This window comes from Henckelia pumila, chromosome 4, assembly GCF_033568475.1.
Source record: "Henckelia pumila isolate YLH828 chromosome 4, ASM3356847v2, whole genome shotgun sequence".
Lineage (NCBI taxonomy): Eukaryota > Viridiplantae > Streptophyta > Magnoliopsida > Lamiales > Gesneriaceae > Henckelia > Henckelia pumila.
The window spans coordinates 42,497,775-42,569,863 of record NC_133123.1 but is presented as its reverse complement, the minus strand read 5'-3'; the positions used below and the strand labels follow the sequence as shown (position 1 = coordinate 42,569,863).

General features: G+C 33.7%; 3 protein-coding genes and 1 long non-coding RNA gene across 4 annotated transcripts; all 4 read right to left on the bottom strand.

The window, feature by feature from the left end:
* Positions 1-8,765: 8,765 nt before the first annotated feature.
* LOC140861249 (transketolase, chloroplastic-like) lies at positions 8,766-12,263 on the bottom strand. Its single transcript, XM_073264242.1, has 7 exons — positions 11,677-12,263; positions 11,464-11,554; positions 10,884-10,989; positions 10,529-10,811; positions 10,303-10,451; positions 10,008-10,161; positions 8,766-9,916 (listed from the first exon to the last, which is right to left on the bottom strand). Exons 1-7 carry the CDS (start codon positions 12,202-12,204, stop codon positions 8,945-8,947), a joined length of 2,283 nt encoding a protein of 760 aa, XP_073120343.1. The 5' UTR covers positions 12,205-12,263; the 3' UTR covers positions 8,766-8,944.
* Positions 12,264-23,615: 11,352 nt separating this feature from the next.
* Positions 23,616-47,415, bottom strand: LOC140863394 (phenylalanine ammonia-lyase-like). The gene is made up of 2 exons (XM_073266789.1): positions 46,970-47,415; positions 23,616-25,590 (listed from the first exon to the last, which is right to left on the bottom strand). Exons 1-2 carry the CDS (start codon positions 47,338-47,340, stop codon positions 23,862-23,864), a joined length of 2,100 nt encoding a protein of 699 aa, XP_073122890.1. The 5' UTR covers positions 47,341-47,415; the 3' UTR covers positions 23,616-23,861.
* A 4,164-nt stretch (positions 47,416-51,579) lies between these two features.
* Positions 51,580-55,448, bottom strand: LOC140894671 (uncharacterized). The gene is made up of 3 exons (XR_012153896.1): positions 55,330-55,448; positions 55,103-55,214; positions 51,580-51,754 (listed from the first exon to the last, which is right to left on the bottom strand). It is a non-coding gene; the product is annotated as an uncharacterized lncRNA (long non-coding RNA).
* Positions 55,449-59,049: 3,601 nt separating this feature from the next.
* On the bottom strand, positions 59,050-64,186 carry LOC140863742 (phenylalanine ammonia-lyase-like). Its single transcript, XM_073267360.1, has 2 exons — positions 63,660-64,186; positions 59,050-60,996 (listed from the first exon to the last, which is right to left on the bottom strand). The coding sequence occupies exons 1-2, from the start codon at positions 64,034-64,036 to the stop codon at positions 59,250-59,252; spliced, it is 2,124 nt and encodes a 707-aa protein (XP_073123461.1). The 5' UTR covers positions 64,037-64,186; the 3' UTR covers positions 59,050-59,249.
* Positions 64,187-72,089: the final 7,903 nt, after the last annotated feature.

Below are 72,089 nucleotides of genomic sequence, written 5' to 3'. Positions count from 1 at the left end.
AAAAATAATGATTTGAATAGTCCAATTTTGCTAGGAAGACCGTTTTTGAAAACATCAAAGTCTGTTATAGATGTGAATAATGATACTCTCACTATGGAGTTTGATAGGGAGATTGTTAAGTTTCATATTTTTGATACCCTGCAAATTTCTGATTGTGAAAGTGTTGTTAATAATCTTGATGTCATTAATAACTTGTCGCAAGCACACAAGAAGGTTGTGAATGGGAATAAAGTTAAGAAGGTTATTGCAAGACCTATGGAGAATTTTACTACTGAAAGTGTTCGTTCTGAACTGCAGGAACCCAAGAAATCCAAGAAGAAGAAGCAAAGACCAAAAATCTCTACAAAACTGCGCAAATGGGTGAAGGTGTACAAGGGAACTAGATATGAACCACCATGAGTAAAAGAAAAATGCAGTCGAGCTACAGACTGACTGTAAATTTAGCGCTGGCTGGGAGGCAACCCAGTGTTTTTATTTCTTGTCTTTAGTTTTTATCTTTCATTTTGTTTTTGGATTTTTATTTTTGTTGTTTTTAGTTTCCCGAATGCCGCCACCTCCGCAGACAAAGTTCCAATATGATTCTTTCGTGATGCTGTCAGACGTTGAAGAGGACAGTGCCAACACTTAAACCAGGGGAGTTTCGTTTTACATTTTTTGCATTGCATTGTGTTGAGTTGTTTGTTTGTGTTTTGTGTTTTGATGCATTGAGGGCAATGCTTTATTTAAGTGTGGGGGGATGTATTCATATTGTTGCATTTGTTTTGTTTTGTTATTGAATTGAGTTTGTGATTTGTTGTGTCGTTATTTGTTTGTGTCGTATGCATAAGTAGGATGATGATTTTTAGCCTATGATGATGGAAGTGAAAAAAAAATGAAATTTTTGAAAAATTTTAACTCTTGATTGGATATGAGAAACCGTAGGTTGTTTGTTGAATATTCCAAGCACGCATGTTGAACCAGTAAAGTGTAGCAATGTATTAGATATTGTGGAGGTCTGTTGGACCATTGCACAACAATAGGTGTTTGTGGAACATGATAGTTCTTGAATTTTGATGATTTCTTTGATGTGGTATATACTTTCTTGGGCGCACCTAAAATTTTTGGTTTTTAAGAAGAAAATTAATTTTTGGAAACCAATTAATTCCATCCGGGTTGCGAGCGAGATGTTTGAAATTCTATTCATCTTGTTTGTGGCTAAGTATGCGGATTACATGGGGTTAATCTTTTGAGAAAAAAAATATAATATTTTGATTTCATCCGGGCTTGGAATGTGAATGAAATTCTATTCATTATTTCATAGCTAAGTTTGCGGACCTAATGGGATTGTAGTTCCATCCGGGCTATAGACGAGGGGATTGAAATTCGAATCATATCTAGTTATAGCTAAGTATGCGGGTAATTATTGGGACTTTTAAAATGTTGGGTGCAAAATCCAACGGTGCGTAATTATTCTTAAGGAAGTTGTGTTGTGTTGGAGGATTGTTGAGAGGAGAGTTCTGGATTGTGAGGCTTACACTGAATGTTATAGGTCGGCAAACAGTCTTGAAGTTTTGTCTTTTGAAGTTGCATGTAACTGCGGAAACATGACACACACACACATTTGCATTCGACTGAAGGAGTATCATTGATGATTAAGAGTTGCTTTGAACTTGTTTTTAGTGAAGTGGTTTTCTCTGAGGCTACTTTAAGCATGATCGTCCTTGCTTATGTGTTTGTTGTTGTTTCATTCTGTTTTTGCATGACTTACTCGAGGGCGAGTAAGGGTTTAGTGTGGCGGTATTTCATAGTCGTGTTTTGTTTGCATATTTTGATGTTATTTTGTCAGTAGTTTGCATGCATTTATTTGTGTTTGTTCATGTTTTATCTTAGTTTTGTCTTTTGCATGCATTTATTTTCATAACATACTCCCGGGTTTAATGTGTAGGAGATTTTAAGTTGAAAAACAAGAGGACAGTTTTGGCCATATTTTTCCATGCGCTCGAGCGGACGAACTGATAGGATCGAGCGCGCTCAAGGAATTTTGGACAGTGGATCGCATGTTTTTAGCGCGCTCGATCGTGCGTACTTATGCGATCGAGCGTGCTCGTCTTTCGGGAAAAAAATATTAATTTTGGTAATTTTGTTATTTTGGACTCTAGGCTTTATTAGACTCTTAATTCCGTTTTTGAAGGGGAATCATCAGATTTCGAGACTCTCTTTTGGAGGCTAGGTTTTGTTCTTCAGTTTCTTTTCTAGTTTTCTTCTTTTCTTTGAATTTTTATTGATTTGGTCATGAATCGTTGTGGCTAAGTTTTTAATACTTGGTTGAGGGAGACGAAACCTTGATGTATTTTATTCATGAGATTTGATTCGTAGTGTTTAATCTTTATTAAATATCAATTTTTTATCTATATTATTTCATGTTTGTATGCGAGATTTTAGGATTGGCCATCTTAGGATTTTGTTTTGCAAGCGATAGCTAAATTAGAATTCAAATCCGTAATTGTTTGAATAATCTGATTTGCGAAGCAACTACGTTTGATATTTTCTGTTTTTGAATTTATTAAATTGTAGGATTAATTATTGACTAGGCTAAATACAACCGCTGGTGTTTGTGTTGTCTAGGTTCGTCAGTTTTACTAGTTTGAATGCTACCGTGGATTTAAATCTAGATTGTTGTTATCTGGATTAATCTATGGGGTAAGGGTTAATCTAGAATGCTGTTTTCTAATTAACTAAAATTAAGGTGAAATAGGAATTTGATTTTCAATGGCGAATATTTAATAGGATTAATTATTCTTAGGGAATCGATGATTGAATAAATGAATATTAAGGGTGTAGTCGACCGATACCAAGTCTCGTCTCTTATTGATTTCTCAAGTTTCATTTTCATCCTTGCATGATAGTGATAATTTGAATATTTAATTGCTTAAATTTTTAGTAGTTAACCTCAACTTCAAAACCCCCATTTTATTTATTTAGAACGCATTGAATTTGTCTTTCCTCGTGGGAACGATCCCTACTCACACTACTGCATTATTTGTTTATCTGATTGAGTCGGGTAATTTGGGCGTGACACGATTAAGCGCTACCAGAAGCGAAGTTCGCACCCTGCGCGCCTGCTGCCTGCGTGCGCAGGCAGCACCACCGGTGCAGGGGCGCAGTTTTTGAGCGCCCCTGCACTAGGGGGCAGCGTTGGTGGCGCAGGGGCGCAGGTTTTCTGCGCCCTTGCACCATAGGTGCTGTCCAAATTTTTTTAAGGTTGTGTTTTGAAATCCTAATTTCATATTTGTGGTCTTTAAAGCTATTTTAAGTATTTTTAAAATGTTTATGCAAAAGTTTCAATTTTTCAATGTCCGGGACGGATGGAACGATTCACGTGGATCGATTATACTATGTAATGCATGTTTATGTTTTCAACCTTCATGAAAATTATTTCTTCCATGAAAATCATGAAATGTAGGAAATATTTAATGCATGAATGGTTCTCGCATTGGTTTATGCATGCACGACATTAATTTATGATAGTTCATGATGATGGAAGAATAATGATGACGTGCATGAAGAATGATATGATACGAAGAATGTTATGATGTATGAAAACTATTTTGATGACTTATGTGTCTTGTGGTGATTATATGGGGTATGCACTTCGGGATGAGCTCCGGAGCGGCTATCCAAACATAGCTCACGGGATGGTTATATGGGGTATGCACTTCGGGATGAGCTCCGAAGCGGCTATCTAAAGAATGAAAGTTTACGGGCGTAATGCCATATGCTTGTTGATCAACAGGAAACCATGAATGGCTCGTTATGACGGTTACCACACTACTCATACTTTATCACCTCAAATATTTTTATGATATGACTATACCAACGTTATGTTTATTGCATGAAATTTTAAGTTAATGTTTTCTCTTTTAAAGTTAGAAAATCCTTTTTCTGCATGTTCTTGCTGAGTCTTTCGACTCACTATACTTGAATCGTGCAGGTAACGATGATGTGGATGCTTTTATTGATGATTATGTGGGCAGACATGAAGAAGAGGCAGAGGTCGGTCCAACGGGCGATGCATGAGTGTGAATGCTTTAGCATGAAAGATATTTTAAACATTTTTAGTTCTTGTGAGGCAAACAAGTTTTAATTTTACGTTGATGGCCATGTTTGGCAAAGAATTTTAGATGCTATATTATTTTGTGCATTTTTATACGCTCTTTTTAATAAAGAACATGATGCTTCCGCAAAATTTTTATTTTTACCAATGTTTAAGTATGTATGTTTGAGTAACGTTTCGATTGAGAAATTGGGACGTTACAGGCAATCCACGGCGAAGACCACAAAGGTTCTCCTCACGCCTATACCACGCCCACTGCCCCTACAACCCAGAAAGAGGATCTCGAACCGGCAAATCTTTACCACCCAAACCAAGCTCGCTTCTCTACACAAAGTAGAAAACCCCCTCAATACGCTGCCCCAACACAAGAACGATAAAGAGAGCAGCAGCCCAGACAATAGCACAAAGCTAGGAGAAGAGAAGACACTCAGTCTACGCCCTCACCCTCACGCTCACTGGCTCTCTCTCAATCTCTTCTCCTCTCGCTCACACACAGCAGCAGCAACGGCACCTCGTACAGAAGGAGGCGCCCACTCAATAGCACAAAGCTAGGAGAAGAGAAGACACTCAGTCTACGCCCTCACCCTCACGCTCACTGGCTCTCTCTCATTCTCTTCTTCTCTCGCTCACACATATCAGCAGCAATGGCGCCTCGCACAGAAGTAGGCGCCCACTCAATAAGGGTTGAGGCAAGAGTATAAGTAAAAAAGGCTTTGGGTAGTGGGCTTGGAAAATAATAGGGAATCGTTGGGCCAAAGCCCAACACAAGCCCCACTGGAGATCACAGGAAAGCACTGTAACATGAAATGGTTTCATGCAGAAATTGAAGTAAAATTCTTGGTTCGGATGCAATGTAACGTTTCCCAAAATTTCGTGCATGGACGCGCAAAGTACGTTTAGTTTCTCATAATTCGGAGGAAGATGACTGCCCACATGAACTGTAACCCTTTGCGACAAAGGACATGTCTGCTCTTCCAGTGTCCTCGTTTGGACAAGATTTGCGTAAATGATGAACGATAGTAAAACGAGTTTGATCATGGTATGTGTATACTATGATATGACTGTTTGTTAGAATCGAAAACTTGATGTTATTATATATATATACACACACACACACACATGAATTAACAAGTAATAAATCATAAAAAATATTTGCATTGTCATAATTTGAAAAATCTTATTCCAAATTCATTTCTCAGAGCTCAGGTTCATTGTTATGTATTGGACTGCCCATAATTGAGTCATCCGTTAATATCTCTTCGCTCCAAATGGTCATTCTTGGGCATGTGAGGATGTTGAAAATCTCAGATCGGTTGAACATTGTTCGTATGAGTTTCTTTTATAGTCAATAACAATTCTCCATTTGATATTAAATTACCAAGTCAATGAAAATCATGGGGTGGAAATACAAGTTTGACCAGCTTAAATCATAATTAACTATCCCAAGATTTTGCGGAATTTGGAATATGTAATTTCGAGTACAATTTTCAAAACCATGATTTCAAAATTACCTATGTTTTTGTAATGTGAAATTCAAGAAAATCCAAATGTATCCAAACTCGGTAAATTTGAAAATAAACTCGAGAGTCCACACCTAATTTTCTTATCAATCAAGCACAAATATGTTCACGTTATATTTTTTATGTCATTAATATTATTTAAATTGTAAATATGAATAGTGTTAATACGTCTCAAAATCCATAAGAGTGTACGTAGGTGTTCTAGGAGATTGACCACATGAAATATTATTTATTTATTTATAAAACACCAGAACTAGATTTATTACATTAAAAAACAAGTATATATATTCACTATTTTGAATATAAATCAAATATATTTTTTGTATACCACTCATTTAGGTTACATTTTGTTTTCATCTGTACCAATTATATAATCGAATTTTCATATTTAATGTTACATCTCCTACTCACTCACCAATTTAATTTTATTAAAATTAAATCATTAACTAGCCACCTACCGTTATTTATTTATTTATTTATTTAGATGATTATATATATGTTTATTTTTCATGAAGCAATAGTAATGGTAAAATAAGTGGTAATTTGGCACTATGTATTATATTGTTTTTTTCTCTTACATTTATTTTAATATTAATTATATTATATTATATGAGTTCTCTATTATATTTTTAAATGTCTAATTGATATAAAATTATAAGATTGATCATAATATGTTTTTCAACAATTGTAAATTCATTTACATTTGTAACACAAAATTTTTGAACAAATATCATTTGCACGCATTTTATAATCTAAAAGTATATTACGGTGAATTTACTATTCATTAAAGTAACATGAAAATCATTTATTTGTCTATTCTCAACTTATTGTACTTTTTAACAACTCTTATTCATATTATACAAATTATATTACGATGAATTTACTATTTATTAAAGACTTGTGAGAGAGTATCCTAACAGCTGGTTAATTATGATAAATCCGTACTGATCACGTTCAGCCCAAGTTCAACAGCACGTACAAACAATTACTTATTACTGATATCAAGATCGAGTTGGGGATTGAAGAGGTAAAAGGTCATGAATTATACTTATTAGATTGCCGACTTTCTCTTTGCCGCAATAAAAGATTACAATTTGTGTACATAAGAGAGCTAATAACAAGAAAGATACAAGGCTGGAATTCTAAGTTCTTTTCAATGGGGGGGACGTGATAACCTTATGCAGGCAATATCATCTTATGCGATCAAGTCATATTTTAAATTACCAAAAGTGTTATGTCAAGGGATTGAACAAGTTGAGTGCGCAAATTTATGGTTGATGAAAGAATCTAGCTAGTGGAAGCCGAGGCATACACTGGTGCAAATGGAGACAACTGTGTCGACCAAAGTGTTATGCTGAAATGAGTTTTCGAAATCTGGAGGCTTTTAAGAAAGCTTTGTGGCAAAACAATTCAAAATCCAAATTAGTTGATGGTGCGGGCCGGTTTTGAAAGGTAGGTATATATTTTAGACACTCGGACATTACAGTGGCGATCGACAATATATAGGGGCCGGGCTAATCCTTCATATATTTGGCGATCTTTATTTGTGGAGTGGTGAATTGTTAAACAAAGGACTATGCTAGAGAATCGGAGATGCTACTAATATTTTGGCAAAAACAGATGCGTGGATTCCAGGCCTATCAATGAATAAGAGCAGATTCAATAACATTTTCCGGACAACCTCATGTGATGAACGTGGCTCAAATCGTAGAGGTTGTAAGGATGCTCGGTTTTGGTCGGGAAATCCAAATGGTGTGTATACTGTTAAATCTGAATATTTATCAGATCTAAAAATGCTTGGATTCTCCATGTTCTCAATCCAGTCATTCAAACTTATTATATGGAGTTTAACTATACATACCACCAAAGGTAAAAATATTCTTGTGGAAAGCCTCAAAAGACTATATTCTATTCCTACTGCTGGAGAATTTTGTTGAGGAAACATGTCTCAATCAACGGTATTCGTCCACTCTGTAAATTTCATTTTGCAACTACCAGTCATTGTATTTTGTTTTGTCCCGGGGCAGTGAATGATTTTTGGATTCATCTTCGCGGGATGAGGTTGATAAAAAGGAATTTGAGATTTTTGCAAATGTGAAAGAGAACTCACGAGACGAATAGGCAGGGGACAACTTTTAACATGGACTGAAATAAGAATATTGAAATAAGAATATTCTCGAAACGACACAACTCAATTGAAACAAATATGTTAAAAGTATCATTTTTATGTCAATGTTACTTAATATTGTAAGGCAAAAACTCTTATGAGACGGTCTCAAGGATCATTTTTATGAAACGGATCTCTTATATGGGTTATCCATTAAAAGTATTACAATTTATGCTAAAAGTATTACTTATTATTATAAATATGGGTAGGGTTGACCCGTCTCACGGATGAGACCGTCTCACAGGAGTGTTACTCATATTGTAAATACATGAACAACGCTGATCCATCTTAAAATCTGTTAGACCGTCTCACAAAAAAACTTACTCTAAATGAATGAGGTGTTTTAGGAGATTCATGACCACATGGTATATTATTTATAAAACACTATATTTATCATACTAAAAAACAAGTATATTCACTATTTCTATTATAAATAAAATATGTTCCCTCTCTACCACTCTTTTAGATTTTTTTTTCACTCGTCCCAATTATATGATCTAAATTTCATATTCGATGTCATATTTTATATTCATTGACCAATTCACCCTTTTTAAAATTAAATCAACTACTTAATTGTATAACTATTTTCTTCATTAAAGTCTTCGTTAAATAAAACAAACGAAGAAATTATTTCATAAAATTTATGATACTTTCTTAATCGGTATAAAAACTCACGCATTTTTCATACAAACTTAAATGAGAGTGACGTAGAGCACGTTATTTTATGCTTCCAAAAACGAAGTGGTTATAAATTGATGCATCCAAAGCCCGTAAATATATCTTAATTTATCCTCTCAAGTAAAACGTCGAAACACGAGTTGCGAATCGATATCAACCTTAGACCACATTACCCCCATATAAATTGGAGCCTTTATATCCTCTGTTTCCCCAATAATGGTGTCTATAATGCATTAAATAAAGATGACTATTCTCCTACACATAACATATGAAATCGAAATATCAAATTTAAGTTATATGCCGGCAATTATTCCAATAGATTATCACCATATATTTCCGGTTGACTAAGAATAACACAACTTTTGTAGTTCTTTGGGCAAATAGCAAACACAATCCATGCAATTGCTTATTCTTTAATACACTTAAGCACAATCCGAGGCAAATGATATGATCATTTGATCACTAGAAAACCAATAATGCAGTAAATTATTTGGACAGAAGATCCCGAGCAATCCTGGTAATATTCTCTTCTGTAAAGCCAAACTTCTTAAAAGTGTCCAAATAAGCTCCACTGGCACCAAAGTCCTCCACACCAAGAATCGAGCCTTCATGTCCAACATACTCCCTCCATCCCAGGGGATAGCTCGCCTCCACGCTAAGGCGCTTCGTTACCCTCCGCGGCAAGACGTGCTCTTTGTACTTGACCGGCTGCCTGTCAAAGAGCCTCCAACACACAAGCGAAACAACTCTCACCTTCCGCCCTTCTTTCCTCAAAACATCCGCGCTACTTTCACAAAGGCATAACTCGGATCCTGTACCGATCAATATGATTTCCGGCAAATCTTGCCCCGAGTTGTCGCTCACTATATAACCACCACTTGCAACTGCATCAGCATCCGTTCCTTCCACATGTGCCGCCACTTTTTGCCTTGACAAGGCAATGAGACTAGGCACGTCTCGATTCGCAACAGCAACTTTGTATGCCCCGGAGGTTTCATTTCCATCCGCTGGGCGGAAAACTAGAAGACGTGGAATAGCTCGTAGGCCGGCGAGCTGCTCGACCGGCTGGTGTGTTGGCCCATCTTCTCCCAACCCGATCGAGTCATGAGTCATTACATAGATGACTCCGGCATGACTTAGGGCAGATAGCCTGATTGAGTTCTTCATGTAGTCAGAGAATACAAGGAAGGTTCCCGCAAATGGAATCAAACCGCTACCATGCAATGCGATACCATTTGAAATTCCGGCCATGGCATGTTCCCTCACGCCATATCTGATGTTTCGACCCCATGGAGAGCCAGGTAGCTGAAAATCACCGTGGTCGTGTAGATAGACTTTGTTAGAGAAAGCAAGATCTGCACTTCCACCGATTAAGCCTGGAAGAACTTTTGCAAGATGGTTCAAGCACTTCTCGGAGTAGCCTCGCGTAGCATCAAGTGGGTCGGATGTAGACCATGTCTGAACAAATTCAAAACTCCATTAAGGGACTGTTTCACTCATATGAAAGAAACAAAACACAAATTCAAATCTTGGATCCGAGCATTCATACCGGCAACGAATTTTCCCAACCCGGCGCCAATCCTCCATTTAGAAGAACCTGGAACTCTGCTGCTTCTTCTGGGTACTTGCTTTTGTAACAACTCAATTTAGAATGCCACTCCTTTTCCAATGCTTCTCCATGATCACCTTGGGCCTGCATTTCCCTTCAAAGGCATACACAACCGATATTATTTCATTAATTTGCTTATTGCGTGCCCTGCTTCTTTGGGTTGGGCGAGATCAAATGGGTTCATATTATCTCAGTTTATACATCATAAGTAAACACCAGGTGCAGTAATTTACACCTATAGATCATAGGAATCACGTGGAACCGGTCTCGATCCTCCCACTTAACGTTCTGCCTCATCTGTTTCTCATCTTCTTCATCAAAGACACCGTGGTGCGCTTTTGAAGTTCCTTCCTTTTTCGACAACTTTCCGATAAGTGTTTTCACCTAAATTCATTCCATTGGTATTGTAAAATCAAACCAAAACAAAGAATGAAAAGAATGATAAAAACTCTTGTACATACCCGTATAAAAGTTGGCCTCTGTTTTTCCTTGTGAGCTTCCAACAGAGCATTTTTAAAGGATTTCATGTTTCCATGAGTATCATCTACGTATATCGTATTCCAACCCAGAGCCTTAAATCGTAATGATATATCCTCAGAAAACGCGAGGCTGGTCGAACCATCAATAGTGTTACCATTATCATCATAAATTAATGTGAGCTTATAAAGCCCCCAATGTGCGGCAAGCGATGCAGCTTCATGTGAAATTCCTTCCATAGCACAGCCATCACCCATGATGCAATATCTGTGATAGCAGATGCATCATTACTCAAAATTACTTGGTTTTTTTGTACGTCTTAGTTTTTTTTAAGCTTACGTTCGATGGTCTACGATTGCAATATCCGGTTTGTTGAACCTGGCTGCTAAGTGGGCTTCTGCGAGCGCTAGACCAACAGCGTTTGCTACTCCTTGTCCTAGAGGCCCTGTTGTTTAACCAAAAAAACAGTACCTTTAAAAAAACTTGAAAGCAAGCTAAAACAAATGGTGCTTATCACCAATGGATCACTAATTCCAACTACCATTCCCACTCAACTCAAGGATCTATCACACAAATAATGCATTGTCTCTATAGTCCAGTGAACTAATTAATTCCTTGGTCAAAAGTCGAGTTCTTGACCACTACCATTTCGTAGAAAAAAACACAAACATTTACATGATTCTAGGATTGAGGTTAGAGCAACAACTCAAGAACCTTGTGTTATATATGCCAACAGTGCCATTTTTTCAGTAATACTCCAATTCTTGTACTAGTGCGCGACAAAACCTGCGACAAATAGGCCTTGAAATTAAGGCAGTGTTCGCGACAAAAAATTAAAAAGTTCTTCCTAGAAATATTGTGGAGGAAAAGGTCAGAAGTTATTACTTTCAAACACAGTCTAAGTATCTTAGATCGTTACCTGTGGTGACTTCAATTCCATCAGTCAACACATTCTCCGGATGGCCAGGCGTATTACTTCCAAATTTACACAGTTGTTTGAGGTCTTCAATCTGAACAATTACTTGAAGAATGAATAAAATGAAATATTGAATCTTGGGTGGATTCGATCGCAACTATATTCACAAAGAGTAGCATGCATGATCAAAATGTCAAATCAAGAAACACAGAGAACCTGAACAGACTGAAACCCAGCAAGATGAAGGCAAACATACTGAAGCAGACAGCCATGGCCGGCACTGAGAACGAATCTATCCCTATCAAACCAGGCGGGATCCTTGGGATTGTACCTGAGCACATGCCTGTACAGAAAGTAGCCAACCTCCGCCATCCCCAAGGCCATTCCGGGGTGCCCCGCTTGCGCCTTCTGCACGGAGTCAACCACCAGCATTCTGAAGTTGTCCACGCACCTGCTGTCCACGAGCTCCTGAAACCTCTCTTCGTCGTCTTCTGATTCGATCTCTTTCTCCAGAGACGGGTACGCTCTCCGGAGCTCCTGCTTCCATTGGAGCTTGTAGCTTTGGTCTGCGGAGAGATGGGTAGCTTTCTTGTTGTGATCGAGGAGATTGCTTTTGCACGACAATGGCGGGGCTCTGGTGTCTTGCTTGGTGGATTTCGGGGGGAACAGGAGGGGATTGGGGTTGGAAGCCATTGCCATGTTGGTTTCCAGTATTAAACTCTGTGTTTCTTGAACAAGATTCATGATATCAAAAAGATGATTATATTCTATTATAGTAGAAGAAGAGTGTGCAGATGATTGAAGAAAAAAGATGATTATATTCTATTATAGTCCATTCTACTTATAGTAGAAGAAGAGCGCAGAAAATTGAAGAAAATAGATGATTATATTATACTATAATCCGTCCGTTCCAATTATATTGTCCACGTTTTTTTTTTTGTTTGTTTCGAATATATAGTCATATACCATATTTAATAATATTTTTTACGCTTCTTTACTAATGTATCCCTATTAACTACACCTTGAAAATTATGCAATTATTTTTTAATACATTAAATAAAAATAAAATAAAAAGTTTATATAAAATTTATTTTTTCAATAATTTTTTCTTGATTTATGTAAAAAAAATAATAATATATATGAAACAAAGAGATTATTATATTATATTAAAAAAAGTTTATGCTAACAAATAAATACCTATCTCCCCAAATCAACGGTCCAATTTGTTCTGCACATCAAATCAAATGCAGATCAAATTGGACGGTCCGATCCCCATTCAGCACTACACAGATGGGGTAACATAGACTCTCCATTATATTATATTATATTATATTTAGTAGAAGAAGATTGCAGAAGAAGAGGTACGTGGCGATAGAAGAGACGAGAAAGAGACAGGGTTTTGTGTTTGCTTGACTAAATTTGTCGGAATACTATGTGGTAGGTGGAACATCGCTGGTTCATTCGACCCTGTTAACGAGATTCCCATTATTTGGGCACTATTCAAATCATTGGTTAATATTTATATATACAAGTATAATAGCACGCACGCGTTGCATGTGTATAAAATCATATAATATATTTAATATTGTATGTTATGTATAAATATTATTTTTTTGATAATATTTAAATTTATTTATTTTATTTATAAAATAATATAAAAATAAATTTAAAATTTATTTATCAATTTATCTTATCTATAATGTTTATTTGAAAAAAATATCAAAATTTTAAATATCAAAATTTCAACAATAAAAAAAAATAAAAATAAAAGTGTAATATTTATATTATATAAGGGCAATTTCGGCAAATGAAAAGATGGTGTCTAAGGGGGAGATTCTTTATTTATATATATATATATAGTGAATATTATAATACATTGATCAATCGTAAATTATTAAATTTTCTATTATTAAGATAATAATCTTGGTTGAACTAATCGCGTATGATAATGACATAAGCGATTTATATTCGACACGTGTCCCACTTTCTTTTTTTTTTAATAATGGTTTTCAATTTTGACAACAATTTATAATTTTTATCAATTTTCGAACAATAATTGAAGTTAAAACGTCAGTATCAATTTTCGAATTTGATATTAATATTAATTGTTAATTTTTTGAACCGTGAATTTATTTGTCATTGTAGGGAATTAGGGTCCATGAGATTTTATTCAGAATATAACATAAAAAAATACATACATATTGTTGGAAATTAGAAATAAATTTTTTTTTTTTTTTACAATTTAGGTGATAAAATTATACTTCGTTATATTAAGTGGAATGATATTTACACTCCAAAAGTTTATAATTGCACTCCACTTTTGATTATTAATGTATTTTCTTACAATATTACCCCTACTTAATTATTCCATATTTTTATTAGACTAATATACCATTTCATCAATCATTCAATCTTACTACTTATTCACTAATTTTCCTATTACATTTTATTTATTTAATTTAGATCATTTCAAAATTTTAATTTCTTTGTCCGTCTTTCACTTTCCTTAGAATGATGATATTATTTAAAATTAATAGTTTGTTGAAGATATTAAGAAAATAATAAAAGTAGCATCTCCAACAAATATTAAATTAAAAAAAATTCTTAGAGCACGTACAATGGGTGAGGAAGCCCACGAGAGGAGGTGGGCTTCCTCGCCCATCTTCATTTCTCGCCCCTTCAAGGGGCGATCCGCGTGCGAGGATGTAGTGGGCCTCACGCGGAGACCCTTCGAGCGAGGAAGCCCTTCTTTCTTTTTTTTTTTTTAATTTTTTTTCATGCGGAACCCACCGCATTCTTTTTTTTAAAAAAAAAAAAAACTAAAGATCTGGCCGTTTTAAATTATTAAAAATAATTTTAAAATAAAATTAATAATATTATTTTAAATTAAATATAAAATTAATAATAATATAATTTTAATTATGTGCAAGTTTTAAATTTTAATGAAATAAAATTTTATTTGTGTATTTCTTAATTTTTTGTAGTTTTTAAAATTTAATTATGTGTAGTTTTATTTTTTCAATTTGTGCAATTTTATTTTGTGTTTTAATAAAAATATATTTAATAGAATAAAAAATTAATATTTCAACATCATCTCTACAACATCATCTCACCCTCGTTGAACCAAACAATGAAGTCTTCATCACTGACATTATCATGCAATGAAGTTATCAACTTCAACTCACTAACATCATCTCACCATTAAACATGCTCTTACGTAGATTGTTGTCACTCTCTCAAAAATAATAATTATTTAATATTTCAAGTAAATTTTTTAATTTTGGACTAATTTATCGCCATCGAAATTGAACTCAAATTTGAGATTTTTTTTTTTGTAATTTTAAATCAAAAGATAATGATGATAAAATCGAAATATGTAAATATTCTTGTAGATATTTTAAGTTTTTAGATTTGTCAAATATATATATATATATATATATATATATATATATATATATATTAAAAAGTGATTAAATCTTCAATGTTAAATGAGCTACGTTTTTTGTTTGTTCATATAATAAGTTCACAAAAATATAAATTTACATGCTATTAAGATTATTGTTATTCAAATTAATTCTGTTGTATTCAATTTTTATGCATAATTTTAATTAAAGTTTGAAATATTTTTTTCCAAATGACATCATTTTAAATTATTAGAAAAAGACAAAGAAATCGCTTACCCTTATATGCATAATAATAAAAGTAGCATCTCCAACGTATTAGGGATTCTTCTTCCTCCAGTTTTTTTTCCGTCATTCCGCTTACCCTTATACGTTGAAGACAAAGAAATCGCAAAAGAAAAGAAAAAAAAAAACGTTATTCTCAAGTAAAAGAAAAAGAAATGTTATTCTTAATTCAAACGGTTGTGAAAAGCCCAAAAAAAACCCAACAATGCCCATAAAAAATTAAGAAAAAAAATGAAAAAAAAAATTAAAGGAGACAGTGTCGTTTTGGGATCACAGCATTGAATGCTGTGATCCCAAAACAACAGAGGATCCTGACCCGTTTCTTTAATTTATCAAATTTTCTAATTTTTTTGCCCTTAAACATTCCTTTTCGATCTTAACATCATGAAATACTGAGGTAATATGAGATAATGACATGTCAGCGCTATGGTGAAAAATAACTAAAATTGAAAAATTGCAAGTTCATAAACTAAAATTGTAAATTGATGGAGAACAAAAAAAAAATAGAAAATATACAAATTACGAGTCAAAACATATAATTTTCTTGTTTACCTTTTATTTACTATTTCTTAGACATATGTGTAGATGAGCACACGCACAACATTTATATCTAAAGCGCCCAACGTCAATTTAAAATTTTATTACATTAAAATGTGTCCAAAATTAAAGAAAATGACTCGATAAGACAACGACAAAAACAATAATTGTTTCAAGATTTATAAATCATATCGGGATGTCAGCATCAGTATAGAAGCTCAAGAATTTAAGGAAAACCTAATCCAGTTGAACATGATGGAATTCGATATAATTCTTGGAATGAATTGGTTAGGCAAGAATCATGTCATAATGGACTGTCATGGTAACTCTTTGTAGTGACCCAACTCGGATCACCTACTACTAATTTTGATAAGCATGCAATCAACTTAAGCAAAGCGATAAATAGAAATAACAACGAAAACTAAACCAAGTTACACAACAGATCGACGAATATAACTGATAACTAAAAACCCAATGCAAATGAACTGTTATACAACCACATTGAAATTACCATATCAAAATCCCTTGAATTGAAAAAAACTTATGGCAAAGACAACTGCTCCAACTCTCAACCCTGACTCAAGCTGCCGATGTCGTCCAACATGAGACATGCCCCATCGAATAGGTTGTCCAAGAAATAAAACACTGGACGTGAGTGACTTCGCTCAATACGATAAGCACGAGTATATACAAACCAAAATAATGCATGCAAATGACTAGGTACTGGGTATATCTCGAGTATATTCTCAGTCTAGGCACCAATGAGTATGCAGTACCATCTGGAGTCAACTCCGCTGAGTACATCCACACACCCGCCCTGATCATCGTAGCGTCAATCTCCATCGTCACGACGTCTCTCGGTGACAGACAATCATAACAATAAACATAGGGTTGAACGACCCTACTACAAAGGCTAACTAAAAGGAACTAAGTTCGCACACGCAACATAATATATCAAAGCAATAAAACATGTATCATGGATGTCTATCTCATTTAGTACTTATGTATCTATCTGAGACAGTCATAGAAGCACCAATCTAAGGTTCAAGCCTACAAGCCAATATTTATCATATCACTATTAGTGGTCTAAAAGTCTAGACAAAGCTAATAACTACTCCCTAATTCTATTAGGAATCTAGGGTTATACATGTGTCCGTCGTCAGCCATTTGCTGTCGAAAGTCTTAACTCTTGGGCACGGCTTTGCTGCGACTCCGGAAATGCCTTGCCATAGCCCGAGCCCCGTCTAGGTGGCTGAAAACGCCCAAAATACACCAAGACAAGAGGGAGAGGATTTGGAAATGAGAAATAAATCTGATCCTCGGATGCCCTATTTATAGGCAACGATCGGAAGTTTCAAACTTCCGATCGGACGTTCCGATCTATGTATGCATCCACGTTCCAAACTGCCTTGATCAAAAGTTTCGATCTCTTCTTCGGAAGCTCCAATCTCAAGCATGCATATGTGTGTCTAAACGCTGGCGGCACGTCACTAATACGCATGGAATAACTCTTCGGAAGGTCCGAAATCACCCTAAGCTTTTGATCTCAGCTGCTATGGTTCGATGCTTTCGAACCCACTCCGGACGATCCAATCTCTTAGGTGGTTCTGAAGTCTAAATCCATATTTTTGGCCCAATTAATCACTTGGTTGATTTAAATTGGAATCTAAAATCATGTTTAACTATTAAGCTCGTGGAATAGGATATGGGTTACTGCACTCTCCAAGCAAGGAAGCCCATGAGAAATTGAGAATCACCTTTGGATAACTCTTCAAACTCTATGAGGGAGAATGAATTTTTCGTCAAGTTCAAAAAGTGTCAATATTTTTAATAGATAGTGTGGCTTTCTTGGGTCATATAATATCTGTTGAAGGAGTATCAGTCGACCCTGTGAAAGTCAAATCCATCATGGAATGGACAAGACCGAAGATAGTGACAGAAGTTCGGAGTTTTCTGGGGCTAGAAGGATATTATGGAAAGTTTGTGGAAGGATTTTCATCTATATCAGTATCACTCACTAAACTCACGCAAAAGAATGCTAAATTCAATTGGAATGAGGATTTTGAAGTGTTACCAAACTTATGCCGCTTGAATCTTCTTTCAAAGATCCTTGGGCTGTCCTTCGTGTTTGGATGTGCCAGATTGGTTCGCCCGATTGGATACAAATTGGGTTGAATCTAATATTTTGGGCTGGATTGAGATTGGGCTTACATACTTAGTCTGATTAAAATATTGGATTGGACAATTGGGCTTAGGTTATCATGTACTTTACAAATTTTAAAAACCGACCCATAATTGTTAGACGCCATAATAAAACTAGCGATGAATGATGATATCCGATTAAAACTAAATTTTGTTTGGTATTTGCCGAGCACCTTTTATTCGCTGTTCTTCCTATTCGATCTAAACCTGCACAAATCCAAGACAAAGAAACAAAGAAAACAGAAAACAGAAAACAGAGAAAGGCAAAGAAAAGAAACGACAGCAACTTTGATAGAAACAGAACAAGAGCAATAACACTAACAAGATGGATATTACCGGGGCTCAGACGCTACACTCTCCAGTCCACCGGCAAACATCGACGAAGAACACAAAAGGATTTCCCAGCCCAAGTTCACGCCCACCATTCTTCACACATAAGAAAAGACCCAAGCAAGATCGATCAAGAAAGTCACCAGCACTAAGCAAAGGGAAAGATAAAGACAGGAAGAATGAAGCACACAAGCTTCTGTCACTCTATCTCCCACAATCTCACGATCTCTCTTTGCTTCTCAGAAAGGGGGAGTGCGGCTCTCACTTAGAAAGGGACGCACTACTGATGTTAGGGCAAGAGAAGGGAATATATTAGATGGGTAGTGGGCTGGGAAAAGAATTAGTTGGGCCAAATCCCAACAAATCTCCACCTTTTGGCCCAACTTCGGTTCACTAGTTCGGAGAGTCACTTATAGCATCATCATCGCCCCACAACAAAACACAAAGTTAGTCATTAAACCAAAACATGTAGCAAACACAAAGTAAGCTACAAGCTATGACACAAAGTTCACAAATTTTCAGAAAAAATCTGAAATTATCATAAGAACACACAATTCTCATGCAAGAATGGAATTTTCCAAGATAAATCATACATTTTGCAACCACGTCAAGAAGGTACTGAAATCTAACATCAAAATATTTCATCTCCCAATCAAACTGAAGCAAAAACGCATGCTTAATACTCATAATAGTAAACATTATGATAGGAGAAAATATTTCAGCCTGTTGTGGTTGCCTAACATTCCTTCTATCTCTATCCCTCACTAATTGACAATCATTCAAATCACAAAGATCATTTTTTGGCACATTTTAAGCAATGTCATCATGCACATCAGTATTAACTTGATCATCAATAGAATTATTAGACAGATTAGCAGGCAATTCATCAACAACAGGCACATTCTGCACATTTTCAGAATTAAAACTTAAACCAGATAAGTGCTCCACCTTGTTTAGGGTGGTGGCGGGTTCGAAAAGAGGGAAATTAAGAAACTTAACTCTAGATTGCCTACTATGAACACGAGAAACAAATTCAGCATGACAAACATATAAGTTTCTCCTTTTGGAGGCTTTGAAAATCACTAAACAACCTTTCAAAATTTTCATCACTCCATTACCCCATTTACCCTACAAACCCTCTTCTTCTAAAGAAGTACAAGACATCAAATTATGACATAAATCTGGCACATGTCTCACATTTTTCAAGGTCAATACATAACCAGAATCAAATTTCAATGTTACATCACCAGTACCAACAATTTGACACAATTTCTGGTTAGCCATAGAAACAGACTCATGCACTACTTCTTTATAACTAGAAAACATGTTTTTAAATGGGGACATATGAAAAGTGCTAGCAGAATCTACAAGTCATTCATTTTCACACAAAGCACTTGAATGCACAGAATTCACAGTAGGCACATCACATACTTCAGTCACCATAAAAACATCACCAATGTTTTCACTAGAAGAAGCCATGTTAGCATGGTCATCATGCTGATTTTTCAAATCATGGTTATGGGTTTGCTAAGGCCAAGTACAATCTCGAATGAAATGACCTATTTCACCACAGTCATAACATTTTCTATTATTAGACCTCGAGTGGTATCTTGTCTTACTTTTACCTCGATTTTCAACAGAAAAGTTGTTTGAAGATCTTTGAAAACGATTTCTGGACCTTTCTCTCATATGCATAACCTCACCAGAATTATTATCACCCTTATTAGTGTTTAAATCTATCTCTTTACTTTTCAAACCATTTACAACAGTTTCTAATGAAATCTTATCTCTACCATACTTAATGACAGATTTCACATCACTGTAAGAATCGGGAATAACATTTAAAAGCACAATAGGGGTGTACTAATCAATATGTTCATCTCCAGTTAGCTTAATATCTTGAACAAGTTTGGTAAACACATCCAGATTTTCATCTATATCTTTATTCAAATCAAGTTTGAATTGGAAAAATTTTTCAAGCAAAAATAGTTTACTAGGCAGTGAAGTCTCAGTATAAAGTTTTTCTAATTTTTCCCAAAGTTCCTTAGCCGATTTTAGTTTACCAACTTTTCTTAACACAGAGTCTGACAAGTTCAAGATAATAGAAGAATAAGCAAACTCATCTATTTCAGCTTTTTTCTAAGGAGTATCACTGGCAGAATATGAAAGATTTATCGCTTTGAAAACTTTTTGTTGAATCAAAATCCCTTTCATTTTCTGCTGCCATATTGAAAAATCTATTTTACCATTAAAAGGTACGAGGTTATATCCAGCCAAAGACATTTTTTCACACAGAAAAGATAACAAAGGGCAAAACCACCAAATTTTCACACAGAAAACAGTAAAACACAAAAAATATTTTCACACAGAAATCTTATAAAGACCAGCAGGAAGAAAGCACACAAATTACAGCAAACACAGCGAAAGCAACAAGCAAGCATGTAAGTCCTATGATTCTACCAGCACATAATCCCAGTACCTAAACCGCGGCCAGTAATGCGATAAAAAAAAGTTCAAGGTCAAGCCAATATACCAGCGCGAAACTCCCTTACTTAGAGTTTCGATTCCATGAACCAACACGACAGCGAAGAAAGAGGCGGCTATCCAGGTGGTGCGGCTACTGTCCGGCGTAGATGGAAGTCCAGGCGGCTCGACTAATGACCAGCCACGGTGGCTGCCGTTCGTTTCTGAACCTGCAGAAAACAAAAACAAATAAACACAAAGAAAGGCAGCAAGATGACAGCTAGTGCGAGTCCGAACAGAACCAGCGTGTCCGGTGGCTAAACTCAGCGGCGACGGTTGCTGTCCTGGAGATGGCGGCGGCTCAACGAACCAGTGGCTCTGATACCACTGTTAGGTATTTGCCGAGCACCTTTTGTTCGCCGTTCTTCCTCTTCGATCTAAACCTGCACAAATCCAAGACAAAGAAACAAAGAAAACAGAAAACAGAGAAAGGCAAAGAAAAGAAACGACAGCAACTTTGATAGAAACAGAACAAGAGCAATAACACTAACAAAATGGATATTACCGGGGCTCAGACGCTACAATCTCCAATCCACCGGCAAACATCGACGAAGACCACAAAAGGATTTCCCAGCCCAAGCTCACGCCCACCGTTCTTCACACAGAAGAAAAGACCCAAGCAAGATCGATCGAGAAAGTCACCAGCACTAAGCAAAGGGAAAGATAAAGACAGGAAGAATGAAGCACACAAGCTTCTGTCACTCTATCTCCCACAATCTCACGATCTCTCTTTGCTTCTCAGAAAGGGGGGAGTGTGGCTCTCACTTAGAAAGGGACGCACTACTGATGTTAGGGCAAGAGAAGGGAATATATTAGATGGGTAGTGGGCTGGAAAAAGAATTAGTTGGGCCAAAGCTCAACAAATTTTTTAAACACATAGTATTTAATAATTTTTATAGTTTAATTAATTATTAACTTACGACATGAAGATTAAAAGTTTATTATTTTGAAAATAATATGTTTAATTCTCATACAAACAAGTAACAACCAAGTTTAAAAGATATGGTCGATCCCAAATTGTGAAATATGGGTGTTATATGGTAGCAGTTGCAACATAAAGAAATAGTGAATATCATTATTAATAATATCAAATTTACAAATTAATCTATCATTTTTGTCACATCGTTCTAGTTCAATAAATATATACTTTTTTAGTTCGTATTAACATGGCTTTTGTCAAAATAAAAAAATAATAATTGATGCTAAATCAATAAATTTATGGATTGAATATGCTCCTATTGGATTATTTTTCTTTTATAATGCGGTCAAATATTAGGCTTTGGATCAACACCACATATTCAACTTCCAAAAAAATGTGAGAACTCACATGATTTAATGATATTGAAATAGGGGAAGAAATACTCTTGATATAGCATAGATCAAATAGTAACAGTTAAATATATAATGCTGATATTTTAATTGATTAACTTATATTGTTAGTAAATTCTTCAATTTAATGGAAATTTATAAGCTTAAAACAAATATAAACGAAACAATCATTTAGCCAATGACTTGTAGCTTATATTTTACTTATGTTTGATATGATCGATGTTTTGTGAATGGTGGGATTTGACCTAATTATGACTCAAATCTAGACTTTGGATACACTTTGTTTCCAAAATAATTACAATAATTACGCCGACATGATCATACTTACTAAGTGCACAAAATTGACGGGATTAATTGAAAAATACATGCATTGCATTGATCATCATTGAAGAAAAAGAAAGAAAGAAGAAGATTTGACAAAAAGAACGAGTGAAACAGACTTCTAACCAAAATCACACTTTGTTCTATACTAGCTAGAGATTGCATGTGTAAATAATAGGGATTTCTGCTTCATCTCCACTATATATTTGGTCCTAAGTTTCCTTATCAAAAGTGAAAATAATATAATTCAAGGGTCAAAGACAAATCTATATTATATATAAAAGTAGAGTTTTTGCCATTTTTAGTAAAATCCTGCCAAAAATTTTAAGCTAAAAAAGTAAAAAAAACTTTACTTATTTCTATTTATATGTTAAATTCCACAAAACACACTTTAACTCATAATCTAACTCTTTCCAAGTACCGTAAATTTTTTTCTTCATATTGCAACACTATCTATAATAAAACAATTAATTTTGGAAATATTAAAATAAGAAACAATATATAATATCGCTAATTTATGAATGATATCTACCAATGAAAGATGGTTATAATGGTGGAAAATATCACAAGTATATGATTAAATCTCATAATATTTTTTTTCTAAATATATAACCTTTAAACTAAATATTAAAAAAAAAATCAATCAAACAAAATTCTTAATTTAATTTAGAATTCAACATTTATATACAATTTATAATATATTTGCTTTCTTAATATACAATATCAATCAAAGATTTAAAATCACTCAATATAATTCCTTAATTTAATTTATAATCCAACATTTACGCACAATTATGTTCAATCAAATACGATCAAATTTGACATTCCATATTAGATTTAATTTAAGATTAAACTTTATATACGCTAAATAAAATTACAACTTTTACACACTTATTGATTCTTTATATTTATATTTACACAACCTATACAATTACGTAGTTAGGGTTACATATAAGGAAAATTAAATTGTTTGGTATTCATACCATAATAATTTATTATATACGAATATATAGCCTATCATTCCTTATCATTAACTCAATCATCATAATACTCAACTTTTCTCTCATATTTTGTCAAACAATATCGTAATTTACCATATTCTTATCTCATTTTCTTCCAAAACTATTGAAGTCCAATCTCAATTCTAATTTCACATATTTAGGAACGACCTCAAATATGAGGCAACAATGAGAAATCAAATATTCTAACACATCAAACACTGCTGAATTTTATAGGCTCCAAACAACAATGAAGGGACTGACAATTGAACGACGAGCACCGTTCCATTCCTTCGAACAATGTAAAATATGCATCATTAACAAGCTTGATAACTACGTTTTCAGACATACATTTTTCACAACTTCAAACCAAGAGGAACTACAAGGATTTAACTTGAACATAGACAAATAAAAAGGAAGAAATATATATTAATAATTGCCATACAGAGTGGTTAACCATATGATCATCACAAGATCAAATTGGAAGTGGAGCACCATTCCATCCCTTCAAACAATCCAGCAAAGGATCAATCAGTTTCCCTTCACAAATGGCTGAAAATACCTTATCAAACTCTTCGCCCGGCGACCGAGTCTTTTCGCCCGTCAAGAAAGAGGTCCCCAAGCCTTCCCTCACAAACTTGTACAATGGATAGGACCTGCACTCCTTGATCCTATGATCAATGTTTGGTTTTCCGCTTTCCACGTTGAGTCGAGCCCTTTCGACTTCATCGGGCAAAACAGCCTTCAGTTCTTCCTCGAATGCACTGATTTTATGGAAAACAGATGTGCTCAACTTCTTCTCGTTTTCGCCGTTGACCAGAGCGTGATCGACGAGTACTTGCCTTAGTTTTTGCATCAATGGATAATTGTAACTGCATGGATCATCGATATAGGTAAAGGCATGCTCTCTGTCAACAACTTTGAGCAAATCTTTCTCACAAAACCTTGATGGATGGAGTTCACCATTTTGGCTTGCTATTAGGACTTTTCTAGCCACTTGGCTGACAGCATTTTTCACTCCAGCTTTCAGATTCTCCTCCAAATGCCTCAAATCAATGGCCTGGCACAATGCAACCAGGAAAGTTGAACACATGAGCTTCAAGATGTCGACTGCTTCCGCTGTTTTTCTAGAAGAAATCAGCCCCAAAGAGTTAACATCTTTGTTATGTTGCTCAGCACTTTGGACATGGTTAGTCACTGGATTAGCAAGGAACTGCAGCTCGGAACAATAAGCAGCCATGGCGATCTCAGCACCTTTGAATCCATAATCCAGGCTTGGGTCACGTCCACCGGATAGATTCGATGGCAACCCATTGTTGTAAAAGTCATTCACAAGCTCGGAGAATTGTGCAAACATGAGCTTCCCGATCGAGGCAACGGCTAAACGAGTGTTATCCATCGACACCCCTATAGGTGTACCCTGGAAATTCCCTCCATGAATGGCCTTGTTTCTTGATACATCAATCAAAGGATTGTCATTCACAGAATTGATCTCTCTTTCGATGGACTTTGTTGCTGCCCGGATCACTTCAATCTGGGGTCCTAGCCATTGCGGGGACGTACGAAGGGCATACCTGTCCTTTTTTGGCTTATGCATCTTTTGTGCTTGTTTGACAAATGAACTCCCATCAAGAATATGTTCCATTATAGCAGCGGCCTCCATCTGACCTGGATGATGCTTAAGTTTATGCGTCAAATGATCTGTAAATTCCGGGTTCCCTTGCATGGCTTCAGCAAAAACAGCCGACAGAACCTCAGATAAAACAACAAGAATATTGGCTTCGAAAAGGACTGTGGAAGCCAAGCCCGAACCCACTGCAGTTCCATTCACCAATGCAAGGCCTTCTTTGGGTTGCAACTCGAAGAAGCCAGTGTCAACACCCGCAAGGGCGAACGCTTGGGAGGGGTCAAGGACTTGCCCGTTCGGCCCAACAGCCTTGGCATTGGGACGCCCCATCAGAAGTCCCGCGATGTACGACAACGGCACTAGGTCGCCGGAGGCCGTGATAGTGCCTCGAAGGGGCAGACATGGGGTAATGTTGCTGTTGAGCAATTTGGCAATGGCTTCTAAAATCTCAAATCTTATGCCTGAGTAGCCTTGAAGCAGAGTGTTGATTCTTACAAGCATTGAGGCTCTTGTTGCCGAGTGAGGCAGAGTGTGGCATGATTCAGTGTCATTGCCGAAGATTCCAGCATTTAGGAATCTGAAGCACAAACAAACAATTTAATTTTTATAATAAACATCAAAATATTTTGGTTCAAACACATTTAGTTAAACAAATGAATAAAACTGAACGAATGAAAGTAATAACCATGATTGAAAGCTATTAAAGGAATGTACCAAAACGTACAGTTTGTATGAGATGCCCACCTTTTATAAAATAGAAGATATACATACGGAATTGGATCCTCTACTGTGGCCCTTGCCACAGTAGAGGATGCTGTGGTGTGAAACGGCCACAGCATATTTTTCTTTTTTTTTTTTTTTTTTTTTTTAATTTTTTTGTTTTTTTTATATATTTTAAATTCATTTTTTTTTATCTCCTTTACCTTTTTTTTTTTTTACCCTTTTTTTTATACACTCTAAATTTTTTTTTATTGTCAATTTTTTTTATATCAATTTTTTTTTTGTTATAATTTGTCCTTTTATAATATATAACTAGTAATCGAAGCACACATTTTGCGTGCGTACTGAAAAATTAATTATTTAAAATATAAATGATCAAAAAAATCACATTTTTTAAATACAAATCTATAATCTCCTGTTATAATTATTTTTAAATGAATAGAAGACAAAAATGAAAAATAAAATAATCAAACATATGAAAAATGAGTAAAAATAAAAATTAAATTTTGAAAGGAAAAAGATAGATGGAAACTAAAGCCCAAAAAACTGAACAAAATTAAAATAAAAAAAATATCTATAAAAAATTACCAAAAAAAATTTTTACATAAAAATTGTGCAATTATGCTAAAATTTGTCGTTATAAATTATACAATAAATTACACAAGAAAATTTGAAAAGATAAAAAAAAAAACTAATATATATTTCTAAAAAAATAAAAAATTATGATATAGAAAAAAGGTAAAACAAAAAAGAAAACAAAAGGTTACAAAAAATGAATTTAAAATATATAAAAATAAATAAAAAATTATGCTGTGGTATGAAACGAAACACAACACCCTCTATTGTGGCAAGGCCACAGTAGAGGATCGGGGTCCTATACATACATACATAAGACGCCCAACAATTCATGCTACTATTCTATATATAGGGTTTCGATCGTGAGTCCCTATGTCAAAATGTGAGCACTTTTTTTGTGACATTCACCTATTGGACTTACAGGATTTCACGTCAGCAGTGTTCATATGACATTTTGTACATTCAATAAGTGAATGTCGTCACGTCAGTCATGTAGTTGTTCATAGTGGTTGTCCATGCGAACAAAACTCATATGTATACATATTTGTAAACGACCCTACCATGAAAATTTCAAGGCAATCAGAGTTATTTTGGGCACGGGTGCACGTGAATCCTGCGCACCCTAGGGTGTGTGAGATCAAAACTGTATATATATATTAGAAATTTTTACGTGTGTTGCACGTGGGAAACTTCCGTTGGAGCAATTAGAATTCGAAACAAAATTAACATCAAAACTCTTGTTAGATGGTTTCACGTGCCAATTTTGTTAGGCAGATTTCCTATTTGGGTCAATGATGAAAAATTATTAATTTTTATGTCAAAAGTATTACTTTTAGGGAAAATAAGTTTTTTGGTCCAGTAACTTTATGCCCTTTGGGTTTTTGGTTCATTAACTTTTTCGATATGGGTTTTGGTACATTAACTTTGTATTTTCAGTATTTTTTGGTCCAACTGCATACGTGTCAATTTTTTATTGGTCCACGTCATCATTTTGGACCAATCAGAAGTTGACAAGTATGCAGTTGGACCAAAAAAAACACTGAAAATGCAAAATTAGTGTACCAAAACCCACATTAAAAAAGTTAATGGACCAAAACCAAAACATGGACAAGTTAATGGATCAAAAAACTTATTTTTCCTTACTTTTATTTGTAAAGATGAGCGTGATTGACCCGTCTTACAAGAAACATACTCCAAAATTAATTTTTTCTCATATTTGTTTTTATGGTATTTTCTTTAGTCATATTCTTATCTTAACAAATGCAAATAGTTTCTTATTTTCTTCAATTATTACATTTTTCAGCAATCAATAAATTAACACATTTTTCTTTAATTTGATCTAACAGTTATCATGCGACATAAAATCAATACACTAATATATGTATAATTCTCACCTTCTTTTCATCATATTATTTATCTATATATTAACTATTTATTTTACATCAATCAAATCATTAATTATTTATCTCACATCAATCAAATCATTGAATTCAAATTACTATATTATCCCTTATAAATAATATAATTTTTATTTTATTTATTGTTAAAAGGACAAAATAGTCATTTAACATTTTTATATAAAATTTAATCAATCAAATCAAATAAACCATAATCTATCAATTAAATCTAATACTATTTTAACTATCATTTTTTATTTATTTTTATTACATTATACTACTTATCTATATATTACTTATATCATACCTCAAACCAAACAGTACTTAAAATGAAAATTGGATACACTTTTAAATTTCAATGCATACCATATATTAAATTAAAAATTAGAAAATATTTTATCCAATTGTGAAGCATTTACTAACATTTTACGAAAGAGTAATTATTCATTTTACAACGTATTCCCACTCGTCATTAAATTACACTATCTAATTTTAAAAGATCTAACATCTTTATCTAACTAAAAATATTGAGGGAATTATTTAAAATATTCAATGAAAAATTCGAAGCACGCCAGTTTCTGATTCAGAACAATGATCACATTGATAAATAAATTATTGTTTTTTTTAATTTTATTATCATAGTCTAAACTTTTATCCCGGTAATTAGTAAACACGTTTTCGAATGTAGCATGTTAAAATATAATCATTATTTGGTTACATTGATTATATATAAGATTAGGTGCGTAGAAAAAAGTTTAAGATATATTAAAAATCTATAAATGATGGAATTAAATTTGAAAGCAAGAACAAAATAAGAAAATGAAGAATACTATAGTATATAAACTTTCGCTTTATGTAGCGATGAAACATAAGGTGGGTCCACCACTTATATCAAGTGAGATGAGTTTCATTCAACTTATAAGATCATTAAAATATTTTATTTGTACTCCAATAACTTTGAAATGAGCCAGTCAGCCAGTGTAGCTCATTTAAATATTTTGATCTTTTAAACTAAATAGTGACCTCTATTGTCGCCAACTCCAATCTTTAGAAGTCGACATTAGTAATTTATGTTAATAAACAATTATTTAATTTTTATTTTGTGGCCTTTGTATAATCTTGTAATTTTTGTATATCCTACCTAATTCATGTTTAAAAATTTTTTATTGAATTTTTATAATCACGATGTTAGAGGTGTTGCTCACATAAAATATGCATCTAAAAATTAATACATTTTAAAATATTAATATTGAAGTGTCTAATAAATATATTTAATAATTATTTAAGTACGTTTAGAAAGTAAAATATACATCATAATTCAGATTTAAATATTAACATACTAATATAGAATTGTGATGAATATCTTAAGAAGCAAATGGAATTAGTCCAAAAGAATTAAATATGGTCATTGTAAAATAATTTTTCTTAATTAATTAGAAATTTTCAACACATGTGCTTAATTAATTATAAATTTTCAATGTATTATGTTAATAATTATTTTTCCATTTGAGTTAGTGATTGAATCCTCATGAGCATTTATGGAAAAAAAAAAATCTTGCCTTTAGTCATAATAATAGTATCTTATAACTACCTTAAAAAAATAGTATCTTATAACTAAAAATATCAAATGAAACAAATTATCAAGATAAAAACTAATCAGGACATTCAAAAATATGTGGTTACCCAATTCGTTAACCGACATATTCTTTAGCTTGTTGATTTAATATATGTCGAATCCATAATCGCCGAGTTTGACAAAAATTTGCGCAGAATAAAACACAATTTTAAATAAAAATACTTGATTGTATTCGTACTGAAATTTTTTTATATTTTATATATGTTTTGAATTATTTCACTTATAAGGTTGAAATTTTATATATTATGATATAAGATTTATTATGCATCTTAATATCGAAAAATTTACTAAAATTAAAATGTATTGATTTATAATGTAGCTCTCCTGTTAGACAATTTATTTTTGATGATTTGATGTCTTTAAGAAAACCAATAGACAGTAGTAAATACAATTAACGTAATACTTTTTTCCAGCAGAATATGTCAAATTATCTTTAAAAGAGAAGTAGTGGTCATTAAAAAATATTCATTGGTTACAAAAGATAAAGAATAAATTCAGTATACTGCTTGCATATCTCATGTGTACTATTTGTTAGATAATGTTCTTAGTTATGAGTCAATTAATTTTTTCAGTACAATTCATTTATTGGATCGTAGTACAGAAGCATTTATTGGCGTCACCATTTTTGAAATAAATCATCTTCAAAAGACTCAAGCATTTATAGTTTATCTCAAGTCTTAGGATCCAACATGCAAAGAATGTTTGATCAAATTTAGAAGATTGCTTGTGGTATTGTTTCTCAGAAATAATTATTGTATCTTTTGTAAAGTGAAATTGTTATCTGAGGAAATTAGGGATGGAAACGGGGCGGGTTTGGGAAAACCCGAGACCCGTTGTGCCAACCCGTGGACCCGCCCTGCCCCGTGGATTCGACGGGTCCAATCCGGTTTAGACCCGTTGGACCCGCCAAATTAAATATACTTTAAATTTTATTAAATAAAAAATTAACAAATCATCATTAAATTTATTTTTTAAATTTATATTAATAATATTTAGAACAAAAAAATATTCCTACAAATTAAAATATATCATTTTTTAATTTAATTAATAATTAATAACAAAAGAAAAATCATAATAATATATTTACATATTAAAAAAATCATAATATATTTAAATTATTTAAATTCAAAAATATTATAAACTCAAATTAGGCATAAAATATTGATTATATAATATAAATAATATTATTAATATATATACATGTATATTTCATATATATATATTAAAGTATATTTAATATATATATTTTTGGCGGTGCGGGTTCGGGGCGGGTCCGGCCAAACCCGGGACCCATTCCGGACCAGCATGTGGACCCGCTTGGCCATGTCTAAACCCGTCCCGTGGGGTCGGGTTCAATGCGGGGCCGGGTTTAGACCCGACCCATTGCCATCTCTAGAGGAAATAGTGTTTTCCATAATTTTCATTGATTATCATTGTGTGTTGCTTGCTAGGAGTTTCAGTAGACAAATATAAGAATGTTGAAGTAGACTTGTATACCGTATGTGCCTATCAAATAAGATATCGGAAACCAAACAACATGAAATGGAAGATATTTTTATTTAAATATATAATTTCTGGTTAATGACTACAAGTAGAATGAAAAAAATTATAAAATTAAAAAAACTGAAAAAAGACATATAATTTTATTTAAACATATAATTTGTGGCTAATTGCCATGAGTAGAACAAAGAGATTACAAAATTATAAAATCTAAAAAAAAAAAAAAAGCATACTGCAATGATCTTTTATCATTTTTATTCAAGTAAATTATAAATGTAACAAAAAAATGTTGGTTGCAGAAAATATTTTTTTAAACATATAAGTTGTAGTTAACGCTACAAATAAAGGGATAACAAATTTAAAAAATTTAAAAACTCTAAAAAAGACATAAAATAATATTTTACCATGTTTTATTAAAGTAATTTATAAACACAAACAAATGGATTATAAATTAAAAAAAATTAGAAACTCTAAAAAATTAAACAACATATAAAAATGATATTTTACAATGTTTTATTGAATTACGTAATTTATAAATGTTGGAGATTTTAAGTTTCGGTGTTTTCGCAAATAATTAAGTCAAAACACATCACTAAACTGAATCAGGTAAAGTAAAATGCTCGGGCACCTATCTTCAGCAGTTTACTCAACCAGACTGATTAGTCAAGAGGGTGGCCGCACTCAACTGCTCTCGTCAGTCAACTGCTCGAGTTGTCAAACTGCTCATATTTCGGAACTACTCTCAGACTTGAAGTCGGTCTACCTATTTGCTACTAAACTACTCTCGTCGGTTAACTGAATTTCGTTTATACAAAGCTTACCAACATTCCAGGAATATTCAGTCGAGAAGTCAGTTTAACTCGACGGACAAAGCCGGAACGTACACTGACACTCTGTAACAACCTCCGCGCACTTAGATTGTACTATTGCGACAGAGAGTGATGATGCGTGAAATACAAACAGTGCAATGGGAAGAATTTTAAGATATCATATAATATTTAAAATTATGACCGTTAGTACCCAAGCCTATAAATAGGCAGCTCGATCAATTTTTTAAAGCTCTAGCAAGCATTACACACGAACTCGTAATTGCAAGTAGTTGACTAAAAAGCTTTCAAAGTTCATCAAGCTAAAGTGATCAAGAACTCAAACACACTTTCGCAGATATCATCTGATCATTGTAGGATCAATTTGTGTACTTGTAATCGAGTTGTAATCTCTTTTTACTAAATTCAGTCCAGGATTGTATTTGTTGTTTTTACTAAGAGTTCTGAAATAATGATGACATCCCAAAAATTACTTCGTCATCTTTATGAATCCTTGGACATCTTTGCCTGAAAATCATGAATAAACCGGTTAGGGGGCGTCAGGATTTCTCCCGGCGTGACCCCTCCAATGCCTAAGTCAGACAGAAAAACATGGGAGAAAAGATAGAGGAAAACATGGGAAACATCATGGGGAAGAAGGTGCAGAAACTCCCTTCCCACGTTGTTTGTAATGAAGAAGAAAACAGTATATATAATAAAAACTTCTATGTCCTTCAAATAGTTGAGAACGTGTGTTCATGTCAGCCCACTGATGTCCATCCATAATTAAGAGGGCAAGACCCGTGATTTGATGGGATGTAGCCCATGATCCAATAATATTGACAAGTCCAAGCCCGAGTGTAGATAGTGAATATTTGCGAGACACATATCCAATAATAATTACAAGACATCACTTATCACCAATAACCTGCTTGTTATCACAAATCCCGGTCTAAGTTCATGTGAAAAAATAAATATATCCCGAGATATCAAACGATATCTCGGGATATATCCCATGACATCACTACACCCCCCTTAAGAAGTTGGGCTAGAGTCACCACTCGCTGTCCCGATTTGTTCACTTCATCCATGAACTTAGACAGGAATGCGCCAATCACCCTCATGAAGTCGAATCGATCAGTCAGGTGAGAAGATTCCATGCATGCAAGGCCGAGAGAATGACCATGAACTTGTGTTTGAGGAGGGGTCGAATTAATATAATAAATGTTGAAGAAATAAAATCCTCGAGGTTGGATCGATATAGTCATTGGTAAGTAAATGATCAAATAATCTCCCATGCCAAGTAAGTAGACTTATAGTGCCGAATGCATCGGGCTTTGGTAGGTGCCGGGGCATGGAACCTCCCGGGCTTTGTATGTGCCAAGGGCTTAGGATTCCTTGAGCTTTAATATGTGCCGGGGCATTAACCTCTCGGGCTTATAGAGTGCCAAGGACTTATAAATGCCTTGGAAATATAGGGTGACGGGGCGTGGAACCTCCCGAGCTTATAGAGTGCCAAGAGCTTATAAATGCCTTGGGTTTATAGGGTGCCGGGGCGTGGAACCTCCCGGGCTTATAGAGTGTCAAGAGCTTATAAGCCTTGGGTTTATAGGGTGCCGGGGCGTGGAACCTCCCGGGTTTATAGAGTGCCAAGGGCTTATAAATGTCTTGGGCTTATAGGGTGCCGGGGCGTGGAACCTCCCGGGCTTATAGAGTGCCAAGGGCTTATAAATGCCTTGGACTTATAGGGTGCCGGGGCGTGGAACCTCCCGGGCTTATAGAGTGCCAAGGGCTTATAAATGCCTTGAGCTTATAAGGTTCTGGGGCGTGAAACCTCCCGGGCTTATAGAGTGCCAAGGGCTTATAAATGCCTTGGGCTTATAGGGTGCCGGGGCGTGGAACCTCCTGGGCTTATAGAGTGCCAAGGGCTTATAAATGCCTTGGGTTTATAGGGTGCCGGGGCGTGGAACCTCCCAGGCTTATAGAGTGTCAAGGGCTTATAAATGCCTTAGGCTTATAGGGTGTCGGGGCGTGGAATCTCCCGGGCTTATAGAGTGCCAAGGGCTTATAAATGCCTTGGACTTATAGGGTGTCGGGGCGTGGAACCTCCCGGGCTTATAGAGTGCCAAGGGCTTATAAATGCCTTGGGCTTATCAGGTGCCGGGGCGTGGAACCTCCCGAGCTTATAGAGTGCCAATGGCTTATAAATGTATGAGCTTATAGGGTGTCGGGGCGTGAAACCTCCCGGGCTTTGTAGGTGCCAAGGGCTTAGGATGCCTTGGGCTTTAGTAGGTGCTGGGGCATGGAACCTTCCGGGCTTTGTATGTCATGGTTTAGACAGTGCCATGGGCTTTTCTGGACTGTCATGGCAAAGATATTGCCATGGGCTTTTAAATGAGTGTCTGGGCCTTGAAACTCCACGACTGTTAGGGTCTTACTGCTAGATTGCACGTCTGAGCCCAGTGTGACTACAAGAAATCATGAAACCAAGGCAGAAATAATCCAAGGCAATAATATCTCATAATTCGAATGCAATTGTATGATGCAAAATTTTAAACATCTCCATAACAATATAATCTCGAATCCATAAAACCTTGGCACGTGCATGCAAGATAGAAGCATATAACAAGTAAAACATGCATATCTTATAAAGCTCATCACACCTCCATAAAATATTACCCCGCCACCTGCGACTCCATGGCCACATATAAATTCATTTCATATATCGAAACTACCGTATTAAAATAATTCTCCAAATATTCTCGCATTTTACCTCCACTAAGGCTTCATGGATTTAACATCCACTAATTTTTCATTGGTTTATGGAATTGAACATGAGAAGCTTATCCACGTTAATGGGTTCTTTGCTATCCATGTAAGCAAAATTCTATTAAACAAAATAGTATTTGACCCATTAACATTAATATGCAGCCTTATTTCCCAAATCCAACCAAGATGACCCCGCAACTTAATCACGAATATCATGGGCTCCAATAGAAATAACCAGTGCACCCCTCAAACATAGGTACCCAACATCACAGAAAACATAATCAAACTAGCAAGCCGAGATTCTAGTTACTTCACGCTGAGAGAAAAATAAGCAATGAACTTATCTCTTCAATCCGTGAGGCTGCTGGGTGATGCTCCAGAGGATGTCATATTATAGAAAATAATGCATGTCGCCATAGCACAAGTCAAACACTAATATCATGCAGCTCGAACACGAGCACTGTTAGAGGCTCAAATACTTGATATTCAGCAGCAGGGGAGTTCAAGCAGCAGTAATATGGCTCAAATGTAGTAGGGGCGATCGAGTGTTCTGTTATAGGTAATTAATCGAACACAATTTGTGCGGCAACGTAGAAACTTGACATAGTAGCAATGTAACTTCAAAACCAGCAACAAAGTGACAGAATCAAGAACACTAATAGAGGCAAATATACAACCACTCGGCGGGCAGAAATGTAAGCCACGTTTAGAATCAATGAGTTAGCCAAATCAACACCTAAATGCATTCCAAACAATTCAAAATCAGTGCGATGACTCCACCTCAAACCACCTAAAGCCGACCCAAATCAGCTTCAACACATAAACCATACCTGCGCAAGCCACACCTCCCGCAGCAAAGAAGATGCTGCAGTAGACAACGCAGCAACTTTCCGGCCTCCACACCATGTAAGAACAACTCCAAAGAACCCTCATAACCCATCAAGACCAACGTTCAAGCAAAAGAACCCAACTCAGAGGCCTGCGCAGATCGCGAACAGGTCCCCTACACGAATTTAAATCTGCCCAAACACAAATGCAAGCCCTAGCAGCCGTATCACCCCCAATCAGTCATCAAATCGTCACAAAAACACAGGCTAAACTGATATAGAAGAAGGCCCAACACTCTACACCATACCACAACAGCCACACGACCCCCGTAGAACCTTAGCAACTCGAGAAGTCACTCCCCACGAGAAGCAGCAGATTCTAGTGCGTAGCAGCAGCGAAATCCAAGATAAAATCAGAAGGAATCGCTCCAAGATTCTTTAGCAAGCGGAAAAAATCAAGAAAAGAAGTTCCAGAATGTCTTAGTCAAGTTACTTTTCTTCTTTTTCTACGGGTGAAAGAGAGGAATTCTTTCTGCACAGATGATTTTTTTTTTAAGAGAAAGAGAGAAATTGAATCATCGCCTCACACTCAATTCCCACATACCACTCCAATGATAACATCCCAAAAATTCCTTCGTCATCTTTATGAATCCTTTGACTGTCCTTGCCTAAAAATCATGAATAAACCGGTTAGGCTCAATTTTCCACAGACGACTCCAATGATAACATCCCAAAAATTCCTTCGTCATCTTTATGAATCCTTCGACTGTCCTTGCCTAAAAATCATGAATAAACCGGTTAGGGGGCGCCAGGATTTCTCCCGACATGACCCCTCTGATGCCTAAGCCATGCAGAGAAATATGAGAGAAAAGATAGAGGAAAACATGGGAAACATCATGGGGAAGAAGGTGCAGAAACTCCCTTCCCACGTTGTTTGTAATGAAGAAGAAAACAATATATATAATAAAAAATTTCTTGTACTTCAGATAGTTGAGAACGTGTGTTCATGTCAGCCCACTGATGTTCATCCATAATTAAGAGGGCAAGGCCCATGATCTGATGGGATGTAGCCCATGATCCAATAATATTGACAAGTTCAAGCCCGAATGTAGATAGTGAATATTTGCGAGACTCATATCCAATAATAATTACAAGACATCACTTACCATCAATAACCTGCTTGTTATCACAAATCCCGGTCTAAGTTCATGTGAAAAAATAAATATATCCCGAGATATCAGACGATATCTCGGGATATATCCCATGATATCAAGGCTGTGTGGTAAGTCCTGGTCTTGGAGTGGGATTTTGCAAGGTGTTGTAAAATTTAAAATCTTTTAGTGTTATCCTTCCGAGAAGGAAGAAGGGGTGACTTAGGAGTATTTAAATCTTCGAACATCCAGAAACATTCGATTGTGTCTTTCATTTCAGTTTACTTCAAACACTCATTTTTTCATTCAATTTTCATACCCAATGTTCAGGATCTGTTTGTTGGCATTTGCCGCACATTATATTTGTTTGTCAAGTTACATCGACAATCAAGAAGGAAAGAAGTGAGTCGCTAACCCGATTGAGTTCTAACATCTAAGTGTTGAGAAATTTTTGCGGTGTATTCACCCTCCCTCTACACCCAACCGATCATATCAAGTGGAATCAGAGAGCAGGATTTTTGTTGTCTCTATACATTATATCAAAATGTCGTCATTCAGCAAAATTTCAATGTTCTCAAAAGAAGATTTCAATGACTGAAAAATAAGAATGCAGGCACATCTTTCAGCCTTAGATGATGACATGTGGTATGGCATCATTGATGGTCCTATTACTATCACAAAGGCCAATACTGCAGTTGCTGTGACAGAAGGAGCTCCCCAAATCATGGAAAAGCCAAGGAATGAATGGACTACAGAGGATAAGAAGAAATCCAATCTAGACAACGTGGCTAAATATATCTTGTACAAGACTCTTGACAAGGACACATTCAGCAAAATCAAAATGTGTTAAAACAGGAAAGGAAATTTGGGAAAAACTTATCCAGCTGTGTGAAGGGAATGAGCAAACAAAATAAAACAAATTGTCTGTGGTGACACAGAAGTTTGACAATATCAGGATGAAGCCTGGTGAATCAATGTCAGAATTTGATGAAAGAGTTAACAACATTGTCATCGAGTTCAATGCACTCGGTAAAACTTATCCAAATCGAGAAGTTATCTTGAAGGTGATTAAAGCACTTCCCAATGAGTGGGATGTCAAGACAATGACAATGAGAGAATCAATAGACTTAAACAAACTTGAACTTCATGATTTGTTTGCTTTTCTAAAGGCATATGAGTTCGAGTTGAAGGACAGGGAGGAAGATCAGTCGACTCCTCAGTTGACCAACAACAGTCAAGCTAGAACCATCAGTTTCTGTTGAGAAGACAACGGATCAGTTGAGCAGTGATGCTATGTCACTGTTCGTGAAAAAGTTCATGAAGTTTTTAAAAAATAATCAAGGAGGGTCACATGGGAGAAATTATCAGAAAAAGGACTCAGTTTATGAACCCAGAACGTTCTTTAACTGTGGAAAGACTGGACAATTCATAGCAGACTGTCCAAAGCCCAAGAGAGACGAAAAAAGATCAACTGAGAAACGATAGAATCCCAGCGAGAAGAAGAGAAGTTCCAAAGATGATACATGATCATCTAAGAAGAAACATGAAGCCCTTGTTGCTAAGAAGAGCAAAGCTAAATGGGCAGAAACTGATAGTGACTCACACGAGTCAGACTGCTTTTCTAGATCAAGTGATGATGAAGAAATCACTTGTTTGATGGCGAATGATCAAGAACTGGAGTCTACCAGTGAACAGGTATTTGATTTTAGTTTTGAAGAGTTCACACATAATGATTTAATACTTGCAATTCATGAGATGACATATGAGTATCAGAAACTGTCAATATCATTCTAGGAAGTTAAAGCGAAGCAAAATGATCTGCGTGACATCTCAATTGAACCCAACTGCGAACAATCAATTGAGAAGATTAGTCTTGAAGCAGAGATTGTCAAGCTAAGAATTGAGAACAAGTGAAGACAAACTGCCTGAAGCTTACCACTGAGAATAAAAAATTAAATGATTTGATAAGATCTTGGAGAAAGTATTCAAGTTTGCTAACGAAAATGCAAGATTTGCAAAAATCCGCAAGAGACAAGAATGGTCTCGAATTTGGCAAAAATGGTTGCTTTGTTGAGTCTAGTACTCTCCCAAAACTGAACATGTGCAAAGATAAGTATATACACTTTGTGAAGCTCAGTATGGAACATGAACATGGAGAAATCCATGAAAAACCAATCCTTCAAGTTGGAAATCCAATTAAGCAAATAAACAAGAAGAAGTTTGGAATTGGTTTTGTTCCTGAGAATACTAGAGTCGAGCCAAACTGTATCACTAATCGGGTCGATAAGGTTCAAAGAAATACTATGAAAGGAAATCAAAACCAAAACTATAACAGATGACTTGTTCAAAAACGATAGATGCAATTAAACGATGTAGGAAAGAGTCAACAACACTTTTTATCGACTGTTGGTCATACACCACGATCACGAACACCTACATATGCACAAACCTTTAGATATACAGAGACTGGTAATTTGGTATTGATCCAAATCTGGGTGCCTAAAGGATTAATTCCTCTTGGACCCAAAGAGATATGGGTACCAAAATCATTCAACTCTGTGAATGCAGGTGACAGGAGTTGAAGATTTGAGAAAGACTGTCTGGAATCTAGATAGAGGATGCTCAAGACACATGACATGAGATGCTCAACTGATATCCAAGCTAGTTCAATGAAATGGACCCAAGATCACCTTTGGTGATAACTCACAGGGAAGAACCGTGGGTAAGGGTAAGATTATCCACGGTAATATCATTGTGAAAGATGTATTGTTAGTTGAGAATCTAAAATATAATTTGATCAGTATCAGTCAATTGTGTGATTATGAGCATTCAGTCAAGTTCAAGAAACACTCATGTCTTGTCAAAGATCTTCCTGAAAATATTATTTTGACAGGAAACATGTGTGGAAACACTTACAAAGTGTGCTAAAATGCTCAGACAATCAAACCAATTTGCCTCGTAGCTTCCATTCTAAACCAAAACTAGTTATGGCACAAGCGACTGAATCACCTTAATTTCAAAGTTATTTCCAGTCTTAGTAAGCTTGAGTTGGTCACTGGTCTGCCTAAAATTGATTTTTATAAAATTAAAGTGTTTTCAGTTTGTCAGTTTGTGAAGCAAGTTAGGTCATCATTTAAAAACAAGGGGTGTAATTCATCAACCCGATGCTTAGACTATTGCATATGGACTTGTTTGGTCCTATCTCAGTAATAAGTTTAGGAGTAATGAAGTATACTCTTGTGATTGTTAACGACTATTTCGATTCACCTGGATCATTTTTCAAAAATCAAAAGACCAAACTGCTTCCCAACTGATAAAAATTTTCAAAAAACCTTTTAACGAAAAATCAAATAGGATTGACAAAATCAGGAGTGACAGAGGAACTGAATTTGTCAATCAAAATTTGTCTTCCTTTTTAGAGCACCATGGAATCAGAAACGAGTTCTCAGTAGATAGAACACCACAACAAAATGGTGTTGCAGAAATGAGAAACTGAACTCTTAAAGAAGCTGCTAGAACGATGTTACCTGATTTTGGGGTGTCTCAGAGATTTTGGGCAGAGGCAGTGAACACATCTTGCTATACTCAGAACAAATTGATGATATGTAAGAAACATATGAAAACTCCATATGAAATCTGGAATTGCAAGCAGCCTACAATTTCTTACTTTAAGGTGTTTGGATGGAAATGCTATATCCACAACAATGGAAAAAAATTATCTAACTGCATTTGAAGCAAATTCAGATGAGGGTATCTTTCTTGGATATTCTTCGATTAGCAAAGCTTACAGAGTTTTAATAAAATAACGCTAAATGTTGAAGAAACTATGCATGTTGTCTTTGATGAAGCAGTTTTCTCTGAGAATCCAACTGATGTCACTCAATTGAACAACCGCTTTCAAGAAATTAGTCTGGTAAATGATAGTGAGGATGACACTTCGATTATCAAAATAACACTTCAATCTCCAGAACCGGATTTGGTAGATCCACCAGTTGAGGGTGATGATCCAGTTGACCATGAAGTCGAGGATCATCCAGCTGAGCCAATTGGAATTGAAGAACCTCATCAACCAAAGAAACCAGAAGAACATCTGCATAATAATTATATTGCACCTAATTTAGGAGATCAATTTGGACCAAATTTTCATTTTAAAAAAATACATATATCATCAAAAAAATACATATACCATCAAAAATACATATACCATCAAAATACATATACCCAAAAATTCCTTCGTCATCTTTATGAATCCTTCGACTGTCCTTGCCTGAAAATCATGAATAAACCGGTTAGGGGGCGCCATGATTTCTCCCGACATGACCCCTCTGATGCCTAAGCCAGGCAGAGAAATATGGGAGAAAAGATAGAGGAAAACATGGGAAAAATCATGGGGAAGAAGGTGCAGAAACTCCCTTTCCACGTTGTTTGTAATGAAGAAGAAAATAGTATATATAATAAAAAATTTCTTGTACTTCAGATAGTTGAGAACGTGTGTTCATGTCAGCCCACTGATGTTCATCCATAATTAAGAGGGCAAGGCCCATGATCTGATGGGATGTAGCCCATGATCCAATAATATTGACAAGTTCAAGCCCGAATGTAGATAGTGAATATTTGCGAGACTCATATCCAATAATAATTACAAGACATCACTTACCATCAATAACCTGCTTGTTATCACAAATCCCGGTCTAAGTTCATGTGAAAAAATAAATATATCCCGAGATATCAGACGATATCTCGGGATATATCCCATGACATCAAGGCTGTGTGGTAAGTCCTGGTCTTGGAGTGGGATTTTGCAAGGTGTTGTAAAATTTAAAATCTTTTAGTGTTATCCTTCCGAGAAGGAAGAAGGGGTGACTTAGGAGTATTTAAATCTTCGAACATCCAGAAACATTCGATTGTGTCTTTCATTTCAGTTTACTTCAAACACTCATTTTTTCATTCAATTTTCATACCCAATGTTCAGGATCTGTTTGTTGGCATTTGCCGCACATTATATTTGTTTGTCAAGTTACATCGACAATCAAGAAGGAAAGAAGTGAGTCGCTAACCCGATTGAGTTCTAACATCTAAGTGTTGAGAAATTTTTGCGGTGTATTCACCCTCCCTCTACACCCAACCGATCATATCAAGTGGTATCAGAGAGCAGGATTTTTGTTGTCTCTATACATTATATCAAAATGTCGTCATTCAGCAAAATTTCAATGTTCTCAAAAGAAGATTTCAATGACTGAAAAATAAGAATGCAGGCACATCTTTCAGCCTTAGATGATGACATGTGGTATGGCATCATTGATGGTCCTATTACTATCACAAAGGCCAATACTGCAGTTGCTGTGACAGAAGGAGCTCCCCAAATCGTGGAAAAGCCATGGAATGAATGGACTACAGAGGATAAGAATAAATCCAATCTAGACAACGTGGCTAAAGATATCTTGTACAAGACTCTTGACAAGGACACATTCAGCAAAATCAAAATGTGTTAAAACAGGAAAGGAAATTTGGGAAAAACTTATCCAGCTGTGTGAAGGGAATGAGCAAACAAAATAAAACAAATTGTCTGTGGTGACACAGAAGTTTGACAATATCAGGATGAAGCCTGGTGAATCAATGTCAGAATTTGATGAAAGAGTTAACAGCATTGTCATCGAGTTCAATGCACTCGGTAAAACTTATCCAAATCGAGAAGTTATCTTGAAGGTGATTAAAGCACTTCCCAATGAGTGGGATGTCAAGACAATGACAATGAGAGAATCAATAGACTTAAACAAACTTGAACTTCATGATTTGTTTGTTTTTCTAAAGGCATATGAGTTCGAGTTGAAGGCCAGGGAGGAAGATCAGTCGACTCCTCAGTTGACCAACAACAGTCAAGCTAGAACCATCAGTTTCTGTTGAGAAGACAACGGATCAGTTGAGCAGTGATGCTATGTCACTGTTCGTGAAAAAGTTCATGAAGTTTTTAAGAAAGAATCAAGGAGGGTCACATAGGAGAAATTATCAGAAAAAGGACTTAGTTGATGAACCCAGAACGTTCTTTAACTGTGGAAAGACTGGACACTTCATAGCAGGCTGTCCAAAGCCCAAGAGAGACGAAAAGAGATCAACTGAGAAACTATAGAATCCCAGCGAGAAGAAGAGAAGTTCCAAAGATGATACATGATCATCTAAGAAGAAACATGAAGCCCTGGTTGCTAAGAAGAGCAAAGCTAAATGGGCAGAAACTGATAGTGACTCACACGAGTCAGACTGCTTTTCTAGATCAAGTGATGATGAAGAAATCACTTGTTTGATGGAGAATGATCAAGAACTGGAGTCTACCAGTGAACAGGTATTCGATTTTAGTTTTGAAGAGTTCACACATAATGATTTAATACTTGCAATTCATGAGATGACATATGAGTATCAGAAACTGTCAATATCATTCTAGGAAGTTAAAGCGAAGCAAAATGATCTGCGTGACATCTCAATTGAACCCAACTGCGAACAATCAATTGAGAAGATTAGTCTTGAAGCAGAGATTGTCAAGCTAAGAATTGAGAACGAGCAAGTGAAGACAAACTGCCTGAAGCTTACCACTGAAAATAAAAAATTAAATGATTTGGTAAGATCTTGGAGCAAGTATTCAAGTTTTCTAACGAAAATGCAAGATTTGCAAAAATCCGCAAGAGACAAGAATGGTCTCGGATTTGGCAAAAATGGTTGCTTTGTTGAGTCTAGTACTGTCCCAAAACTGAACATGTGCAAAGATAAGTATATACACTTTGTGAAGTTCAGTATGGGACATGAACATGGAGAAATCCATGAAAAACCAATCCTTCAAGTTGGAAATCCAATTAAGCAAATGAACAAGAAGAAGTTTGGAATTGGTTTTGTTCCTGAGAATACTAGAGTTGAGCCAAACTGTATCACTAATCGGGTCGGTAAGGTTCAAAGAAATACTATGAAAGGAAATCAAAACCAAAACTATAACAGATGACTTGTTCAGAAACGATACAGGCAATTAAACGATGTAGGAAAGAGTAAACAACACTTTTTATCGACTGTTGGTCACACACCACGATCACGAACACCTACATATGCACAAACCTTTAGATATACAGAGACTGGTAATTTGGTATTGATCCAAATCTGGGTGACTAAAGGATTAATTCCTCTTGGACCCAAAGAGATATGGGTACCAAAATCATTCAACTCTGTGAATGCAGGTGACAGGAGTTGAAGATTTGAGAAAGACAGTCTGGAATCTAGATAGATGATGCTCAAGACACATGACATGAGATGCTCAACTGATATCCAAGCTAGTTCAATGAAATGGACCCAAGATCACCTTTGGTGATAACTCACAGGGAAGAACCGTGGGTAAGGGTAAGATTATCCACGGTAATATCATTGTAAAAGATGTATTGTTAGTTGAGAATCTGAAATATAATTTGATCAGTATCAGTCAATTGTGTGATTATGAGCATTCAGTCAAGTTCAAGAAACACTCATGCCTTGTCAAAGATCTTCCTGAAAATATTATTTTGACAGGAAACATGTGTGGAAACACTTACAAAGTGTGCTAAAATGCTCAGTCAATCAAACCAATTTGCCTCGTAGCTTCCATTCTCAACCGAAACTAGTTATGGCACAAGCGACTGAATCACCTTAATTTCAAAGTTATTTCCAGTCTTAGTAAGCTTGAGTTGGTCACTGGTCTGCTTAAAATTGATTTTTATAAAATTAAAGTGTTTTCAGCTTGTCAGTTTGTGAAGCAAGTTAGGTCATCATTTAAAAACAAGGGGTGTAATTCATCAACCCGATGCTTAGACTATTGCATATGAACTTGTTTGGTCCTATCTCAGTAATAAGTTTAGGAGTAATGAAGTATACTCTTGTGATTGTTAACGACTATTTCGATTCACCTGGATCATTTTTCAAAAATCAAAAGACCAAACTGCTTCCCAACTGATAAAAATTTTCAAAAAACCTTTTAACGAAAAATCAAATAGGATTGACAAAATCAGGAGTGACAGAGGAACTGAATTTGTCAATCAAAATTTGTCTTCCTTTTTAGAGCACCATGGAATCAGAAACGAGTTCTCAGCAGATAGAACACCACAACAAAATGGTGTTGCAGAAATGAGAAACTGAACTCTTAAAGAAGCTGCTAGAACGATGTTACCTGATTTTGGGGTGTCTCAGAGATTTTGGGCAGAGGCAGTGAACACATCTTGCTATACTCAGAACAAATTGATGATATGTAAGAAACATATGAAAACTCCATATGAAATCTGGAATGGCAAGCAGCCTACAATTTCTTACTTTAAGGTGTTTGGATGGAAATGCTATATCCACAACAATGGAAAAAAATTATCTGACTGCATTTGAAGCAAATTCAGATGAGGGTATCTTTCTTGGATATTCTTCGATTAGCAAAGCTTACAGAGTTTTAATAAAATAACGCTAAATGTTGAAAAAACTATGCATGTTGTCTTTGATGAAGCAGTTTTCTCTGAGAATCCAACTGATGTCACTCAATTGAACAACCGCTTTCAAGAAATTAGTCTGGTAAATGATAGTGAGGATGACACTTTGATTATCAAAATAACACTTCAATCTCCAGAACCGGATTTGGTAGATCCACCAGTTGAGGGTGATGATCCAGTTGACCATGAAGTCGAGGATCATCCAGCTGAGCCAATTGGAATTGAAGAACCTCATCAACCAAAGAAACCAGAAGAACATTTGCATAATAATTATATTGCACCTAATTTAGGAGATCAATTTGGACGAAATTGCAGGTGGTCTAAGAATCATCCTCCAAGTTTGGAAATAGGTAATCTATCTGCACCTTTGAGTACCAGAGGTTAGATGATTAATGAATTTTTACATACAGCTTTTATTTCTCAAATATAACTAAAGAAAATTGATGAAGCACTAACCGATAGTAGTTGGGTTGAAGCTATGCAAGATGAGCTCAATCAGTTTACTAGAAATTCAGTCTGGAACTTAGTTCCAAGTCCTTCTCATCAATCTGTCATAGGTACTCGATGGGTATTCAAGAATAAACTCAATGAAGACGGAACTGTGATGAGAAACAAAGCAAGACTTGTTGCTCAAGAATATATACAAGAGGAAAGAATTGATTATGATGAGACTTATGCTCCAGTAGCCAGACTGGAAGTTATTAGAATGTTCATCGCCTATATCTTTCAAGGATTTTAAAGTATATCAAATGCATGTCAAGAGTGTCTTTCTCAATGGCAATCTTTAAGAAAAAGTCTATGTCGAGCTGCCTCTTGGCTTTGTAAATCATCAATTTCCTGACCATGTCTTTCACCTAAACAAAGCTCTTTACGGACTGAAACAGGATCCGAGAGCTTGGTATGATACACTAACCAAATTTTTATTTGAACATGATTTCACTATAGGCATAGTAGATAAAACATTGCTTAAATTCACAAAAGATGACCATACTCTATTTGTTCAAATTTATGTCGATAATATTATTTTTGGGTCAACTAACCCCAAATTGTGTAAGAGATTTTCTAAGTTAATGCAGGATAAATTCGAGATGAGTATGATAGGTGAATTGACGTTATTTCTTGATCTGCAAGTCAAACAGTTGAAGAATGGAACATTCATTAGTCAAACCAAATACACTAATTAAAGAACTTCTCAAGAAGTTTGGTATAGAAAACTGCTCAATTGCAACTACCTTTACGAGCTCATCAATTAAACTTGACAAATATGAAGGAGGAATTCCAGTTGAGGTAACCATGTATCGAGGTCTCATAGGTTCACTACTTTACTTAACTGCTAGTAGATCCGATATTGTGTTTGCAGTTTGCCTTTGTGCCAGATTTCAGTCTGACCCCAAATAGTCACATTACCTAGCTGCCAAGCGTATTGTGAAGTATCTTAAAGGAACCCAAAATGTTGGGTTATGGTATGCTAAGGATAACTCTTTCAACTTAGTTGGCTATTCAGATGCAGATTATGCAGAGTGTAAACTGGACAAAAAAAGTACAAGTGGACCATGTCAGTTTCTGGGATGCAGACTAATCTCTTGGTTTAGCAAGAAATAAACGTCCATAGCCACTTTCACAACTGAAGCAGAGTACCTAGCTGCGAGAAATTGTTGTGCCCAACTGCTCTGAATGCAACAACAGTTGAGAGATTATGTGATCGAGGCTAAAGAGTCATTGATTTTCTACGACAATTATAGAACAATCGCGATTACTATACATTAATCCTAATTTCTAATATCATTTGAACTTGTTCCTAGTGCTGTTACTTTGGTGCATAGATCAGTAAATTCATATGATGTTTTATAAATATTTATTTTGTTAAATCATTATATATATCCTGTTTATAGGTGATAAAATTATGAATTATAATTTTTGTAGGCGAATTAAAATGTTAAAACACATTTTTACTGATCATTTCATAAGAAATATAGTGAACAATTAAAATCCTATCACTCAAAATGAGCAATTTATTTTGTTGTTACTCATTCTATAATAAAAACCATATTAATAATAAATAAACAATAAGTTATTTATGAGATAATAATTACTGACCTAATGAGCTCCATTTGTAGAGCAGCACCTTGTTTGGTTCTGAACCTATGCGATGTTGCGCCAAACCCTGTGGTCACCCCATAGCTATCTTTCCCTTTCTCAATGCTCTCCACAACCCAATCACTGCTGCCCTTCACCCCCTCCCTCGCTGCCTCCTCCAGCTCCACCGTCACCCCCGTCTCTCTTCCCGCCACCGCCGCCACCTGAGCTATCGTCAGCGTCTTGCCCCCGAGCCGCACCGCCGGCCTCCGGTACTCCTCCACCATGCGCTTCACTTCATCGAGGTGACACCCCTTTAGCGACTCCGCCGCCTTATTCCAATTCAAAGGATCAACACAAACCCCATTGTCTTTCACGTCGATACAATCCATATATATATATATACTCGATCGATCGATGTTATATATATATGTCACGAAATTTGAAGGAAAATTTTAAAAAAAAAAAATTTCTATAGCTGAGCTGAATTTCATGAGAATTTGTTGGCCACATTTTGGTATATATAAATAGAGGTAAATTGGACCATGGAGTGGGTGGGAAGCCTTAGTTGAAAACAATTTGGTCGTTGGAAGATCAGATTATGAATCGAGAGCTGCGATCAGGGCACGTGTATGTATTATAACTACCATTTTTTAAAAAAAAAAATCAATTTTAAAATATTAAAAAATGTTCATTATTTTTAAATATAATATATATAATATAAACTGTGTGTTAATTACTAATATATTATATATATACTAGCAATTATGGTACACACGATACGTGTACACCAAATATAGAAGATATATGAACCATTTTTTTAATTAAAAATGATTATATAAAGTTGAATGATTTACAATTATGTTACATTGGAACAAACTCAAACATTCTTTCACTAAAGAAAGAGAAAATTAAAAAATTAAATCAAAGTTGAATAAAAAATAACAAACACGACAAACTAAGGTTACATTAGGAATATTGAGAGATTAAAGCATTGAGATTTTTATTACAAATTATTTCCATTTTTCATATTGGGAGGATGGCTATGTTGTAGTTCATTCTCTAGCAAAGTTTGATATTTCCTCACCTGTACCGTTTTTTTGGGTGTTCGAAAGATTTTTTTTTGGTTGGTCAAACTTGTAACGAATGATATTATATTATTATTTATGAATAAACGTTACAATTTTCCTAAAAAAAACACAACAAACTAAGGTTACATTAGGAATATTAAAAAATGACTCATCAAAGGTAGTTATTATTAATCTATCTATTTCTATTAATAGTATATATATATATATATATATATATATATATATATATATATATGAGATTGTCTCATAAGAGACCTATTCATAAGTAATTATGTAATTGTGTTCATTAATTTAATTTGGTGGTATAACAAATCTCTGTCACCTTTTGGGTTAGTCAATGCTAATATGGAGTTTTTCTCTCTCTATTTCAATACTATTAGATCACTTGAGACCCTTATATTTTATAAAAATTGACATGTGTGTTGATGATTCAATGGTTGACATTTGACAACATCATGGGAGGAGAAGTACTTCAGGTATAGCATAAAATTAATAATCCCACTTTAAGGATTTTTTTTTTTTTTTTTATAATACAGTATATATAGATTCAAAGTTAGCTTAATTTAGGATCTATTTTTTTATAATATAGCATGGATCTTATAAATATATTTTGATGAAAAGTATAATTGATATATAATTAAAATAAGATATTATTATTGTTTAAAAATAATTTATTTGCGATAAAAACAAATTATTTATATACTATCGAAAAGGGGTAAAATTGTGTAGGTGGTTGGTGGTGGGAAGATCTGGGCAATAATTAGAAATGGCAAACTTTGACTGTTACTCATCTTCTTGGAACACGTCAAATGTATATATTAAATTTGAAAATACAATGTAATATTGGCTTTGTTGAGTTTTATATAAAACTAGCATTTTTGTGCATTTTATACTTGTTAAAAAGATTTCTTTCAAAAAAAAATACTTATTAAAAAGATATATTTAGGGTTTTTTTCCATAAATTTTTTTAAAACAAATCTATTTTTTGTTGTTTTGATCAAATATTAGAACTACATTGTTTTTCTTTAACAAAACTTAAAAAATCGATTCTGGAAAAAAGAAAAAAAATTAAGTCTCTAGGTAATTTTGTATGCCATAACTAGATTTGGTAGATATCGAGTTCTTTCTATATGATTTAGGCTTATCCGATTAATCAATGTTTCTCCTTATAGTGAAGGACAACACGTACGGATTAAATAATAATCCGCTTAGATGATATTTGAAAGAAGATATATAAATGGATTGTGAGCATTGCGGTCGCGGTGGTTTCAGTTACCTACTGAACCGAATTATATGGGAAAAAAACTTACAAATGGGTTAATTATATTTTTGACCAAATTCATCAAAATTTAGAACAGAAACTTTAATGGAAATTGAGTTTATTAACTAAAAAACGTATAATCGTTACGACTTTCAATTGTCATGTGGCCAGAGAAACTTTTTTATATATACGACTTTTGTGATTTTCCAATTTTTTGACCCAAAAAAATTTAAATTATAATCAAATGGAATTTTATCTAAATACTTAAGGTTCCATTTGGAAATTTACTGTAAAAATATTTTTAGTGTTTTATAAGTGGAAAAAAAAACTTAAAGTATTTGATTGGATAAGATATTTGTAAAATATTTTATGAAAAAATATTCTCTAAGTATAATTTTTAAAGAACACTTGAATTCTGTTCATTTATCTATGTTTACACAATTGGTTCATTTTATGTCAATTGTCATTGATTTCAAGTTTTGTTTATCTGTTTGACCAAAATATATATATATATATATATATATATAGATAAACACACACACACACACCCCAACTGCAATAAGACATTATATCAGGATTGGTTGAGGGGGTTGTTCCTCTTCGACTGAAAGCACTATAGCAATCTAGCTGGTAGCTACCACCCAAATACTTAATTCAGTTCAGTTGAGGTTGGATAACTAACTCTTTTTTTCTCATGTGTCGATGTTAATTGACCAACTAAATAAACGTAAAATGAGGTCAACTAACATATTAATTAAACTTGTAATACTATGGACTGAGTGTAAAAGTGATAAACTGAAAGAAAGAAACACATGGATTTGTTTATGAATGTTCGGAGATTTCAAAGACTCTTACGTCACCCCCTTCTTCCTTTTCGGAAGGATAAAATCTAGCAGAATTTGACTATTACAATCGACTTGCAACAGCTCACTCCAAGACTATGACTTACACACAATTGTTTATCCCAGAACTCTTAAAAAACTCAAGAACTCAGTTCACGACTGCTTCTTGTTACAATGAGGTTTACATCAACTCTACTGATATCACTTGAATTACAGATACATAATATTTATGTTACAACTCAACACTTAGCACAATATGATATTCAATACACAGATGGGTGTGTTTGTGTTCTTCGGCTCTTTGAATATATTCTGAAGTAAGCTTTTTTTCGTTCCTCGACTGATTGTGTGTATGTGCGAGAATTTCTATAAGATGCCGGATGATTTTTAAATGCCCTAAAGATATTGTGTATTTATACTGGGAGGCAACGACTCTTTTGAATTAAAATCAATGTCATTAACTTATCTTTTCCGCAGACATTCTCTGACAAAATCGTAAACTGATGTGTTCTGTAAACGCAACGTCTTGTCTTGTACGAAAAACTCTATCCAAAAGATTTGTGTTGTTTCAGTTTAGCTTACTCAGTCTCTAGGTCAGTCGAGTTCAGGAAAATTTAGCTTAGGAAACTTCATTCAGTTTAGTTCCCTAAACTGAATGTAGTTTGACGTGTGAAGTCATTTCTCGTGCTCAACTGCTTGATGCTTCTCTGATGCTACTGAAGGTTTCGGTTGGTCTTCACTTGCAGTTTATCTGATCTTTTGCTTTAGTTAAGCTGTGGTCAATGGTCAACTCAGTTGATTTCTTCAATTTAGCTCGTCAGTTTATATCTTTGCTCTGCTTTTCTTGATGTCAGTTGAGGAATGCAGTTTAGCTACTTTGTTTGATCAGTTTTGTAATATTAAAACTATATATATATATGTGTGATATTCCAATACATTAGCCTCATTTTCTATCGTTTAAAATCCATCCAATTAAAAGGTAATTATTCCAATGGTGAAGGGACTGTAGCTCTATACAGTATGTCGGTATTATTATATTGATTGAAATACTCGTGATGCATGTGCAACATAATAAATAAAAACGAAATTTATATAAAAAATTGAAAAAGATCAGAAATAAATAAATATATGAAGTTGAGAAAAGTTGATAAACAGTTCTTCTTTTCTTCTTTTTTTTTTTAAAAAAAAAATTGGAGATGATCATGAATTCTATTAAATAGTACTAAGTGCGTAATTTTCATTTTAACCTATTTTCATTTTAACAATAGAATTGAATAAATATTTTTATAGGCTATATATATGTAATTTGGTGTTGACGTATTATTATTATTTTTTGGTTGACGAATTATTTGTTACAATAACTACACATAGAATTGTACGTGAAATCTTTCCATTTGGTAAACAATGAAAGTGGGATGATACGCAAATTTTTGCACGTTCCATATTTATCTTTTTTTTTTTTTTTTTGCGTTATAAAACCAATGTCATCTCATGATCCATTAATTATGACATTGTATGTGGACTATATAAAAAAAATATCTCCTTATATACCCATATGATTAGTGGGTGATGAGCTTGATATCATTGAAATTTTACTACTCTACCCTTCTCCCTGCAACAAAAAATTTGTCATTCATAAGAAACATTTTTTTATAAGCTCGTAATTGTGTGCAATTGGTAAAGGTAATTAATAATAATAATAATAATAATAATAATAATAATAATAATCCTACAAATTAAAAACATAAAAAAATAACATATTATTCATCTTTATATATTGATTATCTTTATCTCATGTTTTTATCATACTTTCACTCATCCCTCATATTTCACATCCATAATATCAATATATAAGCTATTAGTCATCTACCTCGGTCGTATTTATAATACGTCCATTTTTTTTGTATTGTTAATATTTAATGTAAAATAACTGTATGTCCAGATTTTATTTTTTTATTTTTATTTGTTTGACTAATCCGTGCCCTTAATTAAGTTCTTTTGATTTGTGTTCCTATCTTTTTTATTTAATTTTTTTAATGACGGTGGATTTTTAGTTTTGACGAGAGTTTTTGGTGTTTTTATTTTTAAAATAAAAATTTATGATGTTTATTTGATCTTTTAATATTTTATTTTTCTTTGGTTTTCTTAGGAGTAGGAAAGTTTTAAAATTTTTCTATTTTATTAAGAATATGTCATAATAGAGAAAAAAAGTTTGTAGGTTGATGTGGCCAAAATCAAAATTTGCATCATGCATGGTCCCTCAATATTTTTATCTATCTTACCTGTTTTTTTTTTTTTTGCAACATGGTCCCTCAATAAAAAAATTTTGTAAGTTGGTGTGGCTAAAATAAAAAATTGCGATTAGTCACTCAATATTTTTGAAAATTATGATATTACCCATATTTTAATACTAATCAAATTTAATTAAAAAAAATTGTACAATCACACAGCGCATGTGTAGGAGCACTAGTCTTATATGAAGTGTACCAATGTCACATTAATCTAATCACGGATTTAGGGAACAGTATAAAATATCAATGGCAAAAACTCCTATGAAACGGGCTCAAGGGTCATTTTTATGAGACGGGTCTCTTGTATGGGTTATCCATTAAAAAAGTATTACAATTTATGCCAAAAGTATTACTTATTATTATAAATATGGGTAGGGTTGACCCATCTCACAGATGAGACCGTCTCACAGGAGTGTTACTCAATACCAATAAACTTATATGTTGGACACACATAAATTATGAGCACTGTGTGTAGCTAAAATATTAAAGTGAAAGTGAAACATATAATTTAAGAATTGAGAATTGTGAGATTTGTTAGATAATAAATAAATTTGAATAATTTATCGTCATATAACTTTGTCATAATTCTTTGTTTGAAATGTGAATGCTTAATTTTTGTCTACACCTTTAAATAGTTTCATATGATAATATCACCTAACATGTAAAGTAAATATTTGGTTGTTGAAAAGGAGGACTTTTTTAATGGGATTAGGTATAATGAGAAGAATATTGGGTGTAATCTAGCTGCTTTTTTTCTTTTTTCTTATTTTCTTTTTTTGGTACAAACATAGCTTTGTCTTTTAATCGTCAAAATTAGGTGGAGTTTGGATAGAGCTGTCAGACGGGTCAACTTATGGTATAGTGGACAGACTCACCAAAAACCCATCGTTTGACGGGTCGAGGGTGGGCTGGCCCACTATCTCAATGGACTGGAAATTCTCAACTCAACCCAACCCAAGGTGGGTTGCGGGTTAAGCGGACCGGCCCGTGAGTTGGCTCGTTTCAAATAAAAATAATTAATATTATAATTAATTATAAATAAATAAATATTAATAAATACATAGTAATAAAATTTCTAATTATTGATTTCACACGTGTAAATTATATATAAAGTAATTAATACAAAAAATTCATAACTATCATTAAAAAATACATATATAACCATATATAAAGTTAAAAAAAATTAAAAAAAATTTCCAGGCCCGCGGGCAAATTCAAGCATGTCTCGAGTTGGCCCGCCTTTAGTAAACTCACTAAAATAGTATGGCGGGACAGCAAAATCTGGCAGGCCTAACTCAAATTGACGGCTCTATGTTTTGAAGAAAAGTTAAGTCTCAAATGCATTATATTTTTCTAAAAATGTATGCTTTTGGTGGTTGAGCATAGGGGTGTAAACGAATCAAGCTGATTCGCGAGCTTCTTCAAGCTGGCTCGATAAATATTTTATTTGTATTCGAACTCCAGTCGATCTTGAACATGTTCGAACTTTTTTCGAGCCAAACTCGAGCCAATATTAATTTGTTCTATAGTTTGCAAGCTTTAATATTTTACTAATATAATATAATATTGATATAATAAATATATTTATATTTCGAACATTTTTAAGCTTTTGAGTTTTGAACGAACTTTTTCGAATCTTAATAACTGGGAAATAGTTCGAATATTTCACAAATAGGTTCGAATACTTCGAGCCTAACTTGAACTTCATTTCGAGTCGAAATCAAGCCAAAATATTTGAGTTTTGAATCGAGCTTGAACTCGAATATACTAAATTCGAGTCGAACTCGAGCCTTAATATATATTTTTTACTCTTTTCGACTCGATTCGGTTCGTTTGTACCCCTAATTATTTAAGCTCCACATTAGCTATAGGAGAATCTCATATCAATTACAAGATTAAGTTTTTTTTGTTTTAAAAAAAAAAATAGAGCTAATTATAGTAGTATAACTCTAACAAAGTATGTTAATACATAACATGTATAATTATTCCACCCAAATAAACAATGTATCGAAATAATAAATATTTTAAAGATTTATTTTATTTTACCTCTTATTTGAAAGTTTGCAAATATTATCATGAAAAATGAATACTATATATTTGTGTGTATAAAGTTAGAAATAATAACTCTTATGAAATAATTACCCGATCAATTTTGTGAACCTGATCATCGACTCAATTCTAATTATGAAAAAATATTACAGCTTTTTATTACATGGATCGTATTAAACGATCTCAAATATATAATTCTGTAAAACTATCTACCAAATATCCTACTCAAAGTTACAAGGGGTTGTTGGGGACAGTATTGCTCATCACCAACCACCATTTCACTATCAATTTGAAATTTTGAATGCAACGACTTGGTTAAGGACTTGAGGTTTCAAGTTAACATTATCCGATCCTTACATTGAAATATTAATATAAGTATTAAAATAAAAAAAATATTCGAATAATAATTGAAGTTAAAACGTCAGTATCAATTTTCGAATTGGATAATAATATTAATTGTTAATTTTTTGAACTGTGAATTTCTTTGTCATTGTAGGGAATTAGGGTCCATGAGATTTTATTCAGAATATATACCTCCATCAATGAATTTCAACCACTAGAGGTTAAATCAAAATCTTTAAAATCCTAACTCGAAATACAACAAGATGGAATATACTCACCGGAAAAAATCTTAATTGCTGCCATAAATCGCTGAAAAATGGTTGGGTAGGTTCGAAACTCTCCTAAGCTCGAACACCAACATCTCACGACCGGGAAGCCGTAAGTATCGACCTGAAATCAGGCATAAATTTGAAGAATTTGTTAATTAATATTCGCAAAACCAGGTCAGGGAAAGGGCTCTATTTGGGTAGAAACGAGAATCAAAAACATGGAAATGCAAAGCTACCAGTGTTAGAAACAAAACCCCTCAAATGATTTGTAATTCTGATTTCGGACGAAGAAGGTGAACAGAGGAAGGTGAAGATGTCGAGATACGAGAGAGAGAGAGAATGGGATAGGGTTTTTTCCTTTTTTTTAAAAAAATGTTTTCTGTTCCTTTTTAAGCCAAAATGAACGTATTGTGATTTAAAAAATTAATGAAAACAATTTTAAAAAAATTAGCCCTTGAAAAAACGCACAACTACATCATTTTTTAAAAACTGTTGTGGTAGACTCCAAAAAACCCGCTCAAAGACAACATTTTATTAAAAATGTTGTCTTTTACCCCTCAATGACAACAGTTTTGGATAAATTATTGTCTTTCACAAAAGAAAAACGCTCAAAGACAACACTTTTAGTTAAAAATGTTGTTAAAAAAGAAAAAACAACAGTTTTAAAATTTTCTTGTAGTGCATGCAAATGACTGGGTACTGGGTATATCTCAAGTATCTGCTCAGTCTTGACGTCAATGAGTATGCAGTACCATCTGGGATCAACTCCGCTGGTACATCCACACACTTGCCCTGATCACCGTAGCGTCAATCTCCATCGTCACGACGTCTCTCGGTGACAGACAATCATAACAATAAACATAGGGCTGAATGACCCTACTACAAAGGCTAACTAGAAGGAACTGAGTTCGCACATGCAACATAATATATCAAAGCAATAAAACATGTATCATGGATGACTATCTCAGTTAGTACTTACGTATCTCTCTGAGGCAGTCCTAGAAGCACTAATCTAAAGTTCAAGCATACAAGCCAATATTTATCATATCACTATTAGTGGTCTAAAAGTCTAAACTAAGCTAATAAATACTCCCTAAGTCTATTAGGAATCCAGGGTTATACATGTGTTTGTCGTCAGCCATTTGCTGTCAAAAGTCCTAACTCTTGGGCACGGCTCTCCTGCGACTCCGAAAACGCCTTTCCATAGCCCGAGCCTCGTCTAGGTGGCTAGAAATGCCCAAAATACACCCAGACAAGAGGGAGAGGATTTGGAAATGAGAAAGAAATCTGATCCTCGGATGCCCTATTTATAGGCAACGATCGAAAGTTAGAAACTTCCGATCTATATATGCATGTCACGTTCCAAACTGCCTTGATCGGAAGTTCCGATCTCTTCTTCGGAAGCTCCGATCTCAAGCATGCAAATGTGTGTCTAAACGCTGACGGCACATCACTAATACGCATGGCCTAACTCTTCGGAAGGTCTGAACTCACCCTTAGCTTCTAATCTCAGCTGCTATGGTTCGGTGCTTCCGAACCCATTCAGGACGGTCCGATCTCTTTAGTGGTTCTGAAGTCTAAATCCATATTTTTGGCCCAATTAATCACTTAGTTGATTTAAATTGAAATCTCAAAATCATGTTTAACTATTAAGCTCGTGGAATAAGATACGGGTTACTGCACTCTCCAAGCAAAGAAGCCCATGAGAATCACCTTTGGATAACTCTTCAAACTCTTTGAGGGAGAATGAACTTTTCGTCAAGTTCAAAAAGTGTCAATATTTTTTACTAGATAGTGTGGCATTCTTGGGTCACATAATATCTGTTGAAGGAGTACTATCGGTCGACCTTGTGAAAGTCAAATCCATCATGGAATGGACAAGGCCGAAGAAAGTGACAGAAGTTCGGAGTTTCCTGGGGCTAGAAGGATATTATCGGAAGTTTGTGGAAGAATTTTCATCTATATCAGTATTACTCACTAAGCTCACGCAAAAAAAAATGCTAAATTCAATTGGAATGAGGATTGTGAAATGTTACCAAACTTATCCCGCTTAAATCTTCTTTCAAAGATCCTTGGGCTGTCCTTCGTCTTTAGATGTGCCAGCTTGGTTCGCCCGATTGGATACAAATTGGGTGAATCTAATATTTTGGGCTGGATTGAGATTGGGCTTACATACTTAGCTGATTAAAATATTGGATTGGACAATTGGGCTTAGGTTATCATGTACTTTACAAATTTTAAAAACCGACCCAGTGGTTCTTTTATTAGAGTCAACTCCATAATTGTTAAGATGTCATAATAAAACTAGCGATGAATGATGATATCCGATTAAAACTAAATTTTTTAAATACACAGTATTTAATAATTTTTATAGTTTAATTAATTATTAACTTACGACATGAAGATTAAAATTTTATTATTTTGAAAATAATATGTTTAATTCTCATACAAACAACCAAGTTTAAAAGATATGGTCGATCCCAAATTGTGAAATATGGGTGTTATATGGTAGCAGTTGCAACATAAAGAAATAGTGAATATCATTATTAATATATAATATCAAATTTACAAATTAATCTATCATTTTTGTCACATCGTTCTAGTTCAATAAATATATACTTTTTTAGTTCGTATTAACATGGCTTTTGTCAAAATAAAAAAATAATAATTGACGCTAAATCATTAAATTTATGGATTGAATATGCTCCTATTGGAGTATTTTTCCCTTTTATTGCGGTTAAATATTAGGCTTTGGATCAACACCACATATTCAACTTTCAAAAAAATGTGAAAACCCATATGATTTAATGATATTGGAATAGGGAAAAAAACACTCTTGATGTAGCATAGATCAAATAGTAACAGTTAAATATATAATACACATATTTTAATTGATTAACGTATATTGTTAGTAAATTCTTCAATTTAATGGAAATTTATAAGTTTAAAACAAATATAAACGAAAACAATCAATTGTAGCTTATATTTTACTTATGTTTGATATGATCGATGTTTTGTGAATGGTGGGATTTGATCTAATTATGACTCAAATTAATCTAGACTTTGGATACACTTTGTTTCCAAAATAATTACAATAATTACGCCGACATGATCATACTTACTAAGTGCACAAAATTGACAGGATTTGCAAAAATACATTGCATTAATCATCATTGAAGAAAAAGAAAGAAAGAAAGAAAGAAAGAAGGAAGAAGAATTGACAAAAAGACCGAGTGAAACATACTTCTAACCAAAATCTAGAGGTGTTTATCGGTCGGTTCGGTTCGGTTTTCGGTTTTTTATTTTGGTTTTCGGTTTTAGAAATATGTAATCCGATATCCGAACCGTTTTTCTTCGGTTCGGTTCGATTTTTTACTAAATTGATTCGGTTATTTCGGTTTTGATATAATTATTTTAATTAATATTATAAATATATTTTAAAATATAATATGTTATCTTTTAAATGATTTTTCTGTAAAATATTTAAATTCAAAGTTTAAATAACTTAAATAAATATCAATCAATTAAAAATTATTAAAAATAATTCTTTATTCACTAGATATCAAATCATAAAATATATAATATAAACAATTATATAAATAAAATTATAAATTTAATAAAATTTCGATTTTTTCGGTCGATTCGGTTTTGTGATATATAATCCGAAACCGAACCAAATAAATTTTGGTTTTAACATTTATATTCGAATATTAAATTTCGATTTATCCGAAATTTGAACACGCTACCAAAATCACACTTCGTTCTATACTAGCTAGAGATTGCATGTGTAAATAATAGGGATCTCTGCTTCATCTCCACTATATTTGGTCCTAAGTTTCCTTATCAAAAGTGAAAATAATATAATTCAAGGGTCAAAGACAAATACATTAAATATAACAGATATGTGAAAGCAATTAAAAAACCGTATATATGATCACAGAGATCAAATTGAATGACGAGCACCGTTCCATTCCTTCGAACAATGTAAAATATGCATCATTAACAAGCTTGATAACTACGTTTTCGACATACATTTTTCACAACTTCAAACCAAGAGGAACTACAAGGATTTAACTTGAACATAGACAAATAAAAAGGAAGAAATATATATTAATAATTGCCATACAGAGTGGTTAACCATATGATCATAACAAGATCAAATTGGAAGTGGAGCACCATTCCATCCCTTCAAACAATCCAGCAAAGGATCAATCAGTTTCCCTTCACAAATGGCTGAAAATACCTTATCAAACTCTTCGCCCGGCGACCGAGTCTTTTCGCCCGTCAAGAAAGAGGTCCCCAAGCCTTCCCTCACAAACTTGTACAATGGATAGGACCTGCACTCCTTGATCCTATGATCAATGTTTGGTTTTCCGCTTTCCACGTTGAGTCGAGCCCTTTCGACTTCATCGGGCAAAACAGCCTTCAGTTCTTCCTCGAATGCACTGATTTTATGGAAAACAGATGTGCTCAACTTCTTCTCATTTTCGCCGTTGGCCAGAGCGTGATCGACGAGTACTTGCCTTAGTTTTTGCATCAATGGATAATTGTAACTGCATGGATCATCGATATAGGTAAAGGCATGCTCTCTGTCAACAACTTTGAGCAAATCTTTCTCACAAAACCTTGATGGATGGAGTTCACCATTTTGGCTTGCTATTAGGACTTTTCTAGCCACTTGGCTGACAGCATTTTTCACTCCAGCTTTCAGATTCTCCTCCAAATGCCTCAGATCAATGGCCTGGCACAATGCAACCAAGAAAGTTGAACACATGAGCTTCAAGATGTCGACTGCTTCCGCTGTTTTTCTAGAAGAAATCAGCCCCAAAGAGTTAACATCTTGGTTATGTTGCTCAGCACTTTGGACATGGTTAGTCACTGGATTAGCAAGGAACTGCAGCTCGGAACAATAAGCAGCCATGGCGATCTCAGCGCCTTTGAATCCATAATCCAGGCTTGGGTCACTTCCACCGGATAGATTCGATGGCAACCCATTGTTGTAAAAGTCATTCACAAGCTCGGAGAATTGTGCAAACATGAGCTTCCCGATCGAGGCAACGGCTAAACGAGTGTTATCCATCGACACCCCTATAGGTGTACCCTGGAAATTCCCTCCATGAATGGCCTTGTTTCTTGATACATCAATCAAAGGATTGTCATTCACAGAATTGATCTCTCTTTCGATGGACTTTGTTGCTGCCCGGATGACTTCAATCTGCGGTCCTAGCCATTGCGGGGACGTACGAAGGGCGTACCTGTCCTGTTTCGGCTTATGCAGAGGGTCCGTTTCATGTATCTTTTGTGCTTGTTTGACAAATGAACTCCCATCAAGAATATGTTCCATTATAGCAGCAGCCTCGATCTGACCAGGATGATGCTTAAGTTTATGCGTCAAATGATCCGTAAATTCCGGCTTCCCTTGCATGGCCTCAGCAAAAACAGCAGACAGAACCTCAGATAAAACAGCAAGAATATTGGCCTCGAAAAGGACTGTGGAAGCCAAGCCCGAGCCCACTGCGGTTCCATTCACTAATGCAAGGCCTTCTTTGGGTTGCAACTCGAAGAAGCCAGTGTCAACACCCGCAAGGGCGAACGCTTGGGAGGGGTCAAGGACTTGCCCGTTCGGCCCAATAGCCTTGGCATTGGGACGCCCCATCAGAAGTCCCGCGATGTACGACAACGGCACTAGGTCGCCGGAGGCCGTGATAGTGCCTCGAAGGGGCAGACATGGGGTTATGTTGCTGTTGAGCAATTTGGCAATGGCTTCTAAAATCTCAAATCTTATGCCTGAGTAGCCTTGAAGCAGAGTGTTGATTCTTACAAGCATTGAGGCTCTTGTTGCCGAGTGAGGCAGAGTGTGGCATGATTCAGTGTCATTGCCAAAGATTCCAGCATTGAGGAACCTGAAACACAAACAAACAAACAAACAAAAATCTCACAAATTTAATTTGGATCAGATAAAGGAAAGATATTTCAAAAAAAAAAACTTTAGGTTGATTTCATATACTTATTATTTGTGTTTTTGGAAAATATATCCCAAACAATTTCAAATTCGTAAGTCCAACTAGACAATATTACATGTATTTGGTCAAACTGAAACATATGTCATGATATATACTGCTCATTTGAAAACAAATTTTCAATATATATATATTATATGTATTATGTGGGTATATATAATAAGCTAATATATCCCCTATTTGTTTTTTTAAATCGAGCACATTTAATCTATTTGTTAAAAACGAACTCAAACACCTCGATTGTAAGAGTTTTATGTGATTTTAAAAAACACGAGGTTTTTTTATATAATTAATTCTTCTAAGGTTTTTCGCATTTCTGAATTTTTACATGGATGTTGATGTAATTTTCTCATCCATATATATATATATATATATGTATATACATATATATATATATTTGTATGTGTGTATGTATGTTTATATAAACTAAAGTGTCTGTATTCATATGTGTTATGAGTGCAAGTCAAATCCATATTTGGCAAATGTAAGATATCATATGGTCATACTGCACATCATCAACCAAAATGAATTGCGGTGTGTCCTTTTCTCAGAGTTGGCACATCGACTAATTACACTTTTTAATCAAATCCCTTTTAAAATGATTATTTAAGATAGACTCCGAATTAGATTGAGTGGCAACACCCAACTTTTATATAAATGTAGGCAAATTAAATTCTATAAATATATATATGAGAAAATGCATAAATAAATAAATATTCAAACACAAATTTAATAATTGTACGTATTTACTATAAGGTTCATTGTACATAAAATTATAATATTTTATATTAAAAATTCAGTATGTACACATATGACATAGGACTACGATTACTACTTATCCAGCTCCATCTCCTCAATGAATTAGATAAGTTTATAGGATTTATTTAAGATTTTATAATAATTTTTTTCCCCAAAAAATATAATATTTTAAAGAGAAAACTGCAATTTTGGTCTTTATGTTTATCACTTTTCGATTTCGGTCCTCTATGTTTTCATATTTCAGTTTTAGTCCTACATGTTTTGATTTTTGGCAATTTCAGTCCTTTTTATTCAAAAATGCTTACATGACACTATACACGTCAGCTCCACATCATCACTGCATTGGTGTCACATCAGCGCCACATCAGAAAAAAGACTAAAATTGCCAAAAAAAATAAAAACAGCGGACTAAAACTGAAATTTGAAAATATAAAAGACCAAAATCGCAAAGTGACAAACATATCGTACTAAAAAGCAATTTTTCCTATTTTCAAAGCTATAATTATATGTAGATGTATTTACATTTTATGATCGAAAAATTGTATTCGTTCCACAACATTTGAAATTCTATTCATATTTTACCCAAAAGTAGTTTTCTTCATCTCTTGGTTAGCTTTTATACTGGAAAATTTTCTAAAATTTTATGCATGAAGCCATGAACTTTGAAACAAAAATAGCGTACGTGTTTATTATATCCTTATAAATTTTTGGAATTCCTTCCTAATTAATTATTATTATTCTACGTTCAGATTGACTTATTAAAATCAAATTCCTTGCATTGAAGTTTGATGGAAAAGGTGCGGCTCTATTTCATTACACATGCTTGCTGCTTGCATGACCTAACTTGGCACGTGTGATCTTGAGTTGGCCACTGAGAAATCAATTTTCGGTTCGTTATATAATATATATGCATGTTTGTATCAACTTAACCTAAATATTATTCAAAAGATCAATAAGAAAATATTATAATTGATAATTTGATATAGCTACTCTCTGATGGCATCATGATTTTTATTAAATTACATTTTTTTTTAAAAAAAACTAGGAGTTATATAATTATATTATAAAATTTTAAATATATATACACACACATACATATATATTGGTGAAGAACACATGATGTTATGTTTCGGGTGTGCGCCGATTATCTTCGGATTTAACACAATAACTTATAAACATGCAACGTTAGTCGAAAAAATAGTACTACGTATGCAAAACTTGTGTCGCATGCTCGACTGAGAAAAATGTTAATAAAAAAAATCGAACTAATAATTATTTAACTTCTCATTCACCTAGTTTATGAACTCATATATATATATATAATTTTGTTCACATGTACCTTAAGGTGTAGGATTTTTTGTGTGCGACCACTAAAACCCGGTATCGTGTTTTAGTGTTAAAAAAAATACTAAAACTCGATACCGGGTTTTAATGATTGCACACGATCATCCTAGGATGCAGGTGATTATTAATATATATATGAAGAAATAAATGTTCTAACTCGTCAGTTGGGACGTGGCCTACACCTACCATCTGTGAAATACTACTTTGCATGCAAGTGTTCCCGAGAATTTAATTCCATAATTAATACACGTACATATATATATCATAATAAAACCAAAAATTATTAATTATTGAAAACTAATTTAACCAAAAATTATTAATTATTGAAAACTAATTTATTCATTCTATATATATATATATATATATATATATATATATATATAATAAAAACCAAATTAATAGTAAATAAACAATAAGTTATTTATGAGACAATTATTACTGACCTGATGAGCTCCATTTGTAGAGCAGCACCTTGTTTGGTTCTCCTATGCGATGTTGCGCCAAACCCTGTGGTCACCCCATAGCTATCTTTCCCTTTCTCAATGCTCTCCACAACCCAATCACTGCTGCCCTTCACCCCCTCCCTCGCTGCCTCCTCCAGCTCCACCGTCACCCCCGTCTCTCTTCCCGCCACCGCCGCCACCTGAGCTATCGTCAGCGTCTTGCCCCCGAGCCGCACTGCCGGCCTCCGGTACTCCTCCACCATGCGCTTCACTTCATCGAGGTGACTCCCCTTTAGCGACTCCGCCGCCTTATTCCAATTCAAAGGATCAACACATACTGATCCCGCGCCATTGTCTTTCACGTTGATACAATCCATACTCGATGTTATGTCGCGCGCGATATTTGATGCCCTTTATGAAAAATTTGATTCTTTTTTTTATAAAAAAGTTGTTTAATATATGATTATGTTGCAAAGAATTAGGAAATGCGCAAAGCTTATGAAAATATTATAGCTAGCTGAGCTGAATTACCTGAGAATTTGTTGGCCAACTTTTGGTCTGTATATATAGAGGTAAATTGGACCGTGGAGTGGTGGGTGGGAAGCCTGTGCGTTAGTTGAAAACCATTCCTGGCCGTTGGATGAGACTAATGAATCGAGAGCCGCGATCACGACAAGTGTATCTATTATTTTACGATAGGGGGCGTGTGTGTGTGCGCGTGTGTAAATATATATAATATTCGTATACAATGAATATGTATATAATTTAGTAATTATGGTCATTAATTTAATTTGGTGGTGTAACCAAGCTTATAATTAGTCACTTTAAGGATCTATATTTTTTTTTAATAATATAGTATAGATATTTTTTGATGAAAAGTATATTTGATATATAACTAAAATATGATATTATTATTGTTTAAAAATAATTTATTTATATACTATGATCGAAAAGGGATAAAATTGTGTGGGTGGTTGTTGGGAAGAGCCTATTCAGTAATTAGCGATAGCAAACTTTGACTGTTACTCATCTTCTTGGCACACGTCAAATATATATATATTAAAATTTGAAAATACAAATGTAATGTTGACTTTGTTGAATTTTTATACAAAACTAGCATTTTTTTTTTTTGCATTTTATACTTAAAAAAGACAGAATTTGGTTTTTTCCCATAAATTTTTTTAAAGAAAATCTATTTTTTTGATAGAATATTAGAACTACTTTGTTTTTCTTTAACAAAACTCTTAAAAATCAAAAATTTCTTAAAAATTTACTTAAAAATTTTGCGAAAAAAAAATCGAGAAATAATTTTTAAAAACTTTTCGAAATACTAACTAAGTCCGTAGGTTTGTTGTGTGTCGTTAAAAGGAAAAAACTAGTTCATGTTTCGTATGCCATAGGTTTTGTACAAGTTCTTTTTAAAATTAGGCCTATCTGATTAATCAATGTTGAGGGACCACACGGATTAAAAAATGAAATTTGGGATTCAGTCCCTAAGTTCAAGAATCACTTCAGATTAAATCCCTATATCAGTAAAATTTTGTTTTAACTATTTGGTTCCACATTTCTTTTCATTATGAAAATTGGTATAAAAGATTAAATATATGGTACTAATATATGATATTTGATTACTAACAATTTCATATCTCTATAAATTAAATTAAGATATTGAGTATAACATTAGAACAAATTTTTTAACATCAAAAGCTTACTGTACATCCATGTTTATGTACAAAATATTTATAATAAAGCACCTGTTCATTATTAATCATTACATACATCAGTATTTTGGAAATCACGAAAATTAACAATTTGTATGCACTAATTTAAGAAATTTAAATGCACAAATATTTAATTTACGTATCGATTTATATATTTATGGAATATATCAATTGCCTCAAATTGAGTACAAAATCATGATTTATATTTTTGCTTTTAGAGAGATGGAATATAACACAAAAAAAATTATATCAAGAAAACTTGTTTTATATCAGATTTGAAATAGTTAGTACTGAAATTTCATATATTTGTACATGATTTTTAATTTTTTATACCTATTTTTCATTTCAAAAATGATTTGTGGGCCCAAAGAATATAGACAAACTTTTTATGAATTAAGAAGTGCAGAAAAAATAAAATTCTGACAGAGACTGAATCCCAATCAAACTTATGACATGAGGATTTTTTACCAATTAACTCATTAATAGTCCGCTTAGATCATATTTGAAAGAAGATATATAAATGGATTGTGAGCATTATCGATTACGATCGTGGTAGTTAGAGCTGTCAGACATGCCAACTTATAGCGGAGCAGGCCAACACATAAAATACCCATTGTTTGGCGGGTCGAGGGCGGGCTTGCCCACCATCCTCGTGGGTCGAAAATCCTCAACTCAATCCAATGTGGGTTGCAGGTTAAACGAGCCGACCTGCGAGTTGGCTCACTACAAATAAAAATAAATAAAGAAAAATAAAATTCATTATAATTATAAATTTTATTTCATAAATAAATATTAACAGAAAGATATTAATAAAATTTTTAATTATTGATTTCACACGTGTAAATTTTATATAAAGCAACTTATACAAACAATTTCACGAATTTTCATTTAAAAAAAATACATATACCATCAAAATTTTTTTAAAAAAATTCTTCAGGCCCGCCGCGCGTGTTGGCCCACCTTTAGTTGAGCTGAAAAAATTTCAACTCAACCTACTTAAATTGTGTGGAGAAGTGAGCCGACCCGATAGGCCTAACCTAAATTGACAGCTCTAGTTGTGGTTTCTTACCAACTGAAGCGTATTATATCGGGATAAAAAATATTTTTTTTTTTTTTGTTTTAGCTAATGGCACCGATCGAATTTCATGCACGTCAAAGCCCAACAAACCGAACCAATTACAAATGGGTTAATTAAATCTTTGACCAAATTAATCAAAATTTAAGAAAAATTTAAAATAGAAACTTTAATGGAAATTGAATTTCATTTATTAAACGTATTGCTACGACTTCAAATTAGGTAGCCCGGGAATTTTTTTTATACGAATTTTGTGATTTTACAATTTTATGGCCCAAGAAAATTTAAAATTATAATCAAATTGAAGTTTATCTAAAAACTTGTTGAATTTTCTTTGACCATTTTATGTAAAAATAATTGAAACCGAACCAAATAAAAGGATTTGACCGACTTCTAAATAAATAAATAAAAATTCTTGAAATAATTAACCGAACTGAATTTAGAAACTATAAATTGATTTGATATGTTACTTCGGTTTTAAGAGTGTTCATTCGGATCGAACCGAACCGAATTTTAGGGTTTGGTTTTAAAAACAGCAATATTTTCGGTTTAACAGAAATTCTATTTATTTATTTATTTTATACTTATTTATTAATAAAAAATGAATTAAAATTTTAAAAAACAATTAACAATTTTAAAAAAGCAAAAATTGGTTTTCGGTTTGGTTCCGTGAACCAAGCTAAAGAAAACCGAACCGAAAACTGAAAATCCGAAAAACTGATCGGTTCGGTTTTAAGTACAAACCGAAGTTTCGTTTCGGCTCGGTTCAGATGGTTAACCAAACCGTGAACACCCCTATTCGGTTTAACCAATATTCTACTCATTCCCACACAATGGCGGAGCCAGGATTTTGGTTCCACCCGGGCTTAAAATTTTTAGCGAGAGTCAAGAAGCCCAAAGCTATAGAAGCTAAAAACACGGATTTTTGCAGAAAAAATGGTATAATTTTCTAAAAAAATCTTTTCAAAATTAACCACAAAGAGATTAAATATTTATCCATTTATATGCAATCTCCATCATTATTTGGCCGACGTGCCTTATAAAAATTGAAGCATTATATATAATATAATAGAGATTTAAAAGATAGAGATTGAATAGGTGGAAATGAAATGACAAACAATTGAATTGAATTCAAATGAAGTCCAGGGCGGACATGAAGAACAATTCATTTTTGCATTTTATTTTTATTTTTGTTTTGTTTTAGGACTGGTTCTGAAAAATAAAATGTGAGCTACTTAATTTTTTCTAATTGGGTCACCCGGGTTAATATAACATTAGCCCAAAATAATACTCAATTTATTGTTTTAAAAAATTTTGGCTACTTTAAAAAAATTGGAGCTTGCCTCTTCCCTTGTCCCCACATATCCAGTGTGTTTGGATTTACAAAAAATGAGCTATATATAAAATTGGAATTGGAATTAGAATTGAATTTGGATTTAACTTTCAAATCCATGGAATTGAAATTATATTTTGGTGTTTGGTATATATTTAAACTATAATAGTGTGAATTGACAATATAAATTTTAAATAAATGATATTTTGTAAAATTTGCAAAGAAGCCTTGAAATCTATGAGTAGGTTATATAAAAATAATTTTATTATTTTTAAAACTCAAATCTTATGAAATCTCACGAAATCCGACCAATTTCATAAGAATTTATTTAAATTAAATTAAATTTTATCAACTCTCATCAAATATCAATATCGTTTCAAAATCTCATTAAGTCAAACACTAAAACAATATTTGTAATTCAAAATCCCTCCAAATCTCATGCAAATTCTTTTATTTATACCAAACACATTGTAGCACTAGGAATTATTTTCAATAGAGTGTAGCGTACGTAAAACATAGTTACGCCAGTTGGAGCATAATTTGCAGCTACAGCTACCGATATTGCCTCTAGCACACCAAACTGTTGGAGTGCTTTTAATTTAGACGCATATCAGCGCCTGTATATGTCTATATATTTTCAAAAAAAATATATAGACTGATCCAATGGATCAAATAGAATTTCATGTACTGATTACGTGAAAATATACATGTGGCTCATTTTTAGTCATTAGGCTCAAGGAGATCTCGGAGAGACGAAGACGGTGATCGAGAACACGATAAAGATCTATGATCGATCGGCATTATCCAAGAATAAATCAAAGTTTTTGAATTAATTAATAACCATATATGTAATACTTTAATTGAATATGTATCTTATGAGACGGTCTCACGGATATAAATCTGTGTGACGGATCGACCTGCCCTTTTTTAGAATGAAAAATAATATTTTCGACATAAAAATTAATATTTTTCATGTGTCGGATCAAATAGAATATTCGTCTGATCACAAAATTAACCAACCATCTTACAGGAGTTTTTGTGACTTTTAATTTATAAGACAATGAGTTTATTTTTGGAAAACAATATATTTACATGATAATATTAGATATTATAGGTTTGACATATACAATTTTGTATTTAATCATTACTATATTATTTAGCTACATTTAACTGTTAGATTGATTGCGAATAAAATTTTGCCCACTAGATAAATTTTTTCTGGATACACCCCTGATCAAGGGTCATTGTTCTCACTATGCAACAACTCGTTGTTGCATCCCTAGCTACTCAACCTTCAGAAAAATTCAACTTAGAAGACGAAAAAAAAAAACAGTTGTAGAAGGTTAGAGTTGATCTTCTGGTTTGTCGTCTGGTAGATCGCTGTTAGGATTAGTTGGGGCTTAATTGATGAGACGAGTTTGTACAAATGTCTTTTATAAATCAAAGTCTTAATTCTCTTGAATCGTTTTGGGACAAAAGAAGAGAAGTTGTATGTTCATTTAGGGTTTTTTTTTTTTTTTTAATTTAAAAAAAATAAAATATTTCAAAAATAAGGCGTGTAGGAAACCATTTCAAAATTACTTTAAAACGTCGTCGCAAAATTATTTTGCAGCGTCCGCTGCCACTGAAAGCGGAAACTGCCACATAGGCAGCGTCCGCTTCAACTAGCGCGGACGCTGCTAGTTGTATGGGGACTTACACCCGGCAAGTCCCCATGCCTTTTTTCTTTTCTTTTTTTAAATTTTTTTATTTTTTAATTTGTTTTTATAATTTTTTTAATTTATAAATATTTTATAAAAAATGATTATGTATTTGATATTAAAAAGTAATTTTTTCTCAAAAAACTCAAACTTTTAATTTTAATTTTCGATTGATTATCAGCTAAAAAATTATTAAGATAAAAATTAAAAATTTAACAGCTAAAAAATTAAATTGATTAAATAAATTTGTTTCTAATCAGTTATACTTATAAAAAAATTGGTTAATTTAAATAAACATATTTTGATTTATAAATATTTTTATAAAAAATAATTATATATTTGTTATTAATACAGTAATTTTTTTTCAAAAAATCAAACTTTTAATTTTAATTTTGGACTTGATTACTAGCTAAAAAAATTTTTAAGACAAAAATAAAAAAAATTAATAGATAAAAAATTAAAATTAATAAATAAATTTATTTGTGATCAGTTATATTTATAAAAAATTTGTTAACTTAAATAAACATATTTTGATTAAAATTTTTGATTTAATATTACTATTAATATTGTTTGTTGTAAATTGTTATTTAATTATTTTTTTTAAAAAATCAAATCAAATTGATCGGGTTAGTCGGGTTCGAGTTCACATTTTCAAGATGATTCCGGTTTGCCTCGAGAAATTTTCTATCTAATACTAATATTAAATCAAAATTTTTAATCAAAATATGTTTATTTAAGTTAACCAATTTTTTATAAATATAACTGATCATAAATAATTTTATTTAATCTGTTTAATTTTTTATTTTTGTCTTAATAATTTTTTTAGCTGGTAATCAAGTCCAACATTAAAATTAAAAGATTGATTTTTTGAGAAAAAAATTATGGTATTAATAACAAATACATAATTTTTTTTATAAAAATATTTACAAATCAAAATATGTTTATTTAAGTTAACAAATTTTTTTATAAGTATAACTGATTACAAATAAATTTATTTAATCTATTTAATTTTTTACCTGTTAGATTTTTAATTTTTATCTTAATAATTTTTTTAGTTGGTAATCAAATCGAAAATTAAAATTAAAAGTTTGATTATTTGAGAAAAAATTACCTTTTAATATCAAACTAGTAAAAATGGCACACGCATGCGTGTGCAACGAAAAATTTTCAGTTATAATTTATTTTATTTTTTGGATTTTTTTGTATTTTTGCTTAACATGTTATTGGGAAAAAAATCAGATGAAAAAAGAAATGTGGAAGCCAAATGAAAAATATGATAAAAATTGAAAAGTCGTATGATTGAAGTTAATGTATTATAAAAAAAATAAGTTTTTTATTTTATTTTATGTGAAAGTGGAGTTAGTGGGAGGTTTTTTAGTGGGGATTGTGGGTAGGAAGGGTAATTATTATGAAATTATGGAATAATATAAGAAGGGAAAGAGGGGCAAAAATGGAACAAAAGATGGTGTTCACATGAGCGATTTCTCTAGGTGCCTCAAGTATTATAATATAGTATAGATACATAATCATTTTTTATAAAAATATTTACAAATTATAAAAACAAATTAAAAAATTTAAAAAAAAAAGAAAAATAAAAAAGGCATGGGGACTTGCCGAGTGCAAGTTCCCATACAACTAGCAGCGTCCGCTGCTAGTTTGAAGCGGACGCTGCCTATGTGGCAGTGTCCGCTCTCAGTGGCAGCGGACGTTGCAAAATTATTTTGCAGAGTTCGTTGTCATCGACAGCGTTTTAAAGTAATTTTGAAATGGTTTCTACACGCCTTATTTTTGAAATATTTTATTTTTTTTAATTAAAAATAAAAAAAAACCCGTTCATTTATCTACCTTTACACAATTGGTCCACACACACAGTACTCCTTGACGTTGATTTCATGCTTTGTTTATCTGATGACCAAAATATTCACTACATCAGCTCGAGTTATTTATTGACTGATTACTTTTTCATGTTTTTAAAAAAAAATATAAATCACCATTTTTGCTGTCAAACTTTATCGACGAATAAATTGAGCGCAATATATATGAAAACAAATATTTGATACAACATTAAGACATTAGACTCATATTCAATCGTTTAACAGCCAGTTTCGTGTATTTGGTTTTAATAAATAAACACTATGTATATATAAAAAAAAATTGATTAGAAAGATCAGGAATAAATAAATATATGAAGTTGATAAACGTTTTTCTATATTTTTTAAACTGGAGATGACCGTGGCTTCATTTAAACTAGCATCCAAGCATATGATTTGTGTGTGTGATATAATATATAAATCCTATGTATTTACATATATATATATATATACTAGTAAAAGTCACGTGCGTTGCACGTGGGAACAAATTTTTATTACGATAAATGTTGTTAAATAAATGAGTTGAGATGAGAAGAGATAAACATGCAATTAGTTAATAATCTTCATGATATTTTAGTAAATATTAAATTCAAAGTAATATGATCTTTGGGAAAAATCTCGGTTCAGTCCTAAATGTTTGAATACATTTCCGGTTCAGTCCTAAATGTTTGAACGTTCCCGGTTTGGTCCCAAATGTTTTTCAAAAATTCCCGGTTCGCTCCTAAATGTT

Excerpts from the sequence above, each read along its gene's own strand:
- LOC140861249 (XM_073264242.1), bottom strand. The coding sequence starts at position 12,204 with ATGAATCTTGTTCAAGAAACACAGAGTTTAATACTGGAAACCAACATG. Across the intron at positions 10,452-10,528 it reads AGAGGCCAACTTTTATACGG|GTGAAAACACTTATCGGAAA; the intron begins GTATGTACAAGA and ends GAATGAATTTAG. Across the intron at positions 10,162-10,302 it reads GTGATTCCTATGATCTATAG|GGAAATGCAGGCCCAAGGTG; the intron begins GTGTAAATTACT and ends ATGCCTTTGAAG.
- LOC140863394 (XM_073266789.1), bottom strand. The coding sequence starts at position 47,340 with ATGGATTGTATCGACGTGAAAGACAATGGGGTTTGTGTTGATCCTTTG. Across the intron at positions 25,591-46,969 it reads CTACAAATGGAGCTCATTAG|ATTCCTAAATGCTGGAATCT; the intron begins GTCAGTAATTAT and ends TTTGTGCTTCAG.
- LOC140863742 (XM_073267360.1), bottom strand. The coding sequence starts at position 64,036 with ATGGATTGTATCAACGTGAAAGACAATGGCGCGGGATCAGTATGTGTT. Across the intron at positions 60,997-63,659 it reads CTACAAATGGAGCTCATCAG|GTTCCTCAATGCTGGAATCT; the intron begins GTCAGTAATAAT and ends TTTGTGTTTCAG.